Source organism: Lactuca serriola, chromosome 3 (assembly GCF_051521515.1).
Source record: "Lactuca serriola cultivar US96UC23 chromosome 3, Lser_US96UC23_V15, whole genome shotgun sequence".
NCBI lineage: Eukaryota > Viridiplantae > Streptophyta > Magnoliopsida > Asterales > Asteraceae > Lactuca > Lactuca serriola.
Window position 1 is genome coordinate 105213663 of NC_136410.1, and position 72089 is coordinate 105285751.

At 36.2% G+C, this 72089-nt stretch overlaps 1 protein-coding gene across 1 annotated transcript; it reads right to left on the bottom strand.

The window, feature by feature from the left end:
• Positions 1-25964: 25964 nt before the first annotated feature.
• Positions 25965-28360, bottom strand: LOC145092993 (uncharacterized). The gene has a single exon (XM_079031021.1). The coding sequence runs from the start codon at positions 28122-28124 to the stop codon at positions 26184-26186; it is 1941 nt and encodes a 646-aa protein (XP_078887147.1). The 5' UTR covers positions 28125-28360; the 3' UTR covers positions 25965-26183.
• Positions 28361-72089: the final 43729 nt, after the last annotated feature.

The following is a 72089-nucleotide window of genomic DNA, read 5'->3' on the forward strand; positions in this document are numbered from 1 at the left end:
GGGACCTTGAAAAGTTGATACTATCTCTAGTAATTTTCAAAAATGGGAACTTTGTGATTATTTGCAAACTATTAGGGATTTTTTATAATCATTGATATATAATTTCACCAAGGAAATATGCAAATGAAGCCTTTATGATAGAAAAATTTGTATGTCATAAAGCTGCTGTCATGAACTCACACAAGTCAAAGTTATATATATACAAATCACAACTTGGCATTTTTCCGACAAATTGAGTCACACATAGTATTTTATAAATAAAAAGAGTTGTTTTCTGGATTTGATAATATCGGGTCATTATGATAAATATTTCAAAGTGGATTGATTTCATTAAACGAAACGAAGGAAACGAAATATCTAGTTACGGCTATAACTATTATTATTTATTTAGTAAATAATGGTTTTCATAGTATGCTCAAATATCGGTTAGTATTCTAGTCAGACAAATCTTCACAGTACATATATTCATACAATATTGTACATTTTAAGTCTTGCAAGAGTTATAACTAGAGTCTCCTGGAGGGAGAGCGGGAATTTGTGTATAGATCTATACGGGGTTGACACCCCGCACCTTCGATGTTCGCTACAGCTAGACCAACCAGTCTAGGGTGACAAATGTCTTGAACAAAACCGATGCCTAAAGAACGTCATAACAGGAACTCCGTCAAATCAGTATGGTTATAACGACTCACTAGAATATATCAGAAACGTATTTATACATATTTCATTTTCGGTTTTTACAATCAACTATGTTTTGATTATCCCAATGAGACTTTTCCACACAAGGGTTATGTTTTTACCAAAGCTACTATTGTCACACATCAGAAAATATAGGATTTTCTTGGGGAAACGATTTCTTACGATTTCGAAAACAGTGAACTAAGACACACATGCAACTATACTCGAATTGAAACAAGACTCACAACTATTTTGATAAGAAAATATTGGATTTTCTGCATTTCTAAACTATCATCAAAGTTTTATACAAAATTGCTTATGAACTCACCAACATATTTTATGTTGATGCTTTTTCAAACGAATTGTATTCTTAGGAAATCAATAAGCAGGGTATGGATCGCGGACTCAAGATTAATTTGTTGTGTTTTGGAAATTTGCTTACTGATGTTTCTTTTGTGTAAACTTGAACACATAAACATTATGTAAAACAATCTATGCTTGTATTATTGATGTATGATGTTTGGGTTTGCTATGTTTCATTTATATACAATTGTTATGATACTGCTCAATGACGTCACCCGACTCCGAACATTTCCGCCATTCTGGTTCGGGGGTGTGACAGAATCTTTATGAAAATGTTTTGTGTTTTAACATCTTGTCACTACTTGTATGTTTTTATTCATGAGTTTAAATGTGTTTTTGGTGATTAGTTGGCTAATTTCTTGATTAAGTAAAGGATCTTCAAATTAGCAAGCAACAAGTGATTTGTGTGTTAGTTTTACTTCACACCAGTGTTGTAAAAATCTCAATTAGGTCCTGATTAATCTGCGATTAATCCCTAGGCGCTACTTGACTGATTACAGAGCGCCTAGCGATTAATCCATGCATAAAAATGATTGAAATAGTAGAACCCGATGAAATTTTAACACTTTGAAGAAGTTATATCTCAATAGAAACTATTTGATGTATGATTAGTGTTGTATTTATCATATTAACCTATTTTGTTATGATATTAGTGGTATTTATGAACTTTATATGATATTAGTCATATTTAACTTTTGAAAATCTAACAAATTAGCAATTAATGGTCCCCGATTAATCCTCTGATTAATCTCCGCCTAGCCGATTAATCCCTTGACATCAGTCCACCGACTAGCTAACGTCGAGCGATTTTTACAACCTTGCTTCACACAATCATAAAAACATTTTCTCAAATATGGTAGCGGAAGCTTTGACTCCTCTTGGATTTGGTGACTTTTTTATTCTTAATGTTAATTGACTTTCACTAATTACATGCTTAATGGAAATTGTGACTTTGACTAAGAAAATTGTTATGAGCTTCTCTAACCATTTCAACAACTAAGAAGAGTCTAGGTAATCTCAAGCTTCTTAGATTACTATAGCCAAATTAAGGATTTAAAACAAGTATTACACCATTGGATTCTAATGATATGTTCATCAAAAAGTCAAAGTGAGGAAACCTCAAGTCAACCCTCTTTCCCTTATTGATTTTACATCAAAATCTTGTCTTTGTTAAATTGTCCATTTAAATCTTAATTTAGTTTTAGTATATTTCAAGTATTTCAAAAGACCACCCCCCCCCCCCATTTTTATTTTTACTGTTATCTAACAAATATTTTTACAAAGAGATTTTCATAGATTTATAAATTTGAACCAATCTCCGTGGATTCGACCCCTTTACCACTATACATTATTTTAGTGTAGAAGATATAGGGTTATTAATTTTGTTGGCATCGACAACCACCAGACTTGTTCATTAAGGGCTTAGATCTATTATTTGTGAGTTTTGGTCCCTTTTGGCCCTAAGAATGAGATCTAGTGGTTTGATACCACTCTAGGAGCTTTAAGTTGCCACTCTTAGTGTTTCTGAGGTTCTATATGCACATAGTTGTCACCTTTAAGGTTTAAATCCATCCATGCATGAGTTTATGCCCATTTTGTGAAAGTAAAATGTTATATCTTGAAGTTGGGATCTTTTGGGTGAGTACGCTGGTAGTGTTGCAAAACTCGGCCAACTCGGCCGAGTACTCGGAATTGGCCCTCCACCGAGGCGAGTTATGTGAACTCGGCAAAAAAACACGGATTAAGTCAAACTCGGTCGAAAATCGATCAATATCTCTCTAACTCGGGCCTACTCGGTCTGACTCGGGTATACTCGTTCAACAAAGTCAAACTCAGCCAACTTGGTCAAACTCGGTCAAATGGTCAAATTTGTCATAAAAAGAGAAAAAATCAAGAATTTCAAGATTAATATGTATAGTACACTTAATGATTTATTATTTAACACACATGTGATTATTACTACATATATATCTTAAATTTTCAATACTTATTCACAAAGTGAGACAATTGTGTGTATTTCAGGTTTTATATATCTTAAATTTTCAACCCTAATCACGGACGATCCGAAACAGGATGTTACAATTCTCCACTTGAATTAGATTTCTCCCTCGAAATCGCTCCTTATCAACACATAGATCGAACCCAAACCTAAGAAGCACCACAAGAAAGACCCCACATACTACAACAATCTCATCCAAAAGCACCTGAACCCAACAGGGACTCCCGATTTCGAAGATGGACAAACCCAACTGCTGCTGAAATACTCAATCTGACGCTCCAGAACTTAAAAATCTAGTGGTCTTTCTCCCTACCATACCTATCTCGCTGAACATCAACCTGCTAATCGCCCATCGACTAACAGACTCTAAGAACAAATTCCCAACTCTGATTCTCTAATCGATCCCGATCACATTCTAAAAAGGGATGGGAGGTCATAGTCCCCTAAGGACCCTCCGCCTAAACAGCTATCATAACTCATCGAAAGGGAAGAACCCCAAACTCAACACAAGAAAATATTATGCTCGCTAGGAAGTATCCTCTGATATCTATAGATACGAGCCCCAACTTCCTCTCAGTTATCCCCTTCAGCACTGAGCATCGGGTCAGCTCCCGACCCAAAAGATGATTCTCAAAAGGTTACGCGTTGCAAGCTAGAAAAACGTTTCACCGACTTCCTTCTCACTATAACTATCTCGTCTCTTCATGACACACAAATCACGAGGTTCTCTTTACCCCAAGTGAATGCTAAAGTTCATCTGAAATCGTCTCACCTCCGACCTCTGTTGTTTACCACCCACTTATCCCACATGTCTCGCGGTTTTTCCCCTACCGACGAAACTGACTCACTCTGGACTAAGACATCTGATGAAGAACAATACCCCTAAAATTGAACCCATCTACGAATCTGAAACCTCGTCTCGTCTACTCAACACACGAATGAATCCAGACTCTAACTCGAGAGTCTGATTCAACAGCATAATTGGAAACATTCAATTCCAATCTGGTACTCAACTCGTGACCCAAGATTCGCAAATTTAAGTACACACCATCTCTCTAATTCCTTCTGATTACGATAATCCCTCCTTATCCCAGGGACACAATTATTCTCAACCGACACGGAGACCCCCGTATCGCCCCTGGTTCGGCAACCAGGCTCCCGAAGACTCAAGCGGTAAGGCTACCCAAGCCTAAGAATTTCTTTGCGCCATACTCTGACTAGTGAATACTACCACTCCCGGCAGAACAATATTCACCCTTATCGATTACTGGGTGCTACGGCCTCTCCCGTAGTCTCACATTACTCTCTCTTACTGACTTGTGAATGCTACGGCTCCCCGCAGTATCACAACACACACACTCTCTCTCTCTATCTCTCTATCCAGTTAATACCACGGCTCCCCGCAGCATCACAACACTCGCTCGCTGACTAGTGAATACCACGGATCCCCACAGTATCACAGCCCTTACCCACTATTTGGTGAATACTATGGCTCCGTGTAGTATCATGACACTCCCTTCCACTGACTCATGGAGGCTATGGCTCCCCGTAGTCTTACAACACTCTCTCGCTCACTGACTCACCATGGGCTCACTCCATGGTTTCTCCTGATAATCCCAAGCGAATTATAATCTCATCCTCAAGTGACCACCACACTGATTTCACTAACTCATGCTCCGCGTTTCCATATAGATAGGTGTTTACGCCCACCCAGCTTACGTATCACCACTCTTGATGCAAGTTCTCACGGGCAAGGCACTAGCCTCAGCATAGATACGTCCTTAGACAGTCTTACTCCGGCGACAATTAGCTGATGGGTCCCCATTGGAACAAAATCACTAGGTACCCCACTCGCCATCTCACAACTTGAGTCTTATCACAACCCAAAAATTAGGACATCATACACGGGTGCCTTGGTACACCATCACAACGTCTCACATGATCTTGCCTTTACCACTGGTCTTCCACTTACACAACTCGAAACCTCAAAATACTCCCATTTCCCAAATTGAACACAGAGGAATCATCAACGACTGAATACCCTTTGGAAAGAATCTGAAGCTTCACCCTCTACTGATCACCGCCCATATGAACCACTCATACCGACTCTAAAATTGGTCGACAAACCAACTGCTGCCCTCTTCTGGAGTATAGATCGCAATCTATACCCATACCCTCAAATCTCAGCTATTGCACCCTGAACTCAGCGACTCATCCGCCTCGAACTCAACAATTACAAACCCAAAAAATCTCTAGCCATAATAATTTCCCTGACCAACGGCCACATGCCATGGATTTACTCATCTTTCCTTAAGCACATACTCATACATCATCTCGCCTCACACCTCGCCACATCCACCAATATCCCAGGTTTCATGTGTCTGTTGGGTTTTGAGCATTCTAACACTCCTAAGTGTACATGCAACCCTAAATAACTTGGATCTATGTTTTCTCTATTATACATGCAAATAAGAACATCCAAGGTATTATCCTAATCTAGCATATAAAATAATGAATATAACAAGATAGAATACATACCTCTTTCATGTAGAAAGTCTTCATGAAGCTTGAGTGCCAAGTGCCCCAAGTGTGACACCTCAAATGGTTCACACAACACCAAATACACTTGGAATAACTTGAGAGAAATCTACAACTCATGAAATCGGCTAGCCCTTCATTACTCACACTAGTGGCCGATTTTTGTCAAGAATAAGATCTTTATATAGTGTTACAATTAGGGTAAACCCTAATTGTCATGACTTTCCATTTCCTTGGATCCATGGGTTCAAATACACCATGGAGCATCCATGGACCATCCTATGGGATTTAGCCCAACTTGATTATCCATGGAGCATTAGCCCACTATACAAGTATGGATGATTTACACAATCAACCCATATATTTAATTAGTCTTCTTTTGATCACTTAATTAATCCTAGATTAATTCTTGATCAATACTAATTAAATAATCTTATTATTCTTATTATTAATATACTAGAACTTATAATATATTAATAACCATAAGTATCTTATTTCTCTCATTATAGTCTATCCAAGTGCATGATGCCATGCAACCCAAATGGACCATGCCGGGTCGGGTCAAGTCTTACCAATTATAGTTATGGACTTAGACATTAATCCAACAGTCTCCCACTTGGATAAGTCTAAAACTAATATTGCGTATGACTTCAGGAACCAACTGGCAATCGTAGCTCTCAAAAGCTTCTGTCGAACTCTGACCTTGTTGATGAACTCTAACCTTTGTCAATGACTTGTCCATTAGATAAGGGATCATATATTCCTCCATTCTAGATATCATATGGACTGAGACATGAATTATAATCATTCTCTCTGTCCATTTGTTGTTTCCCGATTTCCAATTTATGACGACTGACTAATTGAACAAATCAAATCAGTCCTGGCCCAGCCAAGCACTTCCATTTGCCATCATCAAATCATCGAGGGGCCCACAGATATCGCTTTTATCCCGAAGGTAAAAGGAATGGATAAACTTCGACTCATATGGCTTGTTCTACTACTTGTTGAATCATACACAAAGACATGTTTTATAGCACCGAGTTACCAAATGCGTTTTCATGCAATCAATGTACTATCAACTCATACTAACAACTCATATTTCTAGGTTTGAAGAATATAAGATATTATCGTCTCATGATCACTCATGATAAAATCCATGAAGTGATTCCAGTGAGCGTAGGTTGAATCCAATACTCAGAACTTATGAGCACTCATGAGTGTTGTAGCCCTTTGTCCAACACCTTAGACCTCTACAAGCCAACCCATGACAGTCTTAATTCATATCTACTTCCAACATATGACCGGCTGTGGATGGTTTGAATAACTTAGTCATTCCGGAAGAATAACCCAGTTTATTCGGGAAGTCAAAACATGCAAAGTGAAACACAATAATAATTGAATCCAATATGGTATCAAAACCTATGAACATAAATAAAACACCTTTTATTTATCACCATATGATTACACATTATTCATTGTATACTGTTTCAGCTATCAACTTTATTCTTGAATTTAAAACAATAGTTGTCCCATGCTCCAAGCATGTACACTATGTTTTCTAAACACTAGTCATGCCATACACCAAGTATGCATACTATGTTTGTCTATGATCTTTACTTTGTGAACTAGATCCATTGAACATAACTTCAATGATTCTCTTTTCACACTCCCAAATCCTTACTGCAGATGCAAGAATTCCAAATTCATGCCATTTACTGAAATCTGTTAGATTCTAAACTTATATGCATTGAACCTATTGTAATGATTATGCACAAAGTCAGAAGGACTTGACAACAACCATTACAGACCATTCCAAAGGAGATCAGCTCCTTGGGAACATCCTTCTTGCATTAAGTTTCCTAATCTTAAACAGATTGAAAATTCTAACTTTGAAACATTTCCAGATTCCATTTTAACTTATCCCTTCTGAACAAGAGTTGCCTCCTTACAGACTATGTCAATATGGTCCTTCCAGAATTATCACTATACTTCCAACTGTCCTTGAGCACCCAATCATTGGTAAACCTTAGATTTTCCTCGACAATTGTTTAATCCTTTTAGTCATATCCGGTTCTAAACCTTTTCCCTTCTTAATGCCCTAGGCATTTGGAAAATTTTAGAAAGGATGAATATAGCACATGTAATCGATCCTATATCCGAAGCACATGGGAATCGATTCATGATGTCTCACATAAAGACTAAATCAGTCTTTTGCTATAACATTTCCATTTCAATTTGCCAAGTTCTCATAATTCAGATTATGAAAAGGGATGTCGTAATCATAATCGAATTTTAGAACGCAAATAATGGACCCATATACAGAATTTCCTTATGTTGAGCCATTCCAACATGAAATTCATATATATATCTTTGACTAAATGATTAAAACCTCATGATCTAAGCTTATAGATTTGAGATGAAGTATAATTTCCTCTCCCTTAATTATAGCAAAACAACTCTTTCCTAATTGAAACTTTTGTTTTCTATAATTAACATTGCTAACTTGCAATACTTATCATAATTATCATGCTCCCACTAACATGATGATTATTAGCATAACACTTATGCCCCTACTAGCTTTGACATGTACTCAGAAATCAGCTGACTTTCTTACCAAAGTTCAGATTTCTGATACTAGATTGTTTTGATAAAACTTTATCAAAATCATACACCTTCCCTTAGATAGCACACTTGTGTATCTAAACAATTATGAAGAGGGATGTCGTAATCATAATGGTTAGACCTTTTTGCCACTTCTCACAAGTCCAGGTTAGTGTGCCGGTTAACCACACACGCTCCACTAACGACTTTGAGAATGCAAATATCACAATTGTTATCTAGCTAAAATCTACTTAGTGAAAGTGTTTCCTCACCATCATTTTCATGAATTAGAGAGAAACCTTATGACACTTAGATTTAATGGTGTATGTGTTCTTATCCATGTGAATTGTCAAAACCATAGTCACAAGACAAGGATAATGACAAATCCAAACTCATATGGATTGAACTCAATCTTAACTTCTTGCCACCTAGCAGCTCAAGGGCCTGCCATTGCTTCCAAGTTGTTGTGCAACACATTGAGAACTCTAAGAACTCATATGCAAAGCCAACTTTAACTGGAATGGGCACAGAATATGTCAACACGATAGGTTATAAACCTCAAGTCGTGTGCTAGTGATGAACTTCAGGTTTATTCTTGATTAGTTCTTGAGACTTTCAAGACCTTTAAGACTCCCACTATCCTCTTGACATATAAGACTCCCTTGTCAAATATCCAATAGATAGTGTGGATTCTAATCAAGACAAACACTTCACAAAATTGGCCTAAGTTGGTCTTTGTTTTATCCAAAACATCACAACTTACCAATTTCAAATGTACAAGAGTAGAAAACTTTTACTCTTACATTTGACAAGTGTTTTAAACCTTCTTTAAGACATGTCACTCAAGTTACAATCTTGGAGTATGACTCTAAGACTTGTATTGGAACGAAGTATGACTCATCTTCTTGATTTAACCACTTCAACAATTCAAGTTCCTCTTCTTAGTCATAAGAATGCACTAAGATTTCCTTAGAGAACTAATTGTGCTATGGTTTCTTAATCATTAAGATGATCACAAAAACTGATACTAAAGTACTCTCCCATCTTTTTAGATTTGAGAAACTTTTATCCTTCTGCCTAATTTGATTCTTCTTATTCGCTCTGCCATACATTGGAACCTTTTCCAATGTCTCAGAATTACACTTAAGCTTGTAAGTATAATCATATTTACTGAGCTTTAGTAAACTATGACGAATAGTCATATCAATCTTTTGTGGTGGACTTGACCAATGCACAAGAATGTGTACTCGATCCCTTAGTCCTTCACTTGACTCAAACATCCATGTGAACAAGTAATTAGTCTTAATTTTCCAATACTTGAAAGTTCTCATTCATCATGCTATACAACTTGCATGATTCCAAGTTCCGGTCCAAATGAAACTTAGGTGATGAGAATCTTTCCTTATTTGGTAAATTTAGAGATTACCACAAATGAAAGAATCAATTTCATATTTCCACTCTTGCTATTAATGGAATCATATAAGCAACAATTTTTCCTCAAATGTCATTGTAAGGATATTTTAAAATAAATAAAATCTAAAATTTTCTTTTATTTTAAAACTTTGCGGAAAAACTTATCCTTACAATCCATATGAAAACTTGTTGTTATCTATTCCTAAACAATATCTCATAACTCCTAAGAAGTAGCTCAAGAATCCGATCTTCAAACTACGCGTTAGAAATCCATCTACGCGATCAGATTCAGCATATTCTTTCTTTAAGCTTCTTTACTTTTCTTTGATTCTTAAAACATCAACATGTGACCCAGTCACATCATGTATCAAGAATCTCAGATTAGAAACTTAGCAGAGTTAGATAGTCGACTTTACCTGAAGTAGAGTCAAACTTATTGACTTCAACATCCTTAGGTAAATTTGGCAGATTCGTAACCAATGCCCCTTTCTTTGGCAATATAAACATATGGACCCTTTGATAATGGTACACGGGACTATCACAGACTTAGCTTTTCTCTTTACCATTTGGTCAACCGAGTTGACTATGGCCGATCCCTTTCCACTGGGAAGAGAGAGCTTTACTAGATATCCAATGTCATCATTGTCAATGTCCATAAAGTTTTAGGAATTTGATCTTATCAAATAGATAAGATCATTAAGGGTCTTGTCATAGTCTGTTTCATAGGTGTTCCAAAAGAACTCACTGTGTGACTTAGAAAGTGATTGAACCACCAACTTTCTCAAGACTTTGACACCCAACTCTCCCGGCTTGTCAATATGTGACTACATCTCCAAGATGTGACCACACATAGACCTTGCCTTGCCAATAGAGCTCGAGTGACCTTAAACTTTTCAAGAACTTGTGGGTTAAGGAGAATAATTTGAAAAGGTGAAGAAGTATTATTTCCAAGGGACATCATCTTCATTTAGGAAAGCTTGTTTCAAGAGATTTGGGAAGATCATAAATGTCTAAACCAAACATTTTTTGGGAGATATTCAAGATAGTTGATCTTAAGTCCTTAATATAACACCCAATATGAAATATTAAGGCTAGGACCCAACAAACTATTTTATAACTTAGAACAGGTATGTCGTAATCCAAGCTATAAAATATTTGAAGGTAGGTGAATGACGATTCACCAATTTCCACCAAGATAAACGAAATGTATTATTAGGTTTTAATTGGTTTTTGAAACTCCTAGATCTTTGAGATTCATTGAACTGTTCAATGGCATGTTTCAATCTCGAGTGTGCCCTTCAGGTTTTGTGACTGGGATGCCGAGGATCACAAAACAAGGTGTGAAGTAACCATGCAAATTACTTGGTACCCTTAAGTGTTTACCCCTCAATCGATGTGTCGGTTAACCACACACGCTCCATCGATACTATGATAAACATTAAGTTACCCTTTACCTACCTTGTTAAATATGAGTTAGTGTGTCGGTTAACCACACACACTCCACTAACCGACTTAAACAAAGTGCAAAGTGTAATTTCATGGATTATCACCTTATTCACATTTTCCTAAGTAACTAAGATTGGGTATTATTAAGAGTTTAGTTACTTAGTATTTATCATTAATATTTTTAATGAGGGGAGAATTCTAGTCCTGTCAAACCCGTTCGGCTAACGACCCTCCACCAGTCAAGCAAGCGGTGGGTGAGAGTGGACACCCATTAAGTTGCCATTTTATAGGCAACAACCTTATACCCACCTTATAGACCGGCTTCGTGAATGAGGCGTACTAGCGGTAAGACTGACTTTACTCTTATACATACATACATATATATATATATATATATATATATATATATATATTATTAACTTATAATATTATAAAGTATAAGGGTTGAATTTTAACTTTTAAAATTCTAAGGGCTAACTTGGAATTAAAGTATTCATAAGAGAAAACTTTACAAATTCCAAAACTTGAGGGCAAGTTTTGAAATTATTCAAAACTAATTAATTTCATAACTTATGTGTTTAAAGTAGTTTTAATCCAAAAACTCTTCAAGTTCCATAACTTGAGGACAAGTTATGGAAGACTTTAAACTAATAAAAGAACTAACTTTTCTTTATTTTATAACTTATGGATTAATTAAGGTTACACTTTTTGTTTTTTTAATTATTATTTAATGAAGAGACTCTTGGTCCTCCATAACTTGAGGACAAGTTATGGAGTCATAAAACCATTTAATTAGAACTAGACTCTTCATTTTTTTGTAACCTTTGCCAACTATTATGAGTTTTTATGAAACTTAAATGTGACTTTTCATATAACTTGAGGACAAGTTACAAAAACACATTTTAGAATCAACTCTTAGATTAATTTGGATTGAAAACAACTATTTCACTCAACTTTTCTATTAATCTAAGCAACTCATAAGAACAAGATAATTCAAATCAAACTTTTTTCATGTAATTAGTCTAAACCTTAAACTAATACAAAACATGAATCTATTAACAATTATCTTTGAAATTGGATTAGCATGAACATTACCACATCAAAAACAAGTTTATAAGTCCAAAAACATCTTAGGGTAATGTTCCTAGTCCAATTCTAGCCAAAAAAAAGTCGAATTTATGATGTCTGGGGGTCCAACTCATCGAGTGCACGAACCAACTCGGCGAGTTGGATGCTTTTTGCCTTGGACTCAGCGAGTCCATTCATGGACTCGGCGAGTCTGCTGGGCAGACAGCATCAAAACTCAATTTTCCAGCTTCTTTTGCAAGTATAACAAGAAAACAAGCCTAGGCTCTGATACCACTGTTGGGTTTTGAGCATTCTAACACTCCTAAGTGTACATGCAACCCTAAATACCTTGGATCTATGTTTTTTCTATTATACATGCAAATAAGAACCTCCAAGGTATTATCCTAATCTAGCATATAAAATAATGAATATAACAAGATAGAATACATACCTCTTTCATGTAGAAAGTCTTCATGAAGCTTGAGTGCCAAGTGCCCCAAGTGTGACACCTCAAATGGTTCACACAACACCAAATACACTTGGAATAACTTGAGAGAAATCTACAACTCATGAAATCAGCTAGCCCTTCATTACTCACACTAGTGGCCGATTTTTGTCAAGAATAAGATCTTTATATAGTGTTACAATTAGGGTAAACCCTAATTGTCATGACTTTCCATTTCCTTGGATCCATGGGTTCAAATACACCATGGAGCATCCATGGACCATCCTATGGGATTTAGCCCAACTTGATTATCCATGGAGCATTAGCCCACTATACAAGTATGGATGATTTACACAATCAACCCATATATTTAATTAGTCTTCTTTTGATCACTTAATTAATCCTAGATTAATTCTTGATCAATACTAATTAAATAATCTTATTATTCTTATTATTAATATACTAGAACTTATAATATATTAATAACCATAAGTATCTTATTTCTCTCATTATAGTCTATCCAAGTGCATGATGCCATGCAACCCAAATGGACCATGCCAAGTCGGGTCAAGTCTTACCAATTATAGTTATGGACTTAGACATTAATCCAACAGTGTCCGCACCGCTAATTTCCATAATCAGTTGCATTTGAACGAATTGTTGGTCTTCTTAATTGAATACCTAGTTCTCCCCAACTCAGGGTTCGAACCATCACCAAGTACATCACACTTGACTCTTGGAACGTACTAAACAACCACTTAATGATACTCCCGATGGAAACCAAGCGAATCCAAATGTCTTGTAATTCAGACAAGAACCTCAGAATCCTCCCAACTTGACTGCCTCAGGTTATCTCGAAACCTCAGACTAACACACCATCGAATACCTCAATTGTTCCGAAACAACCCTAACCCTCAGTCTGGAATAATGCACTATCACACACCTTATCTCTGATTCCTCGACCAGCCTCCCAACACGGGGATCATCATCAAAGCACGAGACCTCACTCTCATAACCAATATTGTCACACCCCCGAACCAGATGGCGGAAACGTCCGAGGGCTCACGTGACTAAATTTGAATATCATCACAATGAATATACATGAATCATAAACATCACCATGCATTAAAATATTACAACTGACATTGTTCACATCAAGTACATTGTTTTAACATTTCAAATCCATAACATAAAATGTTTGATATTTTTCAAAAGCACAACACCCTAACATACTTGATACTACTCCTCAGCTTACCTGTTACCTGAGAATACAAGTTATTTTGAAAACGGTCAACATATGGAATGTTGGTGAGTTCATAAGCAGGTTTGATATGAAAATGTTTTGTGTAGTTTGTAAGAAAACAACCCAGAAAATCTGAAATTTTATGAAAAGACCATTGTTTATATAAAAGTGTGAATATCCGTAAATATATGCATGATGATTTCAAAACGTGTATAGTTGAAAAACTTCGTATTAAAGGTACCAGTGAAAAATGTTGAACTTCCCTGGAAAACCCGATGTTTTCCGAAAATAAAAAAAAATATCATATAACTATTCGAATTGTTATCCCATCTCGTGAATGATTTTGATTTACCTTGATTACTTGATTAAAATTGAATTTATTTATGTGAGTCGTTATAACCATGCATGATAATGACTAGTTCGTCTGTCTTGGCACTCTGGTGAACGCCGGAATGGATCTTAAGATTTTGCCACCCTAGACTGGCGAGTCTAACTGTAGCGAACAGCTGAGGTGTGGGGGAGTCACCCCCGTATAGATCTATACACAAACTCTCACTCTCCCTCTAGGAGACTTTGATTATAACTACAGACTACGACAGACACACGTTGGTGCCACCCGTTATTACTCACTAAATCCCAATTGAATTTGATTACTGATATGAGCATATTTAGTCATATAATTCATGCATTATCTTAATACTTTATGTTGTTTTTGTCTCATTTAATGAACCAAAGGTGCTTAATTAGCTTAAATATTTCATTTTCAGTAACAATTACATGCTCGGATGGAAAAGGAAGTGGAACTAGCAATTGGAAGCTTGGATCTTGGATTTTGAAGAAAGAAGGATGTTGCTGGACAGCTTGACCCCTCGTCAATGTTTTGACCATATCTCATGAACCGTAACTCCGATTGACGAGATTCAAAATGTTCTGAAAAGTAGACACAATTTCGGACGACTTTCGTGTTTTGAGAAAATGCTGATTCGAAACGTACTCGGCGAGTAGGGTCGATTACTCGGCGAGTTGTATCGAACTTTCGCGATTCTGGACGCGCTGACTTGCCGTACACGAGTTTTAAGTGATGTACTCGGCGAGTAGGTCACTGGACTCGCCGAGTAGCCTCTGTTTTGTGAAAATCTATATAAAGGGACTTTCAGATCGATATCAGAGGATGGAGAGAAACCCTAGGAGGCTGAGAAACGATTAGAAGTGCTGCTAGGTCGTGAGGGACTGAAGAATCAACCCTACATTCAATTGTGAAGAGAATCAAGACAATTTTGGTTTATTCTTAGTAACTTTTTGATTTGAATCATGTTTACATACTTTGATTTCGTTTTTTAGTTTATGTTTACTGCAATCATGAGCTAAAAACTTATTCTTCTGTGAGGGTAGACAATTTTGTGAACATGGATTGATTATTTGAGTAGGATTAATTTTAATTGGTAATTATGTTTAGTTAAGCTTGTTAAAGAACCTTATGTGTTGACAATAACTATTCTTCTATTAATAAATTAGTAATTAAGTTGTATGAACATCTCTTAGTTATTAATTTCATATGACTTATTGTGACCACATAGTTGTATGTCTAGGAATAACGAATGTGAAACTAGAATTAACTAGAAGATAGGTAAGTTAATGTGTGAGATTGTTTGATGAACATCAGCAATAGGTTAATTGAAGGGTCAATTTAATTAACCATTACAAGTCTTACTTAACCCGAATCAATAATCTAGGAAACTCATTAATTTAGACAACTGGCCATTGCTTGAGTTAACTTGTTTTCTAAGAATTAGGAATAGCGAACGTGAACCTAATTATCTTAATCGGTAGCCAATGAAGAATTAATCTGATACATTAAAATCATCCATGGGAACAAATGAGTCGTACCTAAACAGAAGTCCTCTTTACTATTGAATTTAGTTGGTAATTAATTGTTTTAGTTGCTAGTTAGTTAATTTGTGTGTTGGTTATTCTAATTAAGTTTCTAGTCTTGTAAAACTAGAGAAAACCCCCTTTTTGTTATTTGTTTTATTTAGATAATATTAGCATTTATTTTAATTGTTTACCGTTCCCTGTGTTCGATACCCTACTTGCTTGAACTATATTACTAATCGATAGGTACACTGCCTTTCGTGTGTTTATTTTGTGTCTAAGTTAGTAGGATTAAAACTAGTTGGTTTTACACACATCAATTACTATTGATTATCGACCCGTATTTGTTTACTTGGATTGACGATAGACCTAATTAACGAGGAGAAGAGGATTACAAAATCCTACTATTCCCGCATATTATTTATGTCTATTGATTATATGAAGGACACGCTGGCCTATTTTGCATTTGATTTACTTGGACCTTACTAGCAATGCTAATGGGCCACTAAGGCCCAATAGCACTTAAAAGCCATTGAGGGTCCCTTAAATATGAAATTGGGTCATAGAAGGTCCAATAACATTTATTATTATCCCTTGGACCCAAAAATCATGTTAATGGGTCACAAAGGCCCAACAAGCATGATTGGAATTTTCAAGCCCAAAGATTTGAATGTTTACTTGTTTTAGGTGTAGTTTAATTGTTGGAAAATTTTATTGGGTGATTGTTAATTTCGCACCGGAACAAGGCCGGTCGGTTATTTTTAACGATGTTTGGAATGTTACGTATTTTCATCTTTCCATTTTCATGAATGGTAGTTTGGTATTTTTATTTTAACTCAAATATCTTAAAAATAAAATAATTGACTCAAAAATCTTGGTTTGAACCCCTTTCAGCCCTTTTTTGGTAAAATTGACAATTTTAGTCCTTTATAAAAAAAAAAGACATTTTAAGCCCTTAAACCATTTTCTTGACACTTTTGACCCAAAGATTTGTTCAAGTGATATTTTCTTAGCTCAAAACTTATTCTTTGGCAGTTTCAGCCCTTCCAGAAAAGTATTTATCGGTTAAAGCCCAAACTTTTGCAACTTTTACAATTTTGGCCCAAAATCCAAAAAGTTTACATTTTTTATCCTTGTTTGGAAAATACATCATTTTAACCCCTGAAATAGTTTTGTTTACCATTTTTACCCCCTATTTTTAGAATTTTATCATTTCACTCCCTTGAAAGTTGAAATTTTCACATGTTATGGCTTAATGGGTCAAAAAGCCCAAAATTTGGCCCATTAAGCTACAATTTACACTTCTAGCCCTTAAAAGAGTATGATATCCATAAAAACATTTATTTTTACTGGTTTGACTCTTTTAGTCCTTAAGAAACTGTGAATGACAATCTTTCCCCAAACTTTTGCTTATTTGACAAAAATAACCCAATAATGAGTCTTATGTTGTAACATGTTTATTTTAACCCTGATATGGTATATTTTTCTTAACTAGTTATGTGTAATACACCCTAGATCACATATTTTTCCCTTATGAACTATAGATCTCGAAATATCTTTCATTTTTGGCACATATTTACCACATATACACATGAAATCACACATAGCACACACATACACATAGATCTACACATTTTACTTGTATTCTCCCCCATAAAACATATGAAAACCGAAAATAGAGGGGTATGAACTCACATTTCTTAGTTTTTCTCGGTTTGACGAAGAAATGGGAAGAGTTTGATGCTATTTTTCGGCCCTAGAAAGCTTTCTTGGGTTGATTTCGAACTTAAGAGGTTCTAAGGAGTAAATCATGAGAATTGTGTGTCTTAGGAAGATGTTTTGATGAAGTAAAGATTCTAGGTTATGGATCTAAACAATAACTTACCAATGATGATGATTATTGTGGAATAACCTTCTTGAAAAGCCCTATATCTCGAAATTTTGGTGGAGGAAAGGAAAGTGTTCTTGAGAGAACTTGGAATGAGAGTTTGAAGTTGTGTGGGTGTGTTCTGCTTGTGTTCTCGGCCGAAGAAGAAAAAGAGAGGGGAGAAGAGAGAGAGTTGCATGGATACATGAGTCTTGTATGGTAGTATGGGATGTAATTGTTTTATTATTTGTTGTGTAATATGGAGGTCGCACCTCCAAAGTCAACCTCCATTTCCCCTTTTTTTATATGTTGGCCGAGAATGGGCTAAGGAGAGGAATGTGTTGGGCCTTTTTGAGTTTGTGTCCATAATATGGGCCCAATTTGATGGTTTTCGGCCCATTGACCCTCTTAGAGAAATTCACGGCCCAATATTCATCAAGTATGAGTTTTATGGCCCAATTATGAGTTTCATTCTAGGCCCAATATGGCCCAAAATGTTAAAATAAATGGAAGTGGGTCCAATTAGAGCCCATTTAAGAGTTGTAAGCCCAAAATAGTCAAATTGGAAGCTTATTGGCCCATTAGGCCTAATATGGAAATCCTAGTCCATAATGGACTTAAACCAGGATTTCTAGGGTTTCCAATTCTTTGTTGACTATTTGAAGTGCTTGCATAGAGCATTTGATGGAAAATTTGTTGTTATTGAATAAGCATCATACGTGCTTTCACATTTTGGGTTCACCAATGTTATCATTGTTGTTGTTAAATGGTATAGAATTCCTAGTTGTGACAGATACACAACATAACAACGAGAGCCACTGCCCCGATATGTTCCTCTTAACCACCTGAAAATGCTGCTAAAAGCATGTCGCACTCATAAAGGCACCTTCCTGGGTCTCTTCCATCTTAGCCTCCACCAATGACTCCACGGTACTAGAAATACCTCACAGCAAACAAACTGCCCACATACTCTGATGAAAAGGTCACCACCAATGCTATCCCACGGGGTTTACCTCCAAACTCTGAAACCGGAAACTCAATATCTCCTTCGCTTCTCCTTGAAATGGAAACAAAGCAACTCTTGCCACAGAAGGTGGCGTCTCATCCATCAGTCGATGGCTCATCTCAGACCTCGATCCTTCAATAAGCATCATCTCTACTCATCCCTGAGTCTTGTGACTCCAACTAACATCTCGCCAATAAAATTCCTCGGAAACGAACTTGATTTCCCTTTCAGGGTATATTCCATTAAAATTTACTCGACATGGCCCTCTAACCCCACACTCTATCACATCTGATCTAAGCCTGATTAATCACAACAGAAATAATTGGCGAACCAGAAACACTAACCGCTACGAATCATGATACTCGAACCATATGATCACCTCTCAATATGCTACTCAAAACCTCTGGTATGCTCCCTATATCGAGTATAGGTCCTCTGCTTTCAGTAGTACGGGCCCATGCTACCTGCCACATCTACCCATACTTTCCACACGGTCCATCCTAGAGTTCCTAAATAGCTGCTCAACCTTCTCGATCACCATTCCCGTTAAACCCGGTCGCTCCCCAGCGAATACTCTCGTCTATCAGCATACTCAACTGACTAAGGTTACCCCCTTGGCTCTTCCTAGGTTCTCTCACTTCTCTGCCATCAGCTGCTGAAGAACACCTTATGACGTCAGCCATCTACCTCCTGAATATCGTCATATTCACTTGGTAGCTGACTCCCATCATCAAGAGTTCCACAAAGCACGAAGCAAGCAGCATTCGGGCATCAAGTAATCTCTACTAACACGTAAAACCACTCTAGGTTACAACTCCACTTGCTCTACTTACTCAAGAGATATCCCGAACTCAAGCAACTCTACCCCTAGCAGGTATCTAACTACTCTCTCAGTAGGCTCCTCTAATGATCATCTAGATATTTCCCCTAGATTACTCCTCTACTTAGAGCTCTCTCTCTCTCTCTCTCTCTCTCTAGGTGACTCCTGCTAGATACTCTTACTCAGCACATACTCAAAACCACATCACAAATAACAGCAACTCCTAGGCTAAGGCATCACAAATCATGCCACTCTAGTCCTAAAATGTAAAATACCTAGACTATCCTCTATCATGCATAATATCACAAAAATATCTCATAACACAAAAGTAGGGTATTTTGGGAAATCACAGTTCGGGCTCTGGCTGATTGTACACACTGCTCCTTCTCGTTTTTCTCTTAGAAAATCTTGCTCATTTTAGAAAAATCATTTCCTTTGAAAATTTCTCTCAAATCCTTAGTTTGAGTTCAGATTTACCCGAAGGTGCATCCGAATCCCTCAAACCAGGGCTCTGATACCAACTTGTAACACCGTAAATTTTCAAAACAAAATTTTCATTTATAAATCGCATAATTCTCGTAACACATTTCACAAATCCCCATTTATTTAATTTACAAAACACATCTTTGTAATTATTTAATTAATAATACAGCATCCTCGAACATAACTCCTTCTCTGGTGTGTACAATCAAGCTAGTGCCTTCCTGCGATCCCGGTAAGAACCTGAAACACATAACACATAAAACGGTAAGCACGAAGCTTAGTGAGTTCCCCAAAATACCACATACAACACATTAGCCACTCGAGGCTATAATTCTGTAAGACCCTCCGGACAATGTGTCTCAGTGGGACCCTCCAGTCCCACATCTCTGATAGACCCTCTGGTCCTAACTCTGTGGATCCTCCGATCCTAACTCTTTAAACTCTAAGTAATACACAGCATAAATCACAAAGAAATAATGCACGATATCACGATACACATATAAGCACATAAGACATCTCTATCACACAGAATACCACTCATGGTAAAGTATAATGAGAAGACTCACCTTGGATGATGAACAACCTCTATAAATGTTGCTGCCACACACCGACCTCTAACTCTGTGCCAAACCCACAATTATCCCAATTAGGAACTAAGGGCAAACTCTCACTCATTAGGACTAAATGTAGCCCACTAACCAGCCCATCAATGACCTAAACCCATTGGGCCTACCAAGGCCCAATAATAAATGGGCTCTCCCGAGGCCCAACTCTCACATCTAATGGCAAGCCCAAAGCACATATATATAATCCTCTGGTCCAAGAATCTATAGCAACAAGCCCAACACTCAAGGCCCAAAATGATACTTTTTCCAAAGGCCCACAGTGAGGTTACGCTCGGCGTACCTCTCTTGGTACACTCGGCGTACTCGCGCATGCATGAACTGATCGGGGACACCAAACCAATACACAGGGCGTACTGGATCTTACGTTGGGCGTACACTCAGTTTTGCTTAACTCCACTCCCTTGGTCTTATCCCGTTAAGACCTTAGCTCATTTCTCAAATCTTGACTCCCTAATATCTCTTACTCCATAAAGTCAATGACTTTAAGCCTTTGCATGGATGATTTGGTCACAACACATAAAACTCTTACTCTCTTAACTCAAAATACTCATATCTCATGCATGGGTTGATTCTCACATTCAAAACCTCATCTTTATGGATTCTCTCTACTATAAACACTTAAAAGGACAGATATTAAACTCTGGAGTGCAACAACTCATAAATCCTCAAGCTTTGGGATCAAAAACCCTAAAATGGACCATATTATGCACAAAACAAAAGGATGGGAAAAGCTTTGAGCTGTATACCTTCAAATGAAGCTTCCAACTCAGACATGCTCAGATCCAAGGCCTGGACTTCTCACTCCTTCTTCTCCAAGGCTCCTTCTTTACTCCAAGATCACACAAAATCACTTAAGGCTCTCAAATTCACTCACAAGCTTCATGAACGGAGGGTTAGGGTTTTAGAGGTTTTATTGACTGAGGATGGTGGCCAGGAATGAGACCATCTCATTCTTTATATAGGGACACATCCAAAGTTAGGGTTTCCACTCTGTTCCTAGTACGCCCAACATACTAGGTGGATCCACTTAAAAATCACGCTCATGAGTACGCTAAGGGTACACATATGTACGCCCAATGTACTCAGTTGTCACCTTTCTCAAATAAGGGACTTATCCTTCCACAACTTCAAACTTCCAACGCTTCCTCGATGTAACCTCGATTCCCATGAACCTCATACCTACGGAAAAGTGACGAGATGCCATACGCTTCTAGCAACTCGTCGCAACCCCAAGACCTCCTCATACCCGGTTTGCAGCCCACGAACCCTAATCACGGACGATCTGAAACAGGATGTTACAGGTAAGGCCCATGAAAAGGGTTTGGGCCTAATTTGGAAAATTGGGCCATAGATGGACTTTGTATGATTACTTGGTTTTGGTCCTTGTAAATGGGGAGTTTGGGCCTTAGTCTTGGACCAAACTATGCAAGGGGTAAAGTGGTATTTTTACCCGCTAGTATGGATTGTTGATCATGGTTTGAGACCCAAATTTTAATTAGGTGTTATTTTATAATGATAGCTCGGGGATTCGTCAGATTAGCAGCCAATGATTTTCCTGTGAGATCCAGCAGTCGAGGTGAGTTTCCTCACCATGTATAGCAGGTCAAAGGCACCAATGCTGACCCATGATCTGATATGTTAGAATACTCATTGTATGTGTGACAATAGTATGTGTATGTGTTTATATGTTTACTGGGCGAGACCCGATGATTATCTTGTATGTTATTACTTGTTATGTAGTATGAATTGTATGTGGGCGGGGCCCGTTATACTCATTGGGCGGGGCCCGTTATGTGTTTTATTTTTGGTATGTGGTATCTTGGGGAACACACTAAGCTTTCTACTTACGGTTTTCAGTTATGTTTCAGGGACTTCCGACTTCATGGGGAAGAGCTCGGGATGACTACATTGCACACACCACATGGTTTCTGCTTTTGGGATATTACTTTTATTGATATGATGTTTCATACATTTATTTTCATTTGGAGTTGTATGGATAGTGCTTTGGAATACTGTTTTATTTAAATTTAAAATGAAATTTTTAGTCATATTTTGGGACGTTACAATCAAACCATTTGATAACGTATAAAAAATTGTTCATTTTTGGTTGTATAGAGTAACCAACCCATTATTAACCGCACCGACAAAATTATATGTATTTATATAAATTAGAAATTATAGGTTCGATAAAATTATATTTTGTTATATAATTACAAATTATAGATATATCATTAATGTACAAGCCCATTTATAACCATACAAAAATCAACTAATCCTCTGATTTTTATAAACTTCTATGGTGGAGATCTGTTTGGTTCAGGATAAATGTTTGCACTTTATCACTTTGCATATCGAGTCTATATGTTTCAAATTTGTAAATTTAAAAGGTTTAATGGAAGAGAAAATTCATGAAATAACCAAAATTGAAGGGGTGTTTTAAGCATTTAACCAATAAAATTTGAGTTTTGGAAAATAACCACGACATCCGCAGAGAGGGTTATACGAATTGCTTTAAACCACTGATTAACGATTATAGTACCAAGGAATTGACGTGGCATCACTAAAAGACAAAAAAAATATGGTGGGATCCACAAAGAAATCAACAATTCCGCAAAGGTGTTGCAAGGATCCGTAGAGACGGCTCTGCGAATCTGTCAGAGATGTGCAACTACCATTTCCTTAGAGAATTTAAACTTCCACATAGGGTTAAATGTATCCGCAGAGCCACCTATGCGGAACCATGATACCCACCATATTTTTTTGTCTTTTAGTGATGTCACGTCAATTCTTTGGTACCATTCATTGTTTCTTAGAGGTTTAAAGTGATCCGCAGAGCCCTTGCTACGGATCTCATGGTCATTCTACAAAACTCAAATTTTATTGGTTAAATGCTTAAAACACCACCTCAATTTTGATTATTTCATGAATTTTCTCTGGAATGCCACAGTAGTTTGAACATCACATTTCATAAAGCTTTGCTAATAGAAACACTATCAATGTAATGTTTTGTTAGATATTTTAATTTGCTGAGTTCATTAATTTGTAGTCTATTAGCTGGATGTTTATGTAATAGACTACCATAATATATATTCATTTTTTTTATTTTCTTTCTCAATATACTTTTAATTTAATATCATTTTAATTATCATGGACAATTAATATTAACTATAAACCAAAATCATTGACTGATATGATTAAATCTACTAACATGAACAAATATTAACCAATATCCAATAAACATTAAATTCATTAACTATAAATGAACAAAACTGTTCCATACACATCTCTACCATTATATTGGAGGAATTATAGGTAATGATCTATTTGTTAACAGGAAAAAAAAATAAACAAATAAATAAATAAATAGTCAATGTGGATCATAGTTTTTTTTGGCAATATTATTTAGATTTAATATATAATTTTTGTGTTTTCAATTTTGTACAATTAAGGGTGGAAACGAGCCAAGTCGAGCTCGAGCTTGACCAAACTCGACTAAGGCTCGTTTAAGTTATATGAGGCTCGAGCTCGAGTTCGGCTAGATTCGTGCTTTATTATACTGAGCTCAGCTCGAGCTCGTAAAGAATTATATAAGCTTAGATCGGGCTCGAGCTCGACTCGTTTTTTTTTTCTAGCATGCCTAAATAAGCTTAAGCTCGAGTAGAGTTCATTAAGAAGCTCGTTTACTAATACCCTAAATCCTTAATTCCCCAAATATGTTTTTTTAATATATAAAAATAATAATAAACTATATTATATATAAGTTTGTTTAGGCTCGCGATTCTAATCAAGCTTAGTGACAAAGGCTCGAGCTCAAGCTTGTTTAATAAACAAGTTTAATATTAAGCTCGAACTCGGTCCGGCCTCGTTTAAAATCGGGTTTGAGTCAAGCTTTTAACGAGCCGATCTCAAGTAGCTTACGATTAGCTTGACTCGTTTGCACCCGTATGTATAATTGATATTCTTCGTTCAATAATTTTTTTATTTCACATCTTAATTATACTTAAATCTCAAATTCTTATTATTTTGTTTCATTTTAATCTTTGATTTTAAATTTATACGATAATAAAATATTTATTTTAATACTACTGTCAAATAATATTTCTTTTAATATACAACACATGCCCAAAAAGAAACAAATAATGTAAAGAATTTTCTAACATTTTATAAAATCTTCTTGGGACGCATGCGAGATTTTGCTTACTATGGGCACCGTTTGTGGGGGTTGGAGGAGGGAGAGTAATTTGATTTAGTGTTTAACTTTATTCTATAGTCCTTTTTTCGTGGATGTAAACATGTTTTAAAAATAAAATATACGGTGTAGGAGTAGAGTTAATTTTTACAAAACGATGTACGAAAGGTAAAAATGTGGAAAATGTTGTTGTCCAAATTTGCCGGATTTGTCTGAAACTGATATTTTACAAACTAGAGGTTTGGAAAGCATCGTTGTACAAAGTAGGGGGTGGAAAGTGCCAACATAGGAAAGTCATGTGGCCAAAATCTGAAATAAAAAAGTCCTGTGGCTAAAATCTAAAATAGAAAACCCTTGTGCGAAAAGTGTGAAACAAAAAAAATACCATTCCAAGCCCCCTTGTGCCCAAATATCAAACAGAAATTTTTTGAGGCAAATGTATAAAAACTGTAAAGTGTAATTAGGAATATTTGTTTTAATATATATAATAATATGATAAATTAGTTAATTTGTATAAAATCTTTTGAAAATAGCCAAGCATAAAGTTTTATGATAATCTTGTTTTATTAAATAAAGGTAGTAAATTTTGATACGTCAAAAGAAACAAAATATATTTAAAAGATATCAATAATTATGATTGTCATTTGTCAACTTAAAGAATCGTGACTTATCACTTTAGTGAAAACAAAGAGTCAGTTACAACTTACAAACACATTTCGATTTAATATGTCAACTAATCAAAGAACCTATATTTCCTTTTGCATTCATTGTATTTCTTTCTTTTAAGCTATTACTTTTAAACCATTTTTTCTTTAACTTGATTTTTTTAACATATATATATTTTTTTAAAGCTCAGTTTTTTTTTTCTTATTAATTTTAAAATCATTTTAAGTGGTATTTTAACATGAATTCAATTACATCAAATAAAATAGATGGATTACTCGAAATCGAAGCAAAATAGTAGACAATAATAAAAACGAATCAAACTAAACTTAACGAAAATAATAACAAAAATCAAGAACCGTTTTAATCATCGATGCCATGTGCAATGAATAGAAGAAATATAGATCAAGGGAATCTAATCACGTAAAATTGCCACAAATTTTCCTTAATATTTTATTTCAATTTTTTTTTTCAAAGATGTTCTCAATCCTTTTCATCATCACACACCCAATATTTTCTTTTTCTTTTTCTTTTTCTTTTTCACTTTTATTTCTATCTATAGATAACGATAAAGTGTCTTAATAAATTAAGTCATGTCATTTGACTTAATCATTAAGTCATTAATTTTTAAGCCAAAAAAAAAAAAAAAGCAAAGATACCACTTTTAATATACCAAAAGAATAACAAGTTTGATTACAATTTCTTTTCTCTAAAACAACAAATCTCATTTACACTCCACAATAACAACAAACATTAATATTAATATATATATAAATATATGTATAGGAAATAAAGTTAAAACCCCAAAATTGAAAAGAAAACATTTTTCATTTTTCAAACAATAAATTTATGAAAATAATCTTTTAATGAAAACCCCTGGACCCACGAGATTGATAGAGTTCCAACCTACCTTTGGAGTTCTGTAAAAGAGACTCCACCATTTCATCTTGAATCAGTAAAGATTGCTTGGAAGCCCATTCAAGAACAGTAAGAACTTCAGCTTTTGCAAGATCTTCGCTATCTGGAACATGAAGCGCAATGTAGCATAACAACACCAAAGCAGGGGTTTGAACCATTTGTTCCCCAAAGTAGACTAACTGAACCAAATGTTTAGCTCCTCCATGACTGATAATCGCTTTTGAATGATCAAGATGGAGGTAGTTTTCTGAACATGCGAATCTTGTTAAAGCTATGGCTGCTGCTTTTGTTATCTCAGCTTCTCTTTCGTCAAGAAGTTGAACCAGGGGTTGAATCATTTGTGATTCGGTTGCACGAAATGTTCTTGCTAAGTTTCCGATGGCGTTTATACATGGAAGAAGAAGTTTTGAGTCTGCTTTTTCTATGATTTTTAGGAGTTGTTCGATTACAGCTTTGCAAGCGGGAGCGTTTGGTTTGAAAGCGGATCTTCTCAGTTCGGAATCTTGTTCTGCTACACTTGTGATCTCCATTAGCGCCATTGCAGAGTTGTATTGGACGTCTTCTGGACCTTTTTCTAAGAGAACAGCGAAACAAAGTAAAGCTCTTGATTCTGTTATGCTTCTACAAATGGCGGAGTTTCCTATGGCGAGATGCCAGAGTGCTTTTGCTGCCATGGCTTTCATGTAAGCTTTTGTTGCAGGATCTTCTAACTCTCTTCCTTTATGTAAACTGTTGGTGGATAATGAGACGCTTGGGTGATGATGATGATGAGTTTGCTTCTTGATTACCGTTTCGGTTTTCTGATTCCCGTTCTTCATCGCCATTGTACTGGCTACAACACTATGCATCCTGAATGGTTGTTGACTGTTAGGACCAGTAGGATGAGAAACTCGAGTCTTATCATCTTCATCTGTTTTGTTGGTTTGATTCGTGTTGAAGCCATTGGAGTTGTTGGTAGTGTTATTGCTAGCAAGAAGAACAGCATGAATCGAAGTTGGTTTATTACTGGTAATAGCGTACTTACTGTGTTCTTCCACTGTTTCAAATGCCAAATGCCCAACCAGTAATCTCACAATGTTATGCTGTGCGAAGAGATCTTGACATTTAGGGTAATGTGAAATGAGCTCTGCAACAGCCCAGGCGACGACGGCTTGCACCTTCATCGGACCTTCTTTGAGGATTTTGACGAAAACGGAGCATACACCGGCGTGAATCATGTGTTCAACGCTTTCCGGATCTCGACCTAGTAATCCGATTGCTGACGCCGCATTCTCTTGACCTTCTAATTTCCCCTCTTTCACCAATTTCAGCAACGGATTGACTCCGCCTTCTTCGATTATCAACTTCCCGTAACGATCGTTATCACGCGCCAGCGAGACAAGCGACGCCGCAGCGTCGGACCGGTCATCTAGGGTTCCGGTGTATAAAATAGCGATCTGTTCCCAAATCAGACACAAAATCGGTTCGTTAGCTGCTATAGGAGGTAGACCTAGGTATTCATCGGTGGAATTATTGGGCGCGGAGACACGGAGGAGCCACGAAACGTCGCCGATTGAGTTCTCGAGTTGAGACGACATCTTTCGGAAGGCAGCAGCGGGGATGATAGTGAAAACACGCTTGACGATTCCGTTATTCCGGCATTTAAGCACTAGAGATAGTGCTTTATCAAGCACTTGTTCTGTATCATCGATTATACGTTTGGTCGGACGTTCGTACAGATCGCTGCTGGCACGAGCAGCTTGTCGGAGGAGTCCAGCGAGCTTTTCAGTTTTGGATTTGAGTTCAGAGCAGTCTTGTTTGTTGATGCAGGCTTCATCTGCAGATTTTATGACTTGATCCGCTAACTGGATCGGTCTTGTGAGGATCTGTTTCACTATATCCGCCATAATCAATCACCGGTGTAACCACGCACAGCTGAATCTTGTGAACAAACGGAAATTTTGAGATTCCGGTCGCCGGAAATCAAGAGTAAACGGGCATTAATTTAAAGGTTTAGCAGTTTGCGCGAATCTATGAAGAGAGCTGGAAAGAAATATTGGACAAATGAAAATTGAGTTGTTGGTGACACAGGTGTGTTTGGAGTAGTCACAAAGTCAAAAAGTCAAAAACTCAAGAACTCAAAAGCCACCTTCCCTTTCTACAATTATCATTAAACTTTATTTATAGCCTATGTTTTAGTGAAAAAAAAAAATATATATATATATATATATATATATATATATATATATATATATATATATATATTTAAAGACAAAACTGTAAAATTGGTCCTTGTGGTTTATAGAAATCTGTGGATATGGTCCAAAAAGATTTCGGCTTACATGGAATGTCCAAAATCGAATATTTTCGGTGGTTTTAGTCCTAAAATTAAGAAATTTATGTGTTTTTGGTCCTAGGGAAGCCTGAAAGGACGATTTTACCCTTCTATTTTCCTTTCTGTATTTTTTGTATTTTTATTTGAATCTTTTATCAATTAAAAATAGAAAAGAAAAGAATGGACCCACTTCTCTCTCTCTCTCTCTCTCTCTCTCTCTCTCTCTCTCTCTCTCTCTCTCTCTCTCTCTCTCTCTCTGATGACCAAGAAGATCACGACTCAAACTCTTCCTCTCCTTCCGTATGCTCCTCCTTAAACCCAATGACACCACTATGATCCTCTAAACTCGTGGTCATCGGCACCATCTTCGGCCACAGCTACAGCCCCATTGGTTCGTAATTTATCCTAATTAGCTCTCGAATGCCATAATTCACCAGAATCGATTCAATCCATGAGTGTGGGTGTTGGCTTTATTCCATCTTTCCGATTTGAATTTGGCGGCGATTCTGAACCCAGATAAACCAATTCATCTCATGCTCAAATCGATTTAATCTATGAAGGCATTATTGATGGACCAGATTCTGAATCTTTTCATCTGATTAATCTGGATGGGTTTCTTGGTCAAGAAGAAGATAGGAGAGACATGGAAGTCTTACCATTCAATCACAGGTTCAAGGTCCAACTGAACCAGATGAATCGATTTGAATCGATTCAACACAGGTCTTGTAAATTCTAGGGTTTACTGACATGGATATTACAAATCTAGGGCTTGTAAAGTTAATATTCAAACCTGCAAATTGATTGTAGAGTATGTGTATGTGTGTGTATCTATGTGTGTGTTCGTTAGTGTATATGCGTTTTGAATCAGGAATATGTCGATAGAGAAATGGAAGATGATGCAGGTTAAAGTAAGATTTTGCATGTGAAAGGGAGAGGGGAAGATTGCAACGACGATCTTGGAGTTATGGTGCTCATCGGAGTTTTGGTGTTCGCCGGAGATCTTGGTTTCTAACGAAGCGCACACACATACAAATTTTTTGTTTTGAATTTTTTCTTGAGTTGCAGGTTTTGTATGAGAGAGGAAGAGAGGGGCAAAGAGAAAGTCAAATGGAAGAATGATGGGGTTATGGGTTGCTCTTTTTTTTTTAATTTGCAAGTGAAGAAGAAGAAGAAGACGAAGAAGAGAGAGAGAGAGGGAGAGATAGAGAGAGAGATAGAAGGGGGAGAAGGGGGTACAGTGGGTGGAGTCGTGGAGAGGGGTAGGGTGATATTTTTTTATTTTTTATTTTTTCATAATTTTTTAAATACTAAACTCAATAAAAAATGGAAAAAAGAAATAATACGGGTAAAATAGACATTTCAATATTTTCATGACCAAAACTAAAGAAAAACCTTGATTTTGGACCATCCATAAAAGTTGGAAACTTTTTGGACCTTATCCAAAGTTTTTTTGAATACTATAGAGACCAATTTTTGCAGTTTTGTCTTTTTTAAATGTTATGTTTTATTGATTTTGATACATATTTTTCTTTTAATTAGTTTTTTCATTTGTCCTTTTCATATGTTTTCTTAGTTTAAAATTCATATATATATATATATATATATATATATATATATATATATATATATATATATATATATATATATATATATATATATATATATATATATATATATATATGCTAAATTATTCTATAAAATTGCATAATAAATGCTCTACATTCGGCTTAATGTTATGTTTTATTGATTTTGATACATATTTTTCTTTTAATTAGTTTTTTCATTTGTCCTTTTCATATGTTTTCTTAGTTTAAAATTCATATATATATATATATATATATATATATATATATATATATATATATATATATATATATATATATATATATATATATATATATATATATATATATATGCTAAATTATTCTATAAAATTGCATAATAAATGCTCTACATTCGGCTTTTTTCCTTCTTATTTCAAATTTCTTAAAATTAAAGATTAAGTCACTCATATCATGCATCTATTTATCAAAGGGTTTCTAGTCCAACAGTATCAGGTAGTGTCTTCCCTTCTTGAAGTCGAGGGTTCAAGTCCTGTCGTGGACATAGGTGGAATTAAATGTTAGTTTAGGTGTAGATTATATATTTATATTTGCTAGTTTAAAAAAATACATCTAACTGATTTTGTTATTCTATTTTTATTTCTTTTTAATAAACTTGTATAATATACAAGTCTCAAGTATAGTCATTTAAGATTTTAAAATTAACAAAAAAAAAAGATTATATCGAATGAAGAGTTTTGTACAAGATTAAAGTGTTTCTAAAATATTTTGATATTTGGTTGTTAAAAAGGTATTATTCATTTGTGTGTTTTTTTAAATAACTACCTAAATATAGTAAATATATAAGTATAGTAAAGATAGGTTAAATTGCGTCAACTTTTTGAAGTACTCCAAAAATTTCAAACCCATTAATTACTAAATCTAATTCATGTTTAACTAAACTTTTTGTACAAAACTCTTCATATGATATAATATCTTTGGATGTCATATGTTCATGTCATGATGTGGCTATTGGATTAATGTGTCTAAATTTATAACTAAATTGTTATATATTTGTAATTAGAATGAAAGTCTTTTTCGGATTGTCCTCATAACTAGTAACCGAACAGAATAACATTTAAAGAGAGAGAATAATTTATTAATATATTATGATTGATATGTTAATTGGAAATAGTAATAATTAATTAAGAATTAATTAGAATTAATTTTGATTAATTCTGGGTTAATTAGAATGAATTAAAAGTGTAAGGACTTAAGTTATAATTATTCAAGAGTTGAACAAGGAAGGGTTCCAGAATCTTCTTTGATGGGACAGTTTTGAGGAGACCCAATTAGGGTTTCTAGAAGCCTCCTGAAGATAAGGAAATTGGATAACCATCTGAATTTGAAATATTATTATTATATTCAAGATTAAGGTTTCGAGAGTTTTCTATTAGCTATAAATAAGACCCTTGGGTACTTATGTCCGTCCAACACACCTACTAGAAGGATAGTTGAAATTTTCCTGTCTCATCCTCTCTCCTCTTGTCTTCTAGTTGTTAAGGTTTGGGTACAAGCCATTGGAGACACTAAACTTTTGGTGCTAGCTTTCTGAAGCGTAAAGGAATGAATCAAGAGATTTATTTGCTATAATAAATTTAAAGGTATGTAAATCCTAATTCCATGTTTTCGACTTAGCTAGGGTTCATGAGAGTTTTTGTTATTCTTGTATGTTGCCTTCAATGTGTTGAGACATAGATCATTTTAGGTTACATGTGCCCATCTTAGTTGTGAAGTGATTTTCTGCATTGTGCATATTGTTGTAACCTAAAAATTCCATCAGTGGTATCACATATATCTGGTTGTCTAACATTGAAAGTATATGAGTTGAATCGAAGAAAACTTTTTTTCGTTAATCTACTCTCACGACGTGACACAGCCTCTGTCATGATGTGAGTTTAGCTAAAAACCAGAATTTTGGGACTTTTTGCCTAATCTGATTTGTGTGGTTATTTTTCATGATATTTGATTTGAATTCTACCAAAATCCGATTCTTGCATGTCTTAGATAAATAAAATAAAAACCTTAAATTGTAACATCCATAAAATTCACACCAAATTTAAATTTTTTCAAATCATAAATAAAAACCATATAGTATTGTTTACAAAATGTTTTCAAATCATTTTCCATCAGAGTGTCCCAAAAATCATAACATAAGGATGAAGAGCGATACGGTCACGCCTTCGCCTTTCCACGGTCTCCTGAAATACCTGAAACAGTAAACTGAAAACTATAAGCCCGAGGGCTTAGTGAGCTACCCCCAAAATACCAACACCACACTGACAATACCATAACAGTAATAATCAATCAATCAACATGCATACTGGGCCATCGGCCTGATTGGATCGCCCTACCGGGCCTACAGTCTGTCTGGATCTATCTCGAGCCTTCGGCATGACTGGTCTGCCACGTGGGCCTACAGTCTCCCCGGAACGTTCATAGGGTATGTTAGCCTTCAGCACAAAGCAGGACCTGAAGTGATTTGAAATCGATTTAAAGATCAATTCACGTAAGAATTAAGAAAGAAGAAATACGATGAACACGAGAGTAAATATAATCTTTGATCAACTCATATTATGCTTTTGATTTTACAGAATACAAAGGAATTCTCTGTAAAGAATATGTAAAAAGTTAAGTTCTCACTTAGTACAGTCTCCTATTTATAGGCGTACAAAAGCATAACAAAATACTAAGGACTAGACATTAAGACTATTCATTAAAATGCCTTAGTAAATATAACATTACATCCGAAGACTCTACTTACGAAGATTAGAGATCCTTCGTAACCATACAACTAACACTTCGACTTATTACAACATTTATACCCTAACAATCTCCCCCTTTGGAATAAAGGTCGAAGTCTTCATGAAGTAAGTAGTTGAACAACATACATCAACACTCTTCGGATTTCCATGTACCAAGAGATAACTTTCTTTATCTCCTTCTTGTCTCCTTCTGAATTCTTCTTGCAATGATTCATATGAACAATTAAGTTCGTATATTGCGAGTTTGTATATCTTTCCACTTCAGAGGTTTGAAACAAGAATCTCTTGGCTCTTCCAGCTTTATCTTTTCCAGCGAAGACAATCCCCAATGGCTTTAGACATATTTCTCCGTCTTTGTACTTTTTCAACTTAACCTGCTTTTTCGTAGGAGCCATTGGTGCTGTAATGCCGATGCCTTTGACAGTAGCAAGTTCGACATCAGTTTGAGCTAGGCATTAGAAATAATTCTCCAAGAAAATCTTTATATGCCTACACCCAAGACTGAAAACATCTGGTTTTGTTTCTTGGAGAAAAGAGAAGGACTTGTCTTTAAGAATCAGAGCAATATTGATGAGATCGTAAGTGTTCATCAATGGAAAGTCCGCCACAGTGAACTCTTGTATCTTTCCACTTGCTCTTGTCACAACATATTTCAAATTTTGCAACTTCCCTTCAAAAATAACATCCCTTTTTATGGATATCACCTTCTTAATCTTCTCCAAGTACCAAACTTCTTCTTGAGCCTTTGCTAACACAGCATGAAATCTTATCTTCATCTTCTTTCCCTCTTCGACATCCATAGACTTTGTCTCTGCTTTAAATTATGGCATGACGAACATCATCTCGTTGATTGGAAAGTCGAGTTGACCATAATCAGTATTTGTCACCACAAAACTCTTCTTTGGAATCTTTTCAAACGAGTACATGTGATCGAACATCACCCTTAATTCAATAGTTTCGTAGTTGAATAATTTCGAAGGGTCTCCCTTGTCAACATTCGAACCTTCAAGAGCTCTCTAGCGCATAATACTTTCAACATGCCTCATTCTTTCAACTTCCGCTGTCACCTCAGCTTTTATCTCTTTGTTAGTCTTCTCAACCAAGACTCCTTTTCCTTTATCTTTAACATTCGAAGGAGCTCCATTCTTTGACGAAGAAACATTCGAAGGAATTGCATTCTCAATTACAATACCTTTTGTAATAGGTCTTGAAATTGGTACAGTTGTAGTCACAGTCGAAATGACTGGAGCAGCTGAAACTATTGTTGGTTTAACCACAACTTTCGAAAGATAAACCTTTCCTACCACCTTCGAATCTTCAGTTTTCTTCTCATGTTCCCCAGCCTTTGCTTGAACAACCTTTTCTCCCCCTTGCACCCCTGTGACAGCAGGTGGGGCATCTGATACGTTCGGCAAAAGGCTTGAAATTCAAAGTAATGGAGTAAGGTGTTTTTGAAGAATGGCTTCGAAATGAACGAATTTCTGGGAAAGAAATTCTTGAGAGATAATCGGAGAAGATGATTTCGAAGATATTTCTTTGAGTTCTTTCAGCAGCTTCACCAACTCTTCAAAATGTTGTTCTTCTGTGGCTGAAAGAGAGATCATTTGAGGATTTACTGGTTCGAACATCTTAACACATTGAACAACCGCATCACAAATGATATCGATCTTCTGATGTGCTGATTCATACCCCTGTTGAATATGCTGAACTTCCTTTGTCATTTCTTCACGAAGTTCACGAATCTGCATATTAACGTCTTCGCGAACCTTCTTAACTTCCTGTACGAAGAGCACATGACGCTCCTTCGTAACCGTCTTTAAATCTTTCACCTCCTTCGTAACCGTCTGATTAGTCTTCTCAAGAATGCGGCTTTCAGAATCACGTATTAATCCTGACGCCTTCGAAATCACTCTACTTTCCATTTCCTTCATTAAGCAATCAACTTCCATGATATTGACACCAGCACTTCCCACATCCGTTTGAGATTGCAAGATAGAATTCAATTTTGAATTCAATATCTTGAACTGCTTCATCGTCATCAGCATATGGTCTGGAAAATCTTCTTCAGCTTTATCAAAGGAAAGAGCTTCGAATGTTCCTCCAAACCCTTCGTTGTTAGTTTCCTCATCAATCGGCATTGTTTCAGCAACAGGTGATGATGGATTTGGTGGATCGGTTGATTGTGTTGAGAAGATTGTAGTGAAAGGTTGATCCATAATGGATTGAAATGTTGGAGAATCAGTTGTTGAAGTAACCTGTTGTAAAGACGTTGGTTCAAGGATCTTTATATCAGCAGGCTTCGAGATTTCTGTAGACTGAAGGATTTCTTCTTCTTTTGGAATTTCATCTTCTGGAGTCTCAGGCACTTGATCCACTTCTTCGATATGTTGGGTTTTCTTTAAAAATTTCGCCATATCTTCAGCCCTTCGCTTCTTAGAAGATGGAGACACTGGTGCTGGAATTTCTCGAACAGTAACTCCTTGATGAGTAACCTGAGATTTCTTCACCAACTGAGATTTTCGCTTGATTTTTATTCTTCGAAAAACCCCCGTATTTGAAGGAATCGTTTCTTTGGATGGAGAGGCTTCGATAACCGGTGTATCAGCCACTGAGGTTAAAACCGGAGACACCTCTTCAACATTACAAGATGAAACAATCAGCTCCTAATTCTTTTGTTCTGCCATTACTCCTTTTTCCGAAGAGTCACCCTCTGTCTTCTTTGACTTCTACGACTTCTTCTTCTCTTCCTTTTGTAATATTCCAGTCAGAACGGTTGTGTCAATGGATTGTAAGTATGACACCAACACATTATTAGTGGGATCCACCTTCTTTAGCATTGCATCCGGAATGCGAGCAACTGTGGTAAAGATAGTCGGATCATCATGTACCTCCTTCGGACTCCCGTACATGTGGAAAACAGCTTTCTCTTCGTAATCAGGAACTTCGATCTTCTCCTTCTGATAGACATATTGGACTATCAGACTCCAATATCTTGCACAAGAAATTCCCTGCTTGGCACTGGTCTTCGAAATACTTGTGATGAACTCTGTCCATAACTGCTCAGAATAATCAACCTGTAAATCATAGTATATCCCAGCTACCATTGCGTAGACCTCCATCCTTCCTTTATCCAACCCCACAGTTCTTCCAGTAAGACATCTAAGAAAAATGTCAAACAAAAAGTTCCAAATTGTTGGTAACCCCGACTTCTTGAAGTCACTAATACGTGTCAATGGAGGTTGGTGACCCATCTCATTGAACATATATACCACTTGCGAAGAAGTAAGTTCATCATACGGGCCAGAATTCAGAATTCCCAAAATCTTGCAAAACAACCTCTTTGAGACCCTAATTCTCGTATCTGTGACCATTGTGAATTCAACACACCCAGTCTCTTTGTTGTATGATGTCGTGGAACCTGCTTTTGACAACCAGGACATTGGAGCAACAAATGATTCAAACATTGCTTTAGACAGAACATAATTCTGTAAAGCAACCACCAGCATATGAAGTTCCTCCGGATATTTTGACAAATCCGATTCGACTTGGTAGTTGGAACCCTGGATCTTCAGAATCAGAACACTGATGATCTCGTCTGTTGTTGGTGATGAAGTAGTCACCATTGAAGATGATTGGAGAAAAGAACTTATGAAGAAGATGAATTGCACAGAGAGTTTTTGTGTTTCTGAAAGTTTTGATCGCGTAAAGTGTTATGGAGTTCTGATTTTCCCTTTTATATGTAACCCTAGAATTTTGAATTTGAAGCGGGATGCATTAAATGCTTGCTGACATGGCACCTTGAAAACCGGAATGTACTCATCAAAAAGTAACAATCGTAACTGTCAACACGCCTTACACGCTTATCATACACCATGCGTCATCAAGAGATAGGACTGTTTGGTATTCCCCAAAAGAATTAGAACCGTCAGATGCCTTCGGAATTGAGGTCAGGCTCTTTCACTTTGGGGTTTAAAAAGTGAAGTCATTTGCCAGAATTTCGAAATCATCAGTTTAAGTTGGTGTTACTCAAACCTCAAGGATTTCGTGTGTGTTGTGTTCCAAAAGAAATTAGATGAGAAACAAATAATTTTTTTTTTGAAAACTTGTGATGTCAACAATTTCGTTTGACACAAAAACAATATTATCCCAGGCAAAGATATCTTCGAAAATTATCAAGAGAGATAATTAACAGCTTGTGTGGTTTCCTGTGAATTACAATCGATAACTTGTAGAGAAGTTTCGAAGGGTTTCTTTTATTGGACACATGGGGTGGCTTCGAAAATTTTGTTACATATCAACCTTAAAATAAGGTGAGGAATTGTAAACAAAATTAGTTGTATGATCAATGTAGTCAGTGACAACTTGGTTGCGAATGATATTTAAAGTAACTATGATTTTGAAAATATACTCACACTGAAATCATATTCATAAAAACATTTATGCCGGATCTTATTAGGAACAAACATCGTAGTTTTCGAATGTTTGATTAAGATCACTCAAAAGAAATGAATAAGATTTGGAGTATAAAATGTACTGAAGCAAAAGCTTCATAAGATCTGGAACATGGTTCCCCGTCAATTCCTTAAGGTTTATAAGATTTTGGGTTTCACTTCTATCACGGACTCATGATATTAGATCATAAACACAGAGTTGTGATTTGTCTAGGTTTTGAATGGTTTGATCAAAAACTTCAAGGACAAATTTCTTCGAATATGTGGAATGTAAGAATTATTTGGTTTAAAAAGATTGGATAAGAATCGAAGGGTACCTCTGTTATAATGGACTAAACAGAAAACTCTTAACTCATTTGAGAATAGTAAGGTAGCTCTTGTTGATTTATGCAAATACAAGCCTTGTTGGGAAGAAATTTTCATGAGATAATTTCATCAAGGCTTTCAATTCCCATACATAGAATCATTCGAGGCTTGAGACAACATGCAGCAGCATGCTTCTAGGGACATCCTAACTAATCCAAAATGTATAGAGATCATACCTTTCCTTCAAATCCAAACGCATGAATCCTTCGTATTTGAAGCTTGAAAAAATTCACAACACATGTTAAAACCGAAAAAAAAAAATAAAAAATATTTTTGGTACTTTTGAAATTTTTCAGAAAAAATAAAGACAAACTGAAACAAAATCTTTTTGGATTTTTGATTTTTCAATAAAAGAAAATATTTTTGATTTTTCAGGTTTTTCGTAAAAAAAAATTAAACAAACTAAAAATCTAACCTTAATTGAAATGTGTACAAATACGAAGCATTCGAACCGTTGACTTGAACAGTAATCTCTGATGTTATTTCAATAAGAAGTAAATCTTCCGAATGAGAAGCATTCAAAGCGTTGACCATGAACAGTAACCTCTGAACACTGAATCATTCTTTCCGTCCATATACCAAATGATTCATACCCATCACTCTTCGCTTTTATCAGTTTGAAGAGAATTTCCATCAATCATTCCCAATCCAGCTAAGATCCGAAGAAACGATTTTTCATCCAAAGCCTTTGTAAAAATATCTGCCAATTGGTCTGTTGTTTTTACAAAATGAACTTCAATATTTCCTTCTTCAACATGATCTTTGATGAAATGATATCGAAGAGCAATGTGCTTAGTCTTCGAATGCTGCACATGATTATGACAAATTCTTATTGCACTTTGTGAATCACAATATAAATGAATCTTTTTCATATTAATTGCATAATCTCTTAATTGACTTTGAATCCAAATTATTTGTGATGTACACGCAGCTGCAGCAGCATATTCAGCTTCAGCGGTTGATATTGAAACACATGTTTGCTTCTTCGATTGCCAGCTGACCAGCTTTCCATCTAGCAATTGACACCCACCAGTTGTGCTTTTACGATCAAGACTGCATCCTCCAAGATCCGCATCCGAATAAGCTTGTACAAAGAACCCTGTTTTCGAAGGATACCATAATCCTAACGAAGTAGTACCTTTTAAATATCGGAAAATATTCTTTACTGCTGTGAGATGTGGTTCACGTGGATTTGATTGATACCTTGCACAATTACAAACAGAATACATAATATCAGGTCTACTTGCAGTTAAATACAATAAAGACCCAATCATGCTTCGATATAAAGTAATGTCAACAGCAGATTTATCTAACGAAGGAGTTAGCTTTATGCCTGTTGCCATTGATATTCGTAACCTTGTGCTATTTGTCATTCCAAACTTTTCCAACAAATTCTTCGTATATTTCTCTTGATTAATGAATATGCCTTCCTTGTTTTGTCTAATATTCAAACCCAGAAAGTTATTAATTTTGCCCATCATACTCATTTCAAATTTGCTTTTCATCAGATTTTCGAATTCTTTAGATAAAGCAGGGTCAGTTGAGCCAAAAATTATATCATCAACATAAATTTGAACAAGCATCAGATGATTTCCAATTTTCTTTCGAAATAAATTGGGATCAACTGAACCTTGTTTAAATTTAGATTGTTTCAAGAATGATGTTAGAGTTGCATACCATGCTCTTGGTGCTTGTTTTAACCCATATACAGCTTTATCTAAAATATAAACATGATCAGGATGCTCTGAGTTTATAAAACCTGGAGGTTGTTCAACATACACCGTTTCTTCGAGTTCTCCATTTAAGAATGCACATTTGACATCCATTTGATAGACATCAAAATCTTTATGAGCTGCAAAAGCCAGAAAAATACGAACAGCCTCGAGTCTTGCGACAGGGGCAAATGTTTCTTCGTAATCAATTCCTTCTTATTGAGAATATCCTTTAATAACAAGTTTGGCCTTATTTCGAATAATGTTTCCATCTTTGTCAGTTTTGTTTTTATAAACCCATTTAAGTCCAACAACTGACACACCATTAGGTTTTGGAATTAATCTCCAAACCTTGTTTCTTTCGAATTCAGACAATTCAGCTTGCATAGCAACAACCCAATCAGAGTGTTCCATTGCAATCTTAACTGTCTTTGGTTCAATTTTGGAAATAAAAACATGAAACATGCAAAACTCTTGATGATTGTTCAGTACCTCATTTCGTGCATGAAGTTGTGCTCTTCTCATAATTCCTGCTTGTGGATCACCAAGAATTTGATCTTTTGGATGATTTCTTGTCCATTTATCCAATGGTGGATAATTAGGATCAAAATCCAAAAGTGCATCTTCGAACATTACATCTGTTTCTGATCCATTTATAGAAATAGAATCATCAGCATCATCAAAATGTTCTTCTTCAAGAATTGGATCATTTTCTAGTATAAGCTCCCCCTCGATGATTGACTCCGTTTCGATATTTTGCTCTGGTTCATTGATTGGTTCTTCTTCAAGAATTTGCACCTCTTCGACACTAACATTTGTTGACATGTTATATCGTTCACTATAATGCTTCCCCTCAACAAAAGTATTTGAATCCAAGTGCTCCCCCTCCACTGGATCATCATCTTGTTCATTTGGATTTAAATTCAAATTCGAAGTTGAATCATTGTTATACTTCGAATTTTCTGATGTTTGATTATCAGTTGCATTTCTTTCTGCATCAATTGCTTGATCTGAAATACCAAAAATCGAATCATAATCAACATCATTCATTTCAATTGAATCATCTATATTTGAAGAATTTTGCAAAATAGGATAATTCACAAATTTATGATTAGACTTTTTAATGTAATGATCATCAAATGTCAAGTTAAAAGTTTCTTCCACTTTGCGAGTTCGCTTATTTAACACTCTATAAGCAACTGAATTGTGTGAATATCCCAAGAAAATTCCTTCATCTGCTTTTGTTTGAAACTTCGAAAGATTATCCTTGAGATTCATTATGAAACACCTGCATCCAAAAACATGGAAAAATTTGACATTAGGTTTTCGATTATTGATGATTTCATAAGGAGTAACATTAAACCGTCTATGAATAAATGATCGATTTTGAGTAAAACACGCAGTTGAAATAGCTTCAGCCCAAAGATATTGAGGTAAGTTCGAAAATGCCAACATTGTTCTTGCAGCTTCACATAATGATCGATTTCTTCTCTCAACTACACCATTTTGTTGTGGTGTATAAGGAGATGAAAAATTATGCGAAATTCCTTTTTCCACTAGAAATGTATCGAAGACATGATTTTTGAATTCAGTTCCATGATCACTCTTAATTTTTCGAACTGTCTTCTTCAATGAAACTTCCATCTTTTTGATAAAATCAATCATCATTTGTGGAACTTCGGATTTTAACCTGAGAAAATAAACCTACATGAATCTTGAAAAATCATCTACTATTACCAAAATGTACCTTTTCTTGTTAAGAGTAGCAACTGTTGAAGGACCACATAAATCTATATGCAGGAGTTCAAGGGGTTCAACAATCTTCAAATCTATTGTAATTGGATGACCTTGTTTATGTTGCTTCCCTACTTCACAAGCTGCACACAAACTGTCATTATCATATTTAAGAATGGGTAAACCTCTTACCAGATCTTGTATGACAAGTTTGTTTATGTTTCGAAAATTGAGATGTGATAATCTCCTGTGCCATAACCAGCTAACATCAGCAGCAGCCTTCGAAAGTAGACACATAGCAGGTTTGCCTACAATAGGAACAATATCCAATGTAAACATATCACCTTTTCTTTTTGACTTAAGTAAAACTTCCTTAGTCTTGACATTCGAAATGACACTTCCTTCTTCATTAAAAAGAACTTGATTGCCAGTGCCCACAACAAGTTGTGAAACACTTATCAAGTTGTGTTGCAAACCTTCAACAAATGCAACTCTGTTGATAGTGAAATTTCCATTCGTTATCTTCCCATAACCCTTGACTTTGCATTTGTGATTATTACCAAACTTAACCACTCCTCCATTTTCTAGGCTTCGAAAATCACGCAAGTTTTCCTTCTTCCCAGTCATGTGACGTGAGCAACCACTATCAATATACCACTTGTTATCATATTGCTCGTCACAAAGTACCTGCAATCATTGAAAAAATTTAGGTACCCAAGCTTTGTTGGGTCCATTCAAATTAGGTTTGTGATTCAATTGTAAGGTACAACAATTAACCCAATCATATACTTTGGTTTTGAGACTGTCTATAAATCTAACATTTTCATTCGAAGGGTCAGATATATGAGTTTTTATTTTATTCAAATTTTCACTAATTTCACCCTTCGCATCTTGAGTTTGTGATTTTTCCCTTTTTGCTCTCGTGACCGACTGCCAAACTTTAACTGATATATTTGACTCTTTCGATGATAAACTATCATTCGTTGAAGGATTAGCATATTTGTCATACGCCTCATGTATCTGTTCTTTCAAAAACTTACTTGATTGGTATATCTTTCCTTTTCCTTCCAACCAATGATCAATATTTCTCTTTGTTGTTATTCCCTTTGCATATGAGACTTTGTCAGCTTGTTTCTTCAAAGGATTATAACATTTTGCTGTATTTGGAACATAATCAACTTTTGGTTTTGAAAGATATGATTCATGATAAGATGTCTTGTTTTGAAACTTTGAAGTTTGATTTCCAACCTTTTTCTGAAAAGATTTTCTTGGTATTGTAGATTTTATTTCATTTGAAACTTTTGAATTTTTATTTGAAAACAAAGCACTTTTCTCTTCAAAAATTTGAGATTTTGATTTTTCTTTAAAAACTTTTCTTGTTTTTGAAAAATTTGTTGATCTCATTTTTGATGGTTCAACAGTTTGCCAAAAAATTGTTTTCCTTGCTTGACGTTTCGAAATATTATTTTCCTTTGAAAAATTCTCAACTTGAGCTTTAAATTCTTTTGAATTTAATTTTATCACTTTGTTAATTGTTTTAACATCAGTTTTAACATCTTCGTGCTTTGAAAACATATTTGCGGTTGGGACAACTTCCTTCTTTTCAACTTTTGACTTTTCAATCCATACTCTTTTTGGTTTATGATGTTGAAATTTATATGAATTCTTTGTAAGAGTATTTTCAACTGTACTTTGATTTGAAAAGAATCCTTCATTTGATGTTTTCATATTGTCTTCCACAACCATCTTTTTGAATTCAGGTTTTATATTTTCAACATTACCTGTTGTTACGAAGACTTGATTTGGGAACACAATAGCACCAGTGCATTTGAAGATTGGATAAACAACAGTATTCGATTCAAGATAATGAGCACCTTTTTCACTAAGAATTTTCTCAAATTCTTGTGTATCCATATAGACTTGATCAACAACCACTCGAGGAATTTCAATTTCTTCCAACTTTTGACTTTGCTTTGAACTTGTATTTTCTTCTTCATTGTCACTATCATCCGTTTGACTCTCATGTATTTCCACATATTCCATATCACAAACTTTCGAAGTTGAGGATTTATTAGTTTCAATTTTCATTAATAAATCATCACATTTTTCTTTCCCTTTAAATGAATTTGCAACATTTATGACAGACAACTGTGAACAATCTACATCTTCTAAATCACTGATTTCACTAATATTATCAGAATTTTCTTCAATATTAGCATTATTAGTTTCACTATTAGATGTATAATTCTCAGTCTTTTTCAAAATTCGAAGTTGTTCTGATTTAGTTAAGGTTTCATTTACAATTTTTACTAAATCATTAGCATCAAGATAATCTTCGACTTTTGCAATTCCATATCTAAACCTATCATTTGGAACTTTATTGAAATCAGAAATTTCTTTTTCACAATCATATGAAATACTATCAACCTTAGCTCTATCATAAGCTAAAAATGGTAGTAATTTCTATGTTGTTCCTTACTTATATCATCATTCTAATGATGTAACTCAGTTAATTTTCCATACAATCGTTTTGCTGAATTACAAAAAACATTTCTCTGAGCTAACAAAAAGTTTACTTCTTTTCCTAATTTTTCTCTATCCTCCATGATATTTGAAACTTGCAATTCTAAGTAATCAATCCTAGTGACTTTTGAATCCAACATTTTTCTCGTCTCTAGTAATTGATCACTTAACTTTTTAGCTTCATTGCTAGCAGACACAATGATTGAATCAAAGTAAGTAACAGTTTCATCAAAAGATACTAACTCAGAATTATAAGCAGAAACTGGAATGTTAAAAGATTCAAGAATATTACGTACCTTAGTAGTCATAGGCGACTTGTCAGTAGACTTCGAAACGAAGCATTGCCCATACACTTCGTCAGTCTGTTCATCATCAGAATCCTCTTCCATTTTTGCATACATAGCTCCATGAGTTGGATTTTTCATCTCTTCATCATCTGAACCCGAAGACCATATTTGATATGTGCCATCCGATTCAGTTTCTCCATGAGCCACTAATGACAAATTCTTCGCTTTCTTCTTTACTTCCTCCAGTTTCTCAGTGTAGTAAGCTTCATCCTTTGTTTTATTCTTCTTTTCTTCCTTCTTCCTCAACAGACAATCTATAGCCAAATGATTTGCTCCATATCAATAATGACAATTAATCCCTGTATCACCTTTCAATAGCATCTTCATTTGCTCCATCTCATTCTTCGAATTTGTCTTCATTTCTGTTTTCTTTTCATCCAGTTTGTTTTTGTTCTCAAAACTACCCTTCGAATCTGATGACTTCTTTGGATTAAACGGTTTCTTAAAAAATTTCTTTACTCTGTTGTTTGAGTAAAAAGCAACAGCCTCATCATCAAAATTCATCAAAAAACCTTCTTCTTCATCAGACTTCAATTTTTCACTTTCTCTTTCTGAAACCTTCGAAACTAGAGCCAAAGGACCACCAAGACTTGCTACAGCTTCTTCAACTATTTCATTAACTTCATTTTCATGAGATTTTAATTGATTGTACAAGTCAATCAAAGTTGAAGTATCAAAACTTTGTTGATTTTTCACCATCATGCTCACACTTCTCCACTCCTTTCGAAGTCCCATAACAAATATCAAATTGTACTCCATTGGTGACCTTATTATACTATAACGATTACAACGATAGATTAACTCGTTGAACCTATCATAGTATGCTTCAACAGACTCATTTTCTTTTTGTCTGAAATCTTTGAGTTCTACAAGGCATTGTTTCACAGATGTGATCTTCATCTTTTCACTCCCTTGAAATTTGTCTTTGAGATTGTTCCAGATTTCTTTAGCTGTTTTGCATGTTCTGACATAATTGTACACAACAGGAGGCAATGCACCTCTTAATTCCCTCATGCATTTCTTCTCCAGACGTTTTAAACGATCGGTTTGATTATCAACTTCTGAACTGCTTGAAGACATGCCGATTGGCTGAACTTGTACAGGTTGATTGATTTCTCCTGAGATGCATTTCCATAATTCTTCATCCAATCCATTCAAGTAATCTTCCATACGATCTGCCCACTGATCATAATATTCTGGAATAAGCATTGGAATTTTTGTGGATGATCCAAGCAAATGACAAAATGATGTCATCGAATTCAGATTGAATGACGCCATTGTTGTACGGACAAAAACTTCAAGATGATACTAAACTTTTGAGAATTTTGAAAATCAAATTGTATTATTCAATTTAGAATTACACACTGAACACTCGATTAACAAATGTTTTTGCATAATCAAATCCTAGATTGAGATCTAGATGAAATTTCCAAATTCAAAAAGGACGGAAACTTTTTGAATCAAACAGTAGATTCAAAAACCTTTTTGATCGAATGAAAATCAGATCACAGAAAGGATTCCTGCTCTGATACCAATTGAAGTGATTTGAACTCGAGTTTAAATATCAATTCACGTAAGAATTATGAAAGAAGAAATATGATGAACACGAGAGTAAATATAATCTTTGATCAGCTCATATTATGCTTTTGATTTTACAGAATACAAAGGAATTCTCTGTAAAGAATATGTAAAAAGCTAAGTTCTCACTTAGTACAGTCTCCTATTTATAGGCGTACAAAATCATAACAAAATACTAAGGACTAGACATTAAGACTATTCATTAAAATGCCTTAGTAAATATAACATTACATCCGAAGACTCTACTTACGAAGATTAGAGATCCTTCGTAACCATACAACTAACACTTCGACTTATTACAACAATTATACCCTAACAGGACCGCCTCAACCCAACCAACAAGCAAATAACCATGTGCGCATAGCTATCATATACTGGCATATACAAACATCAAACATATATATCTCACTGATCACAATCATAGAATTCTCCTGTAACTAGAGTACCGACCTAGCAGGTCACTAACACACCAATCCCTACGGATCATAAAAGCATAACATACTGTCTACCTCGATTCCGAACTAACAAATCATAACCACATGCAACATACCATAACAGTAACAACTAAAGGTCCGGCCTTGGTGCTGTAGACCCTATCGATATAGTGAGGATAACTCACCTCGCAGATGTCGACTCGGAAGGTAAACTCCAACTCTCGGATCACTCGACACAGCCCCACCACCTATAACCATAGTTCAATATACGCATAAGTCTTTAACCTTATAAGGTACTCCATAACCCAATATTCAACCCCTGATAATAACTCATCTCTTAGTCAGAATCAAAATAATACAGAGCCAACCTTAGTCACTCACAAACTCCTTGTCTTTCGTGTTGCAGAATCATGTCATCATCCGGAAATAGTCAGCTGAACAATGAAGCCCCTATCCTTCATATCGACGCCGCTACATATCAAGCCGCGGTAACAGCTGCCATGACAGTTGTCCTTACAAACCTCAACATTGGCAACGCAATCACGACTGACAAAGGAATTGAAAATTTCGATTGTTGTATCGATCTAGGAAGCCAACAAAGGGCAACAGTCACAGACGTACAAAGTCGTAAAACCAAGAAGAGGAAACGAAATCGCCGAGCTCAAAAGGAGCGTCAACGATCCCAAAGACTTGCCATGCAACAGCAACAAGTGGCAACTCCTGCCCCTTCAGCACCGGCACGACCAATTTCTCAAGTCCCTGGCATCGGGACAAACCCTGCACACAAGGCTGGTGGTAAAACCGGACCCCATAAAAGGAAAGTTTCGAAGTGGATGAATGAGGAGGGCACCCGTGTCCACGTAACTCTGACTAAACACCTCAGTTCCACCACCAATGCTAGTGCAAGCCAGATATGTCACCAATGCGGCGAGATTGGACACCTCAGAAAGGACTGTCCAATCATAAAGAACTCCGGCGTAGACGGGATGATACTAAGGATCACTGCCGCAGGAGAAACTACTCCGTACCTCGTTAAAAATATCTAAAGCATTCGTTGTAACAGACTCATAAACTGCTTAAAACTAGTGCAACTAGAGTCTTATCTTTTGCGAGACCCCGTCAGTAAAGGGACCCTCGTGCTGCGTATACTTGTCTTTTGTAGTATACCTAGTTCGCAGCAATAGTCCTGTAGTAAATCTATAGTACTATAACTCTGTTAAAAGTTGCATAGTGGTGTTTTGTCTGTAACGCCTTTATGATCAAATCTAGTGCCTTTATTACCAAGTGACTTCGATTTTTTTTATCATACGGCTAGAATACCAACCAAGGACCTGGATTCACTCGAGAGCGTGAGAATCAATCGATTAGGAAGTATCCCCACTTCTTGGCTCGATTATTCATGCCTACCCCTCGACTAAATTCAAATTCTGGGACGAAATTCCCTCTAACGGGGGGATGATGTGACAATCGTCAAATTCTGGTCAATTCAAAGTCAAATAAAGTCAACAAGTCAAACCGTTCAACTCAACTAACCCTTGTGTACTAGGGCTTATGTTAGCTAAATATTGTACCACTCGCTATTCTAACGAGAGATCACAAATCGAAAAGTGCGTACATCTAGATCTCCTTAACCTAAAACTGTGGTATGTGGCGAGCCAAACCGATAAAACAATGTTGCATACTCATCGGGAGTGTGTAAGATCCTTAAACAAGGCTTAACGGGGTTTACGGACCTTGCTTTGCAAGCCGAACACTAAAAAAGGTCACAAATGAAACCTCTCTCAATCCTTTTCACTCTATCTCTCTTTATCGAGAATCTCTCCCAAATCTCCCCATTTATGTCAAATCTCTCCCAAATCTCTCTAAGTATGTGAAATCTCTCTCAAAAGTTCCCGTAACTTTTTGAAGTCATTCGGGTCATTCCGACCCTTAACCGGGTCAAAACAACTCGAAACGGGGTAAAAACGAGTAAAATAGGCTTAAGGACCTGAAACCCCTCTTAGGGCCGAAAGTCCTCTTAGGGACCGAACCCTCCTGAGCCGAACCCGAAGGCTGCTGAACCGAACCCAAAGGGTGCTCTCGGGCCCGAACCTCGCACAAGACCCGAACCCGAGCCTCGGTCCATTTCGATCCATGTTGCCCTTCGGTCTATTTCGCTCCTGCTGACTTCGGACCGAACCTGCCCTTCGCTTCAACTGTCTCGCCTCGCTTCGGACCCAGCACCAGAAGGGACCGAACCTTCGACCCCCTTCCGAGAAGCCTCGCTGTAATGCCTTTTCTTCCCGGTTTTCGACTACGACTTCATTTTAGCTTCGTTTTTAATTGTTTTAACGCGGGGTTTTCACCCAAAACTTTATTTTAACATATAAGGACCCTTAATTAATGATTAATCATGTTTTTGGGGATAAAACCTTATCCAAGAAGAGTGGTGAAGTACAAAGGTTGAGTGTTGACTTTTCTTTGTATTATGACACAAGCAACCACCATATCCACTCTATGACTAACCCACACTCCTCCCCACCATACCTTGTCACTTCCTTGTCCTTTTTACCTCACTCACAAGTCATTCCCACGTTTTTGAGAGCCGGACATTCATACTCTCTCCTCATTGTCTTTCACTTGCTCTCATTTCACCAAAAATACAACACAACTTTTCTCTCTATTTCAAGACTCCAAGGCTGATTTTCAAGCTTTATTCTTCTTTTGGTAAGTATAGTTCATCCTCCTTGTGATTATTTCACTTCCTTCTACTCAAATCATAGATTGCTTACACAAATATCGTCATATTTGTTATTAGCTCCTCAAATCTTCAAGCATCTCCCAAGTGTTCTTGAGTTGAACACTTCTTTTCTCCATCATCCATCTACTGAAATCACTCAAGGTGAGTTCATACCCCTACATTTTCATGTTTTCTCAAGTTTTTAGGGGGGGGGGGGGGATACAAGTTAAAACACCAAGAACATATCTAAAAGTTTCTAACAGCTTTCATCATAAAAGTTGGACTCCATTCACGGACTGATTTGGACAACTTAAGCATTTTAGTTTTCAAATCTCTTTTAGGTGCAAGTAGTTCCAGTTCTTAGCTTTAAAATGACTACTTGCACATCTTCACACGATTTTTCTACAATTTATGGTGATTTTTACAAAACAGCCTGTCTTTTCAAACACAAATCTGGACCAGTCTGTGAATATGAGCATTTTAATACAAGTTAAAGGCTTCCAAAAATTATGATAAAAATTATGAGTAAACTAGACACATTTTAGGAACTCTCAGAATTTACGGATCTAGTTTTCGACTTCGTATGATTTTTCTAAAACAGTGCAGAAAGGTTAAGAGTTATTTAACAGCTTATAACTTTCAAAACACATTGTAACATGTTGAGCAAAGTGTTAAATCTTTGATGGCTTCATATATTACATGTATTTTCTTGTAGTGGCATAATTATATAATAGAAAATACTTACTGAATTTATAAGAATCCTCCATCATAACCATTAGTACAAAACAAAGCAAGATAAACATAGTTATAGTGTACTATACATTTGATTTACATAGAAAGGGTTCTTATACACCACAAATAAACATACTAAACTATAATAAGTATAGTTAGGTTGCATATACATTTCAAACATTTTGATAAACTATAATATGTATAGTTTATGATCATTTACATTGCAAAAGGTTTTCACATAAATGGGGTACATTCCAAAGTACCGGGTTTTCATACGAATGGGGTACATTCCAAAGTACCGGGTTTCATATAAATGGGGTACGTTCCAAAGTACCGGGTTTTCATATAAATGGGGTACGTTCCAAAGTACCGAGTTTTCATATAAATGGGTTACGTTCCAAAGTACCGGGTTTTCATATGAATGGGGTACGTTCCAAAGTACCGGGTTTTCATATGAATGGGGTACATTCCAAAGTACCGGATTTTCATATAAACGGGGTACATTCCAAAGTACCAGGTCTTCATATAAATGGGGTACATTCCAAAGTACCGGGTCTTCATATAAATGGGGTACATTCCAAAGTACCGGGTTTTCATATGAATGGGGTACATTCCAAAGTACCGGGTTCACATAAGATAGTTATTATGATATTAAAACTATATTGCATCTAGAATTGTTAGACTTCAACTATAATCGTTGAGCGTATATGCTAGAGTCGTATAAGAATTTAGTCTCGATTGACTTAGAATTGGTGGGGCCCGCCTCATCTCCTGTTCCTCGTTGGGGGGTGGACCTAGGGCAGACCCACTATATTCAACGTTTTATCTAACTTAAATCTTATATAACTTATATACGATGGACTATTATAGACGAAATCTACGGATCATTCTAGGGTTCTTTAACACATCATATAGGAATATTCTGTTCACACTTAACTAAGAAAATATTGGATTTTCTGGAAATCAAACTCTATCGATTTTACAAGGAAAACAGTTTCTACTTCAAACAAAACTCTTATGAACTCACCAACTTAATTGTTGACACCTTTTCAAAACTACTTGTATTCTCAGGAAATCAGTGAAACAGGAAAACTTCAGCGCTTTGAGGATGGGACGTTAAACCGTCAACAATTTATTTATGTCATCATAATGTAATTGATTTTGAAACATGTAAACATATACTTTGGTATAACATTTTCAATTATATTTATGATGGTTGTATTTACTTTGAGCACTATTATACACGTTGTTGTGATACTATACATGAAGTCCTCCACCCCCGGACGTTTCCGCCATCCTTGGTTTGGGGGTGTGACAATTACTCTCTTTTATATATATATATATATATATATATATATATATATATATATATATATATATAACAACAACTTTATACAACTGTTTATTTATTAGAATTTCATTTTAATAAATATTCAATAAACTCATATAATTAATTGGAAATTATTTATTTTATGAAAATATTAATTTTCAATGGTATAACATTATATTTCATATGTCACGATATATTAAGTCATGTACATTATTTTGGATTCGAAAGACTTTTGTGTTTTAGCCAAAAGCCAAAGTTTATATAAATTAGGGGGTTTTACTGATTTTGGAAGAGCAGAAGAACTTATATCAAACTATTGTCAAATTAACAACTAAACAAGCAAAGAAAACGAATTCACTTCAAGATTAAAGAGTACTTTTGTTTAGTTTCGATTTTCCCCTCTCATATGGTTTATTTCTAGTGGATGGATTATATTGATTACCAATTCATTAACTAGCTCTATTATCAAATAACTAGATATACCAATTTATGAATTACCATGTAATGATTAAGCACATGTTAAACACAAAATCGATTATAAGCATAAATTGGACCATGAATGATATATCCAGTGTTGTAAAAATCGGTCTAGGCGGCCAATTAATCGGGGATTAATCACTAGGCGGTCTTCAACCGAATAGGATTAAGGCTAATCGGTCGGCCTAATCGGTTTTAGTCAAAGGGGGTCAAAGTCGGAGCTAGACGGTCCTAATCGATCCTAGGCGGCCTAATTGGCCAAATTTTCAAATTTTCAATATTTTAAATATTAAACCAAAATTTTCAAAATTTCAAAAGCTCATAGTATCTCAATGTTCAACTAATATATAAAAAAAATTTAAAGTTTTTCTAAAAAAATTTCAAAATTTATATGTTTTGAAATATATAATACCCAAATTTACTTCTTTTATTAAAATATATTAAAATTTGAATAACTTTTCTTATTAATTGGATGATAAATTGTTGTGCTTGTTAAACTTATTATTAAACTTTTATGCTTATTTATTTATATTCTAACGATTAAAGTTGTATTTATAATTTTTTGAATAATTTTCTTAATAATTAATGGTCCCCGATAAATCCCCACCTAGCCGATTAATCCCTAGACCACAGTCCACCGTCTAGCTAACGTCTAACGTTTTCTGCAACCTTGGAGATATCTAATAGTTACATCCCTATAATCAAGTAAACAACCAAGCACAAATTAGGACAATTATGCTCTCTGACACAGTTAAAGTTCCTAGCTTTAATTACCTAATCTAAGATGTGATCAATCTTAGCTCTAATTATTTAATGATCATAAACAATTAGGTAGCAAATTCATGCAACTTGAATGATCATCTACCACATAGAATTTGATTAATAAGCAATATAAACTAGAAATTCAACATGCTACGATTTTAATTATCAAACACAATTAAAATAAACATAAATCATCCATAAATCGAAATCAACATAAAACGATCAGGTTCATCTTCACCAAACAGAAGTATAAGGTTTTTAGCCTTTCATAATAGCAGAAAAACACACTAAATCAACGCAATTTAGACTAGACACAAGTAATGCTTAGCAAACCGAATAGATCTATGTAGAATTCTTCTAAATCTCTTCAACTCTTGAGCTCCAATAAATTTTTGATCTTCCCTAGGTTTTCCAGAAGGTTTTAGTCGCAATCCTCCTCAGAAAATCGGCTAGAAGTTTCCTCATTCGACCTAATGTTCGAATATACATAGTTTCCATAAATCTGATCACCACAGCGTGGTCTTCTATGAAATCCCATATTCTTTAGGTCATTTCATTAGTCGCGAATCATCCAATTTCCACAGTGTGGTGTAAATTGACCACACTGTGGGCTTCAGTCTTCATGCCTTCTTTGTCTTCTTTTTATTTAGCCTGTATTTTGCTGCTTTCGGCTCCTTGTTTGCTTCCTTTTCATCCCGAGCATGTCTTTGCCACTACAAAACAAATTTCAAACATAATAAGTACCTTATGTCCCAAAATAAGTATAATTGTAGCTAAAAGCATTTTAAATATACACAAAATACATGATTAAATATGCACATATTAGAAACTTGCTAAGCTTTGGCTTACAGTTTGGTTTCATGGCTTTAGGTACATTAGATGATCGGGCAAGGCGAAGGCGTGATCGTACACATCATCCTTGGATATTTTTTTCATAGATGATTTTGTGATACCTTGATATATGCTTATGACTTTGGAAATAATGTTTTGTAAGACTTATGGGTTATTAAATGGTTTTAAAAATCAAAACTTTTATCATGATTTTTGGGATGTTTTACAGGAGTAGCTCATACTCATAAAGACCAAGGTTAAAGGACACAAAGCATAAAAATCCATGAGCTATTTAGATCTAACAAAAGGAGCATCAAGATGCAAGCTTTATACCTTCTTCAGATAGGTGATGAAGTGTACAGTCTGGATCTACAAAGCTTGGAGCCCACACTTGCTTTTATGTTGGACCCATTCTTTAAGAATGCACCCAAAATCACACTAAGGCTTCTAAATCGCACAATTGGTGGCTAGGATTTCAAAGGAACGATATGAGGCGATAGAGGTTGGTTATGCGAAGGATTCTAAGAAGTAGATCCCTTAAATAGGACCTAAAATCTTAGAGTTATGGTTTTGGTCAGCAGCGACTATGCCCTGCATAGCATAAACTACGCCATATGTAGTGATGAAATCAGGAAAAATGCTCTAAGTTAAATGACAATAAGTAAGTGCAGAAGAATTAACTTGACAACTAATATATAATACAATAATGAAAGACCATAAGCATAAATAAATAAACATATTTTAGAAAGAACAATCTTCAATATATTAAGAATTGTTCAGCAAGATAATATGAAAAGTGTAAGGAGAACCACAACTCGGTTCCCCTTTTATAGACACAACTGTTGGCATAACTTGTAATAAAGTACAACTTAAAGATACCGATATGACTAAGTGATATAGTCATTAACCATCATGTTGGAAAAGGTGTCTAAGCCCATAAGTATAATTGATATGTACTTGAGCCGATAGTAGCATGGTCCACTTGGGTTGCATTCATCAAAGCAATATGTTAGGAAGGATATTTGAGTAAGAGGTTAATTATGATTTATTAATATATTATATGTATAATATATTAATTGAGGAATAATATTATTTAATTAGTATTGGTCAAGAATTAATTTAAGAATTAATTTAGTGATCAAAAGAGACTAATTAAAATGATACATATGAATTGGGCTAAAGATCCATGGTTTGATTTGTGATGGGCTTATCGATTAATTCATGAAGTATTTATCCAAATCCAATGGATGGTTCATGGGCTAATGTGTATGGATTAGGGTTACACATGACCCTAGATATTCTACACACACACACACACACACACACACACATATATATATATATATATATATATATATATATATATATATATATATATATATATAAGCTTGAAATCGGTTACACCTTGCACTCCAAGAAGTAGAATCCGATTTTAGAGTCTCCATAACCTCTCAATATTCATCTTAATTGTTCTTAGTGTTTTGAGATTCCATTTTAGGCATGACACTATTGGTGCTAAGCTTTCTTGAGGCCAAGTTATTCAAGTTACTACACAAGGTAATACTCTAACTAGTTTTTATGATTAAAATATCACCTTGCATGCTAGTTTAGGCTTCATGCTTTGGAAAATGTTTATTGCATGTATAATTAGAAAAAACTTAGATCCAAAGCATTAGGGTTGTATGTGCACCACAGGAATGAAAGAGTACATAAAACCCAATAGTGGTATCATAGCCTAGGATGTTTTCTATTGTATTGATACAACTGCGTAATTTTCAAAGCTGAAAAAAACTGCAAAATTGGATTTTGCTAGGCCTATTCGACGAGTCCAAATATGAACTCGACGTGTAGATGCCTTATGATGATGAACCTGTCGAGTTCATCAGTGCACTCGACGAGTTGGACTGTCTGTGAGCAGAATTTTCGAGTTTTTGGCCTGTTTTGGATTAGGAACATTACCACAAACTGTTTTGATTCATAAAATTCGATTTTAATGATATGGTAATGTTAATCCCCATCCAATAACATGATATTTGTCAAATTCTAAGATAACTACTTGATTTTTGGTAAATACTAGTTATTTGTAAAGTTTGAAGTTATCATGTAACATGAACAAATTAGGTCAAGTTGGTAAACAATCATCCTATCATAATTGGATTAGTTAATTTGATCTATATGTGTTCTTGAAAAAGTTCAATAACTTGTCCTCAAGTTATAGAACATGACAAGTCCTTATTTATGAAACCATTAACTAATGTAAGTTATAGAATTCTAAGAGTTTTGGAAGCTTTCATAACTTATACATAAGTTTGGAATTGGAAAGGTCTCATTCATGGAACATAAAAGTTCATAAGTTATGAATTTCAAATTTCTTGACAAGTTACAAAACTTGCTCTCAAGTTTTGGAACTTGAAAAGTTGCACCAATGAAACTTAAATTCCAAACCCTAGAGTTTTAAAAGTTTAAAATTCAACCCTATACTATTATAATATTAAAGGTTAATACTTATATATATATATATATATATATATATATATGTGTGTGTGTGTGTGTGTGTATGCATGTATGTATGTATGTATGTATAAGACAAGTCAGTCTTATCGTTAGTATGCCTCATTGACGAAGCTGGTCTATAAAGGGTTATAAGGTTACTGCCTATAAAATAGTGGTTTAATGGGTGTCCACGCTCACCCACCACTTCCTTGACTGGTGGAGGGTCGTTAGCCGAACGAGTAGGAGAGGACACTAATTCTCATTAATAAGTATAATGAAAATTATTAAAGTAACTAAACTTTTATAAATTCTCAATCTTAGTTACTTTAGGAAAAATGTGAAAATGGTGCTATTCCATGAAAGTGCACATTGCACCTTGTTAAGTCGTTAGTGGAGCGTGTGTGGTTAGCCGGCACACTAATTTGGGACTGACAACATGTGGAAAAGGGTAGCTTGGTGTTAGTCATCGATCATTGGAACGTGTGCAGTTAACCGACACATTGATTGGGTGATTTGTAATATCGAGAGTACCAAACTAATTTGCATGGTTATTCACACCTTGTTTGTGATCCTCGGTATCCCAGTCACAAACTTGAAGGGCATAATCGAGATTTAAAACATGCCATTGAAAAGTTCAATGAATCTCAAAAGAATCTAGGAATTTCAATTCATTTAAAACCTAATCTTCAATTTTGTTTTTCATGGTGGAAATTGGTAAATCGTCATTTACCTACCTTCAAATATTTTGCAACTGGATTACGGTATCCCTCTTCCGAATTGTAAAATATTGTGTTGGGTCCTAGCCTTAATATCTCATTTTGGGTGTTATATTAAGGATCATTATCTAATCTAAACTTTGTCCTTCTTTTCAGATGTCTAGTTCAAACAATGCTTTTAACCCAATCCCTTCCGACTCTTTCTCCCTCATGAACTTATGTAGGAGGGTCATCTTCGATGGAACGAATTTCAATGATTGGATTCGAAACATCAGAACGGCAATTCGTTATGAGGACAAAGAATATGTCCTTGATAAAGAGCTTAAGGAGATTGTTGAATCAACTGTTATTCCCGAACAAATTGTTGAGTACAAAACTCATGAGAGGGACGCAACCAAAGTGTCATGTATAATGATCACAACCATGACTGCTGAGCTCCAAAAGTCATATGAGGACTTTTGGCCTTATGAAATGCACCAGGACTTGATGGAAAGGTACCATTAAAGTGCTTGGCGGGAGAGGTATGAGATCTTTTCCTCCATGATCACGACCAAAATGAAGGATGGAGAGTCCATCACGGCCCACCTGCAAAAGATGCAAAGGTTTGTGGACCGCTTGCTAAAATTGAATGTTAACTTCGATGAAGAGTTGGCCATATATATCGTTCTATACTCTTTGCCTCATTGTTATGATCAGTTTCGCATGACCTATCATATGAACAACGAGGAGGTCACTCTAAGCAAGCTTCAAGGTCTCTTGAGAACTGCTGAAAGCAGTTTGAAAGGCAAATTTGTTGTACCTACTCCCACTACAACTGCCCCTGTCCTGGAAATTGGACATGGAAAGGGAAAGAAGAGGAAGACTCCTTCCAAGAGTCATAAGGGAAAGTCCTAAGTTGGATCATCTTCCATTGGAACCAAAGTTGGTTCTGTCACACCCTCTTCTAATCCAAAGGAAGTTGAGTGCTTCCATTGCCATGAAAAGGGGCACTGGAGACAAAGTTACCCGAAATACTTGCAGGACATAAAGGATCGGAAGATCAAACCCTCCTTTGCAGTTATTTATACTATTCTATCTAATAACTCATCGCATGCTAATTCTTGGGTCCTTGATACAGGATATGGCTTACACATTTGTTCTGATTTGCAGGGACTAAAAGGAAGTAGGAAGGTGGAGCACAGGAAGATGAACTTAATCATGGGGAATAGGGGAAAGTCGCCTGTCACCAAGATTGGAGTTTATTCTTTAGTACTTAGTAATGGTTTAAAATTAGATTTGAATAATTGTTGCTACTCGTCTGATATGGCGAGGAATATTAATTCTTTTCACAATTTGTATGAACAAGGTTTTACCTTTTCTTTTAATAATGAAATTGGTAGTATTAATTCTTATTACAATGGTGTATTTTATTTTGAATCATTAACTTGCAATGGCATATATGAAACTGTGATGGTTGTAGATAACTTAGGAAATAATGGGTTGCATATTGATTCTTCTAATGATTTGGATAAAGCATGCTTATGGCATTGTCGTCTTAGACATGTTAACATGAAGCACATAGCCCAACTCCAAAAGGATGGAGTCTTGGAGTCATTTGACTTAAAGTCAGATGAAACTTGTGAATCTTGTTTACTTGGAAAGATGATAAAGTCACCCTTCACTGGCACTTGTGCAAGGGGTGAGGGTCTGTTGGATCTCATACACACGGATGTGTGTGGACCCTTCAGAACCACCACAAGGGTTGCTAACTGCTTCTATGTGACTTTTATTGATGATTACAGCAGATATGACTATGTCTACTTAATCAAGCATAATTCAGAAACCTTTGAAAAGTTCAAAGAGTTTAAGCAAGAAGTGGATACTCAATTGGGCAGGAAGATAAAGATGTCGCAATCCGATCGTGGAGGAGAGTATCTTAGTATCGAGTTCCAAGACTATCTTAACGAATGTGGAATTGTTTCACAGTTAACACCACCTAGGACCCCACAACTTAATGGTGTAGCTGAGAGGCGCAATCGAACCTTGTTGGACATGGTTCGTTCTATGATGAGTTGAGCTTCGTTACCTATCTCATTCTGGGGGTATGCCTTAAAGACTACCGGCGATATCCTTAATCTAGCCCCAACTAAAAAGGTTTCCAAAACACCTCACGAGATGTTGACAGGGAAGGTTCCCTCATTAGCACACATCAAAGTTTGGGGTTGCGAGGCTTTTGTGAGAAAAGAAACTCACGACAAGCTCGAACCTCGTAGTGAGCGATGCATTTTCATCGGATACCATAGAAATGCTTTGGATATCTCTTCTATAGACCGAGTGACAATGTTGTCTTCGTTGCAAGGAGATGAGTCTTCCGCGCGAGAGAACTCATATGCCAAGGGGACAGTGGGAGACAAATTGATCTTGAAGAGCTTCAAGACTTAAGTGACGAAGGAACCTCAAACACTAGCACTCAACCCGAGGAGGAAACTCCTATTGAACCAATTGACGAATCCTTACCTCTAAGGCGTTCCGATAGAGTTAGGTAGGCACGTAAGTTTAATGGTTTCCATATTACTTCTGAAGGTGATACATGTATCAGTGATAGCACACTGGTAAATTTGGGTGAACTTAACAACTACAAGGAAGCCATGGCAGGCCCTGAGTCTGCTAAATCGAAAGAGGCAATGGACAGTGAGATTCAGTTCATGTATGGCAATCAAGTTTGGAACTTGGTTGACAATGTACGAGGTGTAAGACAGTCGGGTGCAAATGGATCTTCAAGAAGAAGGCCGACATGGATGGGAAATTACACACTTATAAGACACGATTGGTTACGAAGGGCTTTACTCAAACTCCTGGAGTTGACTATGATGAGACCTTTTTACCAGTGGACAAAGTTAAATCTATAAGGGTCATGCTAGCCATAGCTGCATTTCAAGATTATGAAATATGGCAAATAGATGTCAAAACCGCTTTCCTTAATTAGAAGTTGGCTGAGGATGTTTACATGAATCAACCAGAGGGTTTTGTCGATGCAAAGTACCCTAATAGAGTGTGTAAGCTTGAGAAATCCATTTATGGATTAACACAAGCATCTCACAGATGGAATCTTTATTTCAATGAGAAAGTCAAAGAGTTTGGATTTTCGAGAAGTGAGGACGATTCCTGCGTGTATGTCAAAGCTAGTGGGAGTATAGTTATCTTTCTCGTGTTGTATGTGGATGACATATATACTGCTCATAGGAAATGACATCCCAACCTTGTAGGAGGTTAATTCCTGGATTGGAAAGTGTTTCGCTATGAAGGACCTCAGAGAAGCTGCTTACATTCTAGGGATAAGGATATTGAGAAACAAGAGTAAAAGACTAATATGACTTAGTCAAAGTACTTACTTAGACAAGGTGTTGAAACGTTTCAACATGCAGGATTCCAAGAGAGGAGAACTAGCTATCCAAAGCAATGCCAGACTGAGTAAGACTCAAAGGCCAAGTGAGTAGTCAAACTACCACTTCTAAAAGCAAAGGCAAAGAAGTAAATACAACAAAAGTTAAATATGGTTGGTTCATACACGCTTCTAGGTCAAACCCCGACTCTAACTAGTTTATAAGGACCTTAAATTAGACTCACATATGCTTACAAACAAGGAAACTTAGGGCTTGAACTGCTGCATTAATTTCCAAGAGAATCATAGATCAAGTGGAGGCAAATTGAAAGACCCAAACTTTCATACTAAAGACATTATTATCACTCCAAGTTACTCCAAAACCTGCTACACGCATATTCATAAAACAATATTTTATATTGATAGTTTAATTACATAGACTGGATACAAACCGACTATTAAGATTTTTACAAAGTTTTATATATTACATACTTTCCCAGGAATACAATACAAAAGCTATAACATTATCTATTCTACATCTTCTACCAGTACATGACTATGTTGGATGCTTATCACCTACAATAGTTTAAACATTGAGAGGGATAAGCGGGTGACGCTTAGTGAGTTCAATAATAGTTACAATATAACGCTATGCCATATATATATCAATATGACAGAAGCAAAGAGGGACAAAGAACAATAAGGCATATGTGTATCATATGACAGACTTTCCATATCAACCAACAATCAATTTCAACTTGATATACATCAATAAAGCTTCAGCCCAAATGGCACAGAATATACAATTTCGGATTATCATTTTGATAAAATATACAGGCTTTCAGCCCTACATAGCCCTACGCCAATACCAGAAGTTATATGAGTCATACTCTACATGGCCAAAGGCACAAAGCCAATACTAGAAAATTATACGAGTCATGCTCTACATGGCCAAACGCATAAATCCGATATAACACAGGAAAGTACATTGAATATATAACACATAACATACAATTGTCCCTATATTGAACTCACCGTGAAATAACCGATGAAACAAATGATAATTTGAACAACACTTCGGCTCTAAATATGAGTTTCCATGACGAAATCGGGAATTTTAGTTGAAAACCGGCCTTACTCGGGCAGAGTTTCGACTTGAAAATATAATTTCTCAGGAACTTCGGAATGTCGGGACTCGCTTTGGGTGTCGGGGATGATATTGGGACTTCGGGAAGGGGGGGGGGGTTAAAAGTGGGCTAAAAATGTGAAAGAGGGTGAAAGAGATCAAGAATTAGCAACCATTTCCGGACAATCTCGCATCCCTTTTATAGGGGGTTGAAGCCTCGGAGTACGCTGGGCATACAAGGCATGATGCCTGCTCGGTTCCCGGGTCTCGGACGTGTCATCTTGTGCGATACGTGGCATCAGAGCGAAGAAGGGGCGATGTGGTTAACTCCGGGTCGCATACCTGCGAAGTACGCTGGGCGTACGAAGTGAAGTAGCTGGGTGTACCCTTAAGATAAGTCTCGAATTTTCATTTATTTTTATTTAAAAAACTTTAAAATTTCATATATTTTGCATACGAGCTCCATTTTTGACGTTCTTTATATCCACGTGTAGGTGAAATTATGCTCTACAGCTTTCGTTTAGACTCTATTGGCTAATTTTGAATTCATTTTTAATATTATATTTTTAACGGGCCGGGACAGGAAAAGTCTGTTAAAATTCATAACTTCTTCATCTGATGTTCGTTTGCGTCTGTCTTTTTACCGTTGTAATACTATTGACAAGACCTTCGATTCCCGTTTAGGGTGCATCGGCTAAAAATCATTCGATCTTGATTTCGAGTTTTTAGTTGTCTACTTCTATTCCGAAACATAGAAAAATCATAACTTCCTCATACGAAGTCAAATTCGGACGTTCTTTTATGAAAATTCTCGGTTTAATGAATATTACGACTTTCATTTAGATCACTAAAGCTAAAAAGTAGTTTATCCAAAACTCACTTTTTACGCTAAATAGTGTTTGTCGGTTTTGTCGCGGATATTCGATTGGTCATAACTTCTTCGTTATAACTCGGATTTCGATGAGGTTTTCGCCTAAGTGTTTCTAACGAGATTCTTTACAATTTTTCAATAATAAAATTATAATTATTTCAAATTTTATATTTTCAGTACATTTCAATATTTGACTTATGTTTGGAATTTCATAAGACTTCCAAAACATTCTGAATGATTCTAAACATAGTTTTACTTTAATTCAAGTAAAAAACTATCTGTTAGAACTCAATACATAAATTCATATAGTATTTCATAATATTATTCATTATAAAACACGATAATTGAACATGTATGTTACAAATACCTCCTCCTTTTGAGGATTTCGTCCCCGAAACTATAGCGATTAAAACAAATGGTGATATTTTGCTCTTATCTCATTTTTATTTTCCCTAGTATAATTTGGGCCTCGATGGTGTTTCCACTTGACAAGCACCAACTCCACTTCTTTATTACGTAGATTAGTCGTTCTTTCGTTTACGATCTCTTCAGACTCTTCTAAATATGTTAACTTATTATCCAGTTTCACCTCGGATAACAGAACCGCTTCATCATATATGCTTAAACAATTACACAATAACTCACATGAAACACATTATGAATACCTGCCAAATCTTCCGGTAATTCCAAGCGGTATGCTTGTTTACCAATCCTTTGGGTGATTTTGAAAGGACCAACAAATCTAGGACTTAGTTATCCTTTCCTCCCAAATCGCATAATGCCTTTCCATGGGGATACCTTCAGCATTACGAAATCGCCCACCTGGAATTCTATGGGTCGTCTCCTCTTTCCTGCATAGGACTTTTGTCGATCTTGGGTCGCTTTCATTCTTTCTCGTACAATTTGAATATTGTCAGTGGTGTCTTGAATCATCTTAGGGTCTCCAAGGATTTTCTATCCTATTTCACACCAACATAATGGAGTACGACATTTACGTCCATATAATGCTTCATGTGTTGGCATTTTGATTGAAGCGTGGTAACTATTATTATATGAAAATTCGACAAGAGGTAAGTATTTTTCCCATTTACCACCAAACTCCAAGACATATGCACGAAGCCTCTCCATATGACCGTCTGTCTGGAGATGATAAGTTGTACTGAGAGCAACTCGAGATCCCAATTCACATTGCATACTCACCCAAAAATGAGAGGTGAAGCGAGTATCATGATCGGAAATAATCTTTAGTGGCACACCATGTCTTGCAACAATTTCATTCAAGTACACCTGTGCGTATTTCTCTATTGGAGTTGTTTCACGCATGGCGAGAAAATGGGCGCTTTTAGTTAGGCGGTCGACAATTACCCAAATGCTATCATGCTATCAAGCAGTCTTTGGCAATTTGGTAATAAAATCCATGGACATCTCTTCCCATTTGGTATAGTGTCTAAGTCAACCTGACCCGGCATGGTCCATTTGGGTTGCACTTCACCCGAACAATTTATGGATAATCTGTTGAGAATAGTACAAGTTATGATTTATTAATATATTATAAGTTCTAATATATTAATATAAGATCATATTATTTAATTAGTATTGATCTATAATTAATCTAGGATTAATTTAGAGATCAAAGATATTACTAATTAAATATGGGCTTCTATATTTATATAGTGTGGGCTAAGGCTTATTTGGAATGGGCTAGGCTTGCATGGAAAAGTCCATGGATACTCCATGGAGCTTTAACCCATGGATCTCATGGAAATGAAGAGACATGGGTATTAGGGTTTACATGGATGTAACTCTAATCCACCACAGTATATAAAGGAGGGTTTGGTTCTTGAAATCAAGCTAGTGAACACTAGTTGACACTTGTTGAGGTGAGGGCCGATTTCAAGATAGTAGTGACTATTCTCTCAAAGTTCCAAGTTTGTGGTGATTTGTGATTTCCATTTGAGGCATCCACACTATTGGTGCTAGGCTCTAAAACTCCAAGGAATCAACTACAACTACAAGGTAAGTATTTCTACTAGCTTTATTTGATTCAAGTTCCCCATGCCATGCTAGTTAGGATATGAACCTTGGAAAAATAATTATTTGCATGTATCTTAGACAAACATAGATCCAAGGTTTATTAGGGTTGCATGTACACTTAGGAAGTGTTAGAATGCTCAAAACCCATCAGTGGTATCAGAGCCTAGGCTTGTTTGTTTGATACTTGATGCAAAATAGTTGAAAAAGTCAAAAAACTTGCTGTCTTCCAGATGAACTCGTCGAGTCCATGGGGGGACTCGCCGAGTTCATGTGTATCTTCATCCTACTTGCCGAGTAGTTTCATGCACTCAGCGAGTAGAAGCCACATAGTGCAGATTTTTGACTTTAGTTGCTGGAAATAAACTAGAAACATTACCCTAAACTGTTTTGGTACTTGAAAACTTGTTTTAGATGGTGTAATGTCTTTGCTAATCCATTTACAACAACTTGTTATCAAAATTACAAAGTTTTATGTGTAATTTTTGATTCATGAAAGTGTTCATATTCATGTTCTTGATCTTATGATGTTTAGATGATCATAGGAATTATTTGTAACCTATGTGGTAGTTTAATTCTTGATCATAATGTGTTTTAATGGAGTCCATAACTTGTCCTCAAGTTATGGAAAACCAAAAGTCACTTGAATTAAAAAAAAACCATTAAAAGAATACAAGAGTTAGAAAAATGAAGATTCTTCATTTTTATTACTCTATTAAACTCATAAGTTACAAAAAATGAAAAGTTTTGAAAGTTTACAAAACTTGCCCTCAAGTTTTGGAACAAGTAAAGTCATATTGAAAACTTTAGTTCCAACCCTTAGAATTTTAAAAGTTAAAATTCAACCCTTATACTTATAATATTATAAGTGAATATATATATATATGTATATGTATAAGATTAAAGTCGTCTTACCGCTAGTACGCCTCATTCACGAAGCCGGTCTATAAGGTGAGTATAAGGTTGTTGCCTATAAAATGGCAACTTAATGGGTGTCCACTCTCACCCACCGCTTGCTTGACTGGTGGAGGGTCGTTAGCCGAACGGGTAAGACAAGGACTTATGAATTCTCATTAAAAGTATGATGAATATTATAAAGTAACTAAATGTTTTATTAAATTCCCAATCTTAGTTACTTTAGGAAAAATGTGAATAAGGTGCTAATCCATGAAATTACACTTTACACTTTGTCTAAGTCGTTAGTGGAGCGTGTGTGGTTAACCGACACACTAACTTGGACTTAACAAGGTAGGTAAAGGGTGACTTAATATTTATCATAGTATCGATGGAGCGTGTGTGGTTAACCGGCACATCGATTGAGGGGTAATTTATTAAGGGTACCAAGTAATTTGCATGGTTACTTCACACCTCGTTTTGTGATCCTCAACATCCCAGTCACAAAACTTGGAGGGCACACTTGAGATTGAAACATGCCTTTGAAAAGTTCATTGAATCTCAAAAGAATCTAGGAGTTTCTAAGAACCAAATTAAATATTTTAATATTTCAACTTTGGTGGAAATTGGTGAATCGTCATTCACCTACCTTTCAAATATGTTATTACTTAGATTACGGCATACCTCTTCTAAGTAGAATATATTGTGATTGGGTCCTAGCCTTAATATTACATTTGGGTGTTTTATTAAGGACTATCTCTATATCTAAACTGATTCTTTCTTTCTTCTCTTACTAGATGTCTGCAAACAACGCTGCTTCTGGCTCTAATCCTAATGGCTCCGTTTCTCTTATGAACTTGTGTGCGAAAGTCACTTTTGATGGATCCAACTTTAATGAATGGATCAGAAACATCAGAATGATTACTCGCTACGAGGACAAGGAATATGTCCTCGATAAGGAGCTTAAGGAGATTGATGATATAGTTGCTACTCCTCAAGAGATCGCTGAGTTTAGGGCACATGAAAGGGATGCCACCAAAGTGGCATGCATCATGATGGCCACTATGACCGCGGATATCCAAAAATCCTATGAAGATTTCTACCCCTATGAGATGCACCAAGACTTGATGGAAAGATACCATCAAAGTGCTCGTCAAGAGAGGTATGAAATCATCTCCTCCATGATAACAACTCGCATGAAGGATGGAGAACCCATCATGGGCCACATGCAGAAAATGCAAAGACTTGTGGACCGTTTGCTGAAGCTTAATGTGAACTTCCCCGAGGAGCTTGCAATAGATATCATTTTGCACTCCTTACCTTCATGTTATGATCAATTCCGCATGACATACCACATGAACAAGGAAGAGGTCACAATCAGCAAACTTTAAGGACTCTTAAAGACCGCAGAAAGTGGTCTTAAGGGTAAGGCGATTGTTACTCCTACTCCTACCAACTCCGCCCCTGTCTTGGCAATCGGGAAAGGACGAGGGAAGAAGAGAAAGAGGTCTTCGAAGGGTACCAACGTTAAGACCTTTGATGGCTCTTCTTCAAGTGGAACCAAGAAAGGTTTCATCACTCCTTCTTCTGACCCAAAAGAGGCTGGATGCTTCTATTTCCATGAAAAGGCACATTGGAAGCGGCACTGCCCAAAGTACCAACAAGATGTGAAGGATGGGAAAGTTAAACCCAACCATGCATGTATTTACACTATCTTATCTAATAACTCACCCCATTCTAATTCTTGGGTCCTTGATACCGGTTGTGGTATTCATATCTGTTCTGATTTACAGGGACTAAGACAAAGTGAGAATGTGGAGCAAGGAAGAATAAACTTGATCATGGGAAACATGAAAGTTTCACCTGTCACCAAGATTGGAGTTTATACTTTATCGCAAAGTAATGGGTTTAGTTTAGATTTGAATAAGTGTTGTTATTCGCCAGAAATGGCAAGAAATATTATTTCCTTTCATGCATTGTACAAACAAGGGTTTACCTTTTCATTTAATAATGAAGTTGGTTCTATTGATGCTTTCTTTAATAATGTTCTTTATTTTAAAGCATTACCTTGTGATGGCGTATATGAAACAGTATCTGTGGTTGATAACTTAGGAAATAATGTATTGAGTATTGATTCTGTTAATAATAATAACTTGGATAAAGCATCCTTATGGCATTTTCGTCTTGGACATATAAGCAAGAAACGCATAGGCCAACTCCAAAAGGATGGAGTCTTGGAGTCATTTGACCTAAAGTCAGATGATAGTTTCGAATCATGCTTACTTGGGAAAATGACAAAGTCACCCTTCACAGGTTCTTGTGAGGGGGGTGAAGGTTTGTTGGACCTTGTACACACGGATGTGTGTGGACCATTCAAACATGCCATAAGGGATGCTAATCGTTATTATTTGACTTTTACTGATGATTACAGTAGATATGGATATGTCTACTTGATCAAGCATAAGTCAGAGACTTTCGAAAGGTTTAAGGAATTTAAACAAGAAGTCGAGAATCAATTGGGCAGGAACATTAAGATGCTTCGATCCAATCGAGGTGGTGAGTATCTTAGTTCAGAGTTCCTCGACTATCTTAAGGAATATAGGATTGTCTCACAATTGACACCTCCCAGGACACCACAGTTGAATGGTGTAGCTGAGAGGCGTAATCGAACCTTGTTGGATATGGTTCGTTCCATGATGAGTCGAGCTTCGCTACCAATCTCATTCTGGGGGTATGCCTTAGAGACTGCCGCCCATATTCTTAATCTAGTCCCTACAAAGAAAGTTTCCAAAACTCCTCACGAGATGTGGACTGGTAAAGTACCCAACCTAGACCACATCAAAATTTGGGGTTGCGAGGCTTTTGTGAGGCGCGAGACTCATGACAAGCTAGAACCCGAAGCGAGAGGTGTATTTTCATTGGCTACCCACAAAGATCCTTTGGTTACCTCTTCTACAGACCTAGTGATAATGTGGTCTTTGTAGCAAGAAGAGGAGTCTTTCGAGAGAGAGAGTTTATAAGCCAAGGAGACAGTGGGAGGCAAATTGATCTTGAAGAAATTCAAGAGTCAAGTGGTGAAGGAACTTCAAACGCTAGCCCTCAACTTGAGGAGGAAACTCCTGTTGAGCCAATTGATGAATCTGTACCTCTGAGGCGTTCCACAAGAGTTAGGAATGCACTTGAGCATTACTATGGTTTCCATATTACTGCGGAAGGTTAGACACTTATTAGTGATGAGACACTAGTAGGTCTGGATGAGCCTAACAGCTACACGGAAGCCATGGCAGACCCTGAGGCTGCTAAATGGAAAGAGGCTATGGATAGCGAGATACAGTCCATATATGACAATCAAGTTTGGAACTTGGTTGAGAATGTACCAGGTCGTAAGACTGTAGGGTGCAAATGGATCTTCAAGAAGAAGACCGACATGGATGGTAATGTACACACTTATAAGGCTCGACTAGTTGCAAAAGGTTATTCTCAAACTCCGGGAGTTGATTATGATGAAACTTTTTCACCAGTGGCCAAGATAAAGTCTATTAGGGTTCTGTTAGCCATTGCTGCATTTCATGACTATGAAATATGGCAAATGGATGTCAAAACCGCTTTTCTTAATGGAAAGTTGGCTGAAGATGTTTACATGGTTCAGCCAGAGGGTTTTGTCAGTACAGAGTACCCCAATAGAGTGTGTAAACTTGAGAAATCCATTTATGGATTGAAACAGGCACCTCGTAGATGGAATCTTTGCTTTAATGAGAAAGTCAAGGAATTTTGCTTTTCAAGGAGTGAAGATGAATCTTGTGTCTATGTCAAGGCTAGTGGGAGCATAGTCAGCTTTTTGGTACTGTATGTGGATGACATACTACTCATAGGAAATTACATCCCAACCTTGCAGGAAGTAAAGTCATGGCTTGGGAAGTGCTTCGCTATGAAGGACCTTGGTGAAGTTGCCTATATCCTAGGGATAAGGATTTTGAGAAACAAGAGTAAAAGACTAATTGGACTTAGTCAAAGCACCTATGTGGAAAAAGTGTTGAAAAGATTCAACATGCATAATTCCAAGAAAGGTGAGTTGCCCATTCAGAGTAACGCCAGATTGAGTAAGACACAAAGCCCTAGTACTGAGGCTGAGATAGAAGAAATGAGTCGACTACCTTATGCTTCAGCTGTAGGATCGATCATGTATGCTATGACGTGTACTCGACCTGATGTAGCCTTTGCTTCGAGCATGGTTAGCAGGTATCAGGGGAACCCTGGCAAGGCACACTGGACTGCGGTAAAGAATATCCTCAAGTACCTGCGGAGGACTAAAGACTGGGTCCTTACCCTCGGTGGGAGTGATGACTTGAGAGTTGTAGGGTATAGTGATGCTAGCTTCCAGACTGATAGGGATAATTTCCGCTCTCAGTCAGGCTGGGTCTTTACCTTAAATGAAGGAGCAATCACTTGGAAGAGTTCCAAGCAGGAGACAGTGGCTGATTCCACTTGTGAATCAGAGTATATAGCAGCAAGCGAGGCCGCAAAGGAGGCTATATGGCTAAAGAACTTCATCGGAGACCTTGAAGTTGTACCGGCTATAAAAGAGCCAATGGAGATTTTCTGTGACAGCAATAGTGCGGTTGCCTTAGCCAAGGAACCAAGAGATCATGGGAGATCCAGGCACATTGACAGAAAATATCACTTCATCAGACATCGAATAGAAGATGGAATCCTCGTGGCAAAGAGGGTATCATTGGATGAGAACCCAACAGATCCCCTCACGAATGGACTGAGTAGGGTTAAGCATCTCCAGGATGCTCGGAGAATAGGGCTGAAGGATGATATAAGTTTTAGTAGTTAGATAAATTATGAAATTTGTAAAGTGTAATTGACATTAGATGATGAATAAAAGGTGTTTTATTTATGAGTAAAGTGTTACTATCTCTTGTCGATCGTTTACTATATTTCTTTTGCATGTTTTGACTTCCAGAATAATTATGTTTGGTATATCATATTATTCAAACCTCCACAGTCGGTCATATGTCAGAAGTAGGTATGAATCAAGACTATCATGATTGGTTGCAGAGGTCTAAGGTGTTGGACATGGCTACAACAATCATGAGTGCTCATAAGTTCTGAGCATTGGACTCAACCCACGCTCACTGGAATCACTTCATGGAATTTTATCTCGAGTGATCGTGAGACGGTAATATCATATAAGTCTTCAAACCTAGAGATATGATTTGTTACTTAAGAGTTGGTTATGCATTAATTGTACGAAAACGCATTGGTAACTCGATGTTATAAAACGTGCCTTTGTGTATAATTCAATGGGTGGTAGAACAAACATATGAGTTGAAGTTTATCTGTTCCTTCTTGGATTAGAAGCTGATATCTGGGCCCCTCGATGATTTTGTTTTGACCTATGTATCGGGCCCGGTCAGAACTAAATTGATGTGTTCAGTTAAGTTCTATGTCAAACAAATCGGAAATCGGGAAACAAATGTTGGGCAATAAGTAAGACCATGTTCCATGTATTTGTCCGGCTGATATCTAGAACAGAGGATTATATGATCACTTATCTAAAATGGTGCGTTCTAGTTCAACAGAGTTTAAAGAGCTACGATTGCTGATCGGTTCCTGAAGTCATACTTGCAAATATAGTTATTAGACTTATCAAAGTGGGAGACTGTTGGATATAGTGTCTAAGTCCATAACTATATTTGGTATGTACTTGACCCGACCCAACATGGTCCATTTGGGTTGCACTTCACCCGAACAATTTATGGATAATCTGTTGAGAATAGTACAAGTTATGATTTATTAATATATTATAAGTTCTAATATATTAATATAAGATCATATTATTTAATTAGTATTGATCTATAATTAATCTAGGATTAATTTAGAGATCAAAGATATTACTAATTAAATATGGGCTTCTATATTTATATAGTGTGGGCTAAGGCTTATTTGGAATGGGCTAGGCTTGCATGGAAAAGTCCATGGATACTCCATGGAGCTTTAACCCATGGATCTCATGGAAATGAAGAGACATGGGTATTAGGGTTTACATGGATGTAACCCTAATCCACCACACTATATAAACGAGGCTTTGGTTCTTGAAATCAAGCTAGTGAACACTAGTTGACACTTGTTGAGGTGAGGGCCGATTTCAAGATAGTAGTGACTATTCTCTCAAAGTTCCAAGTTTGTGGTGATTTGTGATTTCCATTTGAGGCATCCACACTATTGGTGCTAGGCTCTAAAACTCCAAGGAATCAACTACAACTACAAGGTAAGTATTTCTACTAGATTTATTTGATTCAAGTTCCCCATGCCATGCTAGTTAGGATATGAACCTTGGAAAAATAATGATTTGCATGTATCTTAGACAAACATAGATCCAAGGTTTATTAGGGTTGCATGTACACTTAGGAAGTGTTAGAATGCTCAAAACCCATCACCTTTCGTGTAAGACTCGTGAGAGGTATGACTATACGCGAAAAATCTTTAATGAATCTCCGGTAATATCCCGCGAGACCCAAGAAACTGCGAATTTCATAAGCATTACGAGGCGCTTCCCAATTCTGAATGGCTTCGATTTTGGTAGGACCTACGGATATACCATCACCAGAAATCACATGGCTGGGAAATTGAACTTGGCGAAGCCAAAATTCACATTTCGAGAATTTAGCATATAGTTTCTCCATTCGAAGAAGTTCTAATACTTCGCAAATATGAATGGCATGATCAGTTTTAGACTTAGAATAGATTAAAATATCATCAATGAATACGATGATAGATTTATCGAGCCTTGGACGACACACACGATTCATCATATCCATGAATATAGCAGGAGCATTTGTCAAACCGAAAGACATGACAAAGAATTGATAATGCCCATATCGAGTACGAAAAGCAGTATTCGGTACATCCTGCTCATATACTTTCAACTGATGATAGCCAGATCTCAAAACAGTCTTCGAGAAATAGATAACACCCTGAAGTTGATCAAACAAATCGTCAATGTGAGGTAGTGGGTACTTGTTCTTGATAGTTACTTTATTTAGCTCACGGTAATCAATATACATTCACATTGAACCGTCTTTCTTCTTGAAAAACAACACTGGAGCAGCCCAAGGAGAGGTACTTGGTCGAATAAAGCCTTTGTCAAGTAATTCTTGTAGTTAGATCATCATTTCGTTCATCTCAGTTGGCGCAAGACGATAAGGAGTCTTTGCAATCAGAGCAGCACCAGGCACATGTTGGGTAATGAGCATACTAACACTCCTAAGTGTACATGCAACCCTAAATACCTTGGATCTATGTTTTCTCTATTATACATACAAATATGAATATCCAAGGTATTATCCTAACTAGCATACCAAAACATTGATACTAGGGTAATAATATAGATAGAATATATACCTTGTTGTTGTTGCTTGACTCCATGAAGCTTGAGAGCCTAGTGCCCCAAGTGTGACACCTCAAATGGTTCACACAACATCATGAACACTTGGAATAACCATGAGAAGAAGACATTCCAAGCTCAAATTGACTAGCCCTCATATGTGTATTACTTGTGCCAATTTCTTAAGCTAAAGGGGTCCTTATATAGTGTGCACATTAGGGTTACACCATGTAACCCATGAATTTACCCATTCCTTATGCTCCATGGGTTTTAACCTCCATGGAGTATCC

What these genes read in the sequence shown, in the direction of transcription:
- LOC145092993 (XM_079031021.1), bottom strand. Translation starts at nt 28,124, where the DNA reads ATGGCGGATATAGTGAAACAGATCCTCACAAGACCGATCCAGTTAGCG.